This window comes from Vicugna pacos, chromosome 18 (genome assembly GCF_048564905.1).
Source record: "Vicugna pacos chromosome 18, VicPac4, whole genome shotgun sequence".
Taxonomy (NCBI): Eukaryota; Metazoa; Chordata; class Mammalia; order Artiodactyla; family Camelidae; genus Vicugna; species Vicugna pacos.
In genome coordinates, this window is record NC_133004.1 from 9,577,884 (window position 1) to 9,649,972 (window position 72,089).

Below are 72,089 nucleotides of genomic sequence, written 5' to 3' on the forward strand. Positions count from 1 at the left end.
ACAAGCCCCAACTCGGTTTTACAGTGAAAACGGCAGGCACTTCAAACCGGCACTAGGAAACAGACTGAGAACCCAGAGTAAGTGTTTCTCCTGCAAACCGTTCCCTTTGTGCTGGATGAAGGAACGTCTCTCCACATGCTCAGTTCTCAGAAATAAGTGTGTGTGAAAGCCGTCCTTCACCTAGCTTGAAGGGAACACAAAGTTTCTTTTCAGCTGCAAACTCCACTCCATACATATATATGGGGAAGTACAAGCCCAAACTCGGTTTTACAGTGAAAACGGCAGGCACTTCAAACGGGCACTAGGAAACAGACTGAGAACCCAGAGTAAGTGTTTCTCCTGCAACCCGTTCCCTTTGTGCTGGATGAACGAACGTCTCTCCACAAGCTCAGTTCTCAGAGAGAAGTGTGTGTGAAAGCCGTCCTTCACCTAGCTTGAAGGGAACACAAAGTTTCTTTTCAGTTGCAAACTCCACTCCATACATATATATGGGGAGGTACAAGCCCCAACACGGTTTTACAGTGAAAACGGCAGCCACTTCAAACCGGCACTAGGAAACAGACTGAGAACCTAGAGTAAGTGTTTCTCCTGCAACCCGTTCCCTTTGTGCTGTATGAACGAACGTCTCTCCACATGCTCAGTTCTCAGAGTTAAGTGTGTGTGAAAGCCGTCCTTCACCTAGCTTGAAGGGAACACAAAGTTTCTTTTCAGTTGCAAACTCTACTCCATACATATATATGGGGAGGTACAAGCCCCAACTCGGTTTTACAGTGAAAACGGCAGGCACTTCAAACCGGCACTAGGAAACAGATAGAGAACCCAGAGTAAGTGTTTCTCCTGCAACCCGTTCCCTTTGTGCTGGATGAACGAACGTCTCTCCACATGCTCAGTTCTCAGAGAGAAGTGTGTGTGAAAGCCGTCCTTCACCTAGCTTGAAGGGAACACAAAGTTTCTTTTCAGTTGCAAACTCCACTCCATACATATATATGGGGAGGTACAAGCCCCAACTCGGTTTTACAGTGAAAACGGCAGGCACTTCAAACCGGCACTAGGAAACAGACTGAGAACCCAGAGTAAGTGTTTCTCCTGCAACCCGTTCCCTTTGTGCTGGATGAACGAACGTCTCTCCACATGCTCAGTTCTCAGAGATAAGTGTGTGTGAAAGCCGTCCTTCACCTAGCTTGAAGGGAACACAAAGTTTCTTTTCAGTTGCAAACTCCACTCCATACATATATATGGGGAGGTACAAGCCCCAACTCGGTTTTACAGTGAAAACGGCAGGCACTTCAAACCGGCACTAGGAAACAGACTGAGAACCCAGAGTAAGTGTTTCTCCTGCAACCCGTTCCCTTTGTGCTGGATGAACGAAAGTCTCTCCACATGCTCAGTTCTCAGAGATAAGTGTGTGTGAAAGCCGTCCTTCACCTAGCTTGTATGGAACACAAAGTTTCTTTTCAGTTGCAAACTCCACTCCATACATATATATGGGGAGGGACAAGCCCCAACTCGGTTTTACAGTGAAAACGGCAGGCACTTCAAACCGGCACTAGGAAACAGACTGAGAACCCAGAGTAAGTGTTTCTCCTTCAAACCGTTCCCTTTGTGCTGGATGAAGGAACGTCTCTCCACATGCTCAGTTCTCAGAGATAAGTGTGTGTGAAAGCCGTCCTTCACCTAGTTTGAAGGGAACACAAAGTTTCTTTTCAGGTGCAAACTCCACTCCATACATATATATGGGGTGGTACAAGCCCCAACTCGGTTTTACAGTGAAAACGGCAGGCACTTCAAACCGGCACTAGGAAACAGACTGAGAACCCAGAGTAAGTGTTTCTCCAGCAACCCGTTCCCTTTGTGCTGGATGAACTAACGTCTCTCCACATGCTCAGTTCTCAGAGATAAGTGTGTGTGAAAGCCGTCCCTCACCTAGCTTGAAGGGAACACAAAGTTTCTTTTCATCTGCAAACTCCACTCCATACATATATATGGGGAGGTACAAGCCACAACTCGGATTTACAGTGAAAACGGCAGCCACTTCAAACCGGCACTAGGAAACAGACTGAGAACCCAGAGGAAGTGTTTCTCCTACAACCCGTTCCCTTTGTGCTGGATGAACGAACGTCTCTCCACATGCTCATTTCTCAGAGAGAAGTGTGTGTGAAAGCCGTACTTCACCTAGCTTGAAGGGAACACAAAGTTTCTTTTCAGTTGCAAACTCCACTCCATACATATCTATGGGGAGGTACAAGCCCCAACTCGGTTTTACAGTGAAAACGGCAGGCACTTCAAACCGGCACTAGGAAACAGACTGAGAACCCAGAGTAAGAGTTTCACCTGCAACCCGTTCCATTTGTGCTGGATGAACGAACGTCTCTCCACATGCTCAGTTCTCAGAGATAAGTGTGTGTGAAAGCCGTCCTTCACCTAGCTTTAAGGGAACACAAAGTTTCTTTTCAGTTGCAAACTCCACTCCATACATATATATGGGGAGGTACAAGCCCCAACTCGGTTTTACAGTGAAAAAGGCAGGCACTTCAAACCGGCACTAGGAAACAGACTGAGAACACAGAGTAAGTGTTTCTCCTGCAACCCGTTCCCTTTGTGCTGGATGAACGAAAGTCTCTCCACATGCTCAGTTCTCAGAGATAAGTGTGTGTGAAAGCCGTCCTTCACCTAGCTTGTATGGAACACAAAGTTTCTTTTCAGTTGCAAACTCCACTCCATACATATATATGGGGAGGTACAAGCCCCAACTCGGTTTTACAGTGAAAACGGCAGGCACTTCAAACCGGCACTAGGAAACAGACTGAGAACCCAGAGTAAGTGTTTCTCCTGCAAACCGTTCCCTTTGTGCTGGATGAAGGAACGTCTCTCCACATGCTCAGTTCTCAGAAATAAGTGTGTGTGAAAGCCGTCCTTCACCTAGCTTGAAGGGAACACAAAGTTTCTTTTCAGCTGCAAACTCCACTCCATACATATATATGGGGAAGTACAAGCCCAAACTCGGTTTTACAGTGAAAACGGCAGGCACTTCAAACGGGCACTAGGAAACAGACTGAGAACCCAGAGTAAGTGTTTCTCCTGCAACCCGTTCCCTTTGTGCTGGATGAACGAACGTCTCTCCACAAGCTCAGTTCTCAGAGAGAAGTGTGTGTGAAAGCCGTCCTTCACCTAGCTTGAAGGGAACACAAAGTTTCTTTTCAGTTGCAAACTCCACTCCATACATATATATGGGGAGGTACAAGCCCCAACACGGTTTTACAGTGAAAACGGCAGCCACTTCAAACCGGCACTAGGAAACAGACTGAGAACCTAGAGTAAGTGTTTCTCCTGCAACCCGTTCCCTTTGTGCTGTATGAACGAACGTCTCTCCACATGCTCAGTTCTCAGAGTTAAGTGTGTGTGAAAGCCGTCCTTCACCTAGCTTGAAGGGAACACAAAGTTTCTTTTCAGTTGCAAACTCTACTCCATACATATATATGGGGAGGTACAAGCCCCAACTCGGTTTTACAGTGAAAACGGCAGGCACTTCAAACCGGCACTAGGAAACAGATAGAGAACCCAGAGTAAGTGTTTCTCCTGCAACCCGTTCCCTTTGTGCTGGATGAACGAACGTCTCTCCACATGCTCAGTTCTCAGAGAGAAGTGTGTGTGAAAGCCGTCCTTCACCTAGCTTGAAGGGAACACAAAGTTTCTTTTCAGTTGCAAACTCCACTCCATACATATATATGGGGAGGTACAAGCCCCAACTCGGTTTTACAGTGAAAACGGCAGGCACTTCAAACCGGCACTAGGAAACAGACTGAGAACCCAGAGTAAGTGTTTCTCCTGCAACCCGTTCCCTTTGTGCTGGATGAACGAACGTCTCTCCACATGCTCAGTTCTCAGAGATAAGTGTGTGTGAAAGCCGTCCTTCACCTAGCTTGAAGGGAACACAAAGTTTCTTTTCAGTTGCAAACTCCACTCCATACATATATATGGGGAGGTACAAGCCCCAACTCGGTTTTACAGTGAAAACGGCAGGCACTTCAAACCGGCACTAGGAAACAGACTGAGAACCCAGAGTAAGTGTTTCTCCTGCAACCCGTTCCCTTTGTGCTGGATGAACGAAAGTCTCTCCACATGCTCAGTTCTCAGAGATAAGTGTGTGTGAAAGCCGTCCTTCACCTAGCTTGTATGGAACACAAAGTTTCTTTTCAGTTGCAAACTCCACTCCATACATATATATGGGGAGGGACAAGCCCCAACTCGGTTTTACAGTGAAAACGGCAGGCACTTCAAACCGGCACTAGGAAACAGACTGAGAACCCAGAGTAAGTGTTTCTCCTTCAAACCGTTCCCTTTGTGCTGGATGAAGGAACGTCTCTCCACATGCTCAGTTCTCAGAGATAAGTGTGTGTGAAAGCCGTCCTTCACCTAGTTTGAAGGGAACACAAAGTTTCTTTTCAGGTGCAAACTCCACTCCATACATATATATGGGGTGGTACAAGCCCCAACTCGGTTTTACAGTGAAAACGGCAGGCACTTCAAACCGGCACTAGGAAACAGACTGAGAACCCAGAGTAAGTGTTTCTCCAGCAACCCGTTCCCTTTGTGCTGGATGAACTAACGTCTCTCCACATGCTCAGTTCTCAGAGATAAGTGTGTGTGAAAGCCGTCCCTCACCTAGCTTGAAGGGAACACAAAGTTTCTTTTCATCTGCAAACTCCACTCCATACATATATATGGGGAGGTACAAGCCACAACTCGGATTTACAGTGAAAACGGCAGCCACTTCAAACCGGCACTAGGAAACAGACTGAGAACCCAGAGGAAGTGTTTCTCCTACAACCCGTTCCCTTTGTGCTGGATGAACGAACGTCTCTCCACATGCTCATTTCTCAGAGAGAAGTGTGTGTGAAAGCCGTACTTCACCTAGCTTGAAGGGAACACAAAGTTTCTTTTCAGTTGCAAACTCCACTCCATACATATCTATGGGGAGGTACAAGCCCCAACTCGGTTTTACAGTGAAAACGGCAGGCACTTCAAACCGGCACTAGGAAACAGACTGAGAACCCAGAGTAAGAGTTTCACCTGCAACCCGTTCCATTTGTGCTGGATGAACGAACGTCTCTCCACATGCTCAGTTCTCAGAGATAAGTGTGTGTGAAAGCCGTCCTTCACCTAGCTTGAAGGGAACACAAAGTTTCTTTTCAGGTGCAAACTCCACTCCATACATATCTATGGGAAGGTACAAGCCCCAACTCGGTTTTACAGTTAAAACGGCAGGCACTTCAAACCGGCACTAGGAAACAGACTGAGAACCCAGAGTAAGTGTTTCTCCTGCAACCCGTTCCCTTTGTGCTGGATGAACGAACGTCTCTCCACAAGCTCAGTTCTCAGCGAGAAGTGTGTGTGAAAGCCGTCCTTCACCTAGCTTGAAGGGAACACAAAGTTTCTTTTCAGTTGCAAACTCCACTCCATACATATATATGGGGAGGTACAAGCCCCAACACGGTTTTACAGTGAAAACGGCAGCCACTTCAAACCGGCACTAGGAAACAGACTGAGAACCCAGAGTAAGTGTTTCTCCTGCAACCCGTTCCCTTTGTGCTGGATGAACGAACGTCTCTCCACATGCTCAGTTCTCAGAGATAAGTGTGTGTGAAAGCCGTCCTTCACCTAGCTTGAAGGGAACACAAATTTTCTTTTCAGGTGCAAACTCCACTCCATACATATATATGGGGAGGTACAAGCCCCAACTCGGTTTTACAGTGAAAACGGCAGGCACTTCAAACCGGCACTAGGAAACAGACTGAGAACCCAGAGGAAGTGTTTCTCCTGCAACCCGTTCCCTTTGTGCTGGATGAACGAACGTCTCTCCACATGCTCAGTTCTCAGAGAGAAGTGTGTGTGAAAGCCGTACTTCACCTAGCTTGAAGGGAACACAAAGTTTCTTTTCAGTTGCAAACTCCACTCCATACATATCTATGGGGAGGTACAAGCCCCAACTCGGTTTTACAGTGAAAACGGCAGGCACTTCAAACCGGCACTAGGAAACAAACTGAGAACCCAGAGTAAGTGTTTCACCTGCAACCCGTTCCCTTTGTACTGGATGAACGAACGTCTCTCCACATGCTCAGTTCTCAGAGATAACTGTGTGTGAAAGCCGTCCTTCACCTAGCTTGAAGGGAACACAAAGTTTCTTTTCAGTTGCAAACTCCACTCCATACATATATATGGGGAGGAACAAGCCCCAACTCGGTTTTACAGTGAAAATGGCAGGCAATTCAAACCGGCACTAGGAAACAGACTGAGAACCCAGAGTAAGTGTTTCACCTGTAACCTGTTCCCCTTGTGCTGGATGAACGAACGTCTCTCCACATGCTCAGTTTTCAGAGATAAGTGTGTGTGAAAGCCGTCCTTCACCTAGCTTGAAGGGAACACAAAGTTTCTTTTCAGTTGCAAACTCCACTCCATACATATATATGGGGAGGTACAAGCCCCAACTCGGTTTTACAGTGAAAACGGCAGGCACTTCAAACCGGCACTAGGAAACAGACTGAGAACCCAGAGTAAGAGTTTCACCTGCAACCCGTTCCCTTTGTGCTGGATGAACGAACGTCTCTCCACATGCTCAGTTCTCAGAGATAAGTGTGTGTGAAAGCCGTCCTTCACCTAGCTTGAAGGGAACACAGTTTCTTTTCAGTTGCAAACTCCACTCCATACATATATATGGGGAGGTACAAGCCCCAACTCGGTTTTACAGTGAAAACGGCAGGCACTTCAAACCGGAACTAGGAAACAGACTGAGAACCCAGAGTAAGTGTTTCTCCTGCAACCCGTTCCCTTTGTGCTGGATGAACAAACGTCTCTCCACATGCTCAGTTCTCAGAGATAAGTGTGTGTGAAAGCCGTCCTTCACCTAGCTTGAAGGGAACACAAAGTTTCTTTTCAGTTGTAAACTCCACTCCATACATATATATGGGGAGGTACAAGCCCCAACTCGGTTTTACAGTGAAAACGGCAGGCACTTCCAACCGGCACTAGGAAACAGACTGAGAACCCAGAGTAAGTGTTTCTCCTGCAACTCGTTTCCTTTGTGCTTGATGAACGAACGTCTCTCCACATGCTCAGTTCTCAGAGATAAGTGTGTGTGAAAGCCGTCCTTCACCTAGCTTGAAGGGAACACAAAGTTTCTTTTCAGTTGCAAACTCCACTCCATACATATATATGGGGAGGTACAAGCCCCAACTCGGTTTTACAGTGAAAACGGCAGCCACTTCAAACCGGCACTAGGAAGCAGACTGAGAACCCAGAGTAAGTGTTTTTCCTGCAACCAGTTCCCTTTGTGCTGGATGAACAAACGTCTCTCCACATGCTCAGTTCTCAGAGATAAGTGTGTGTGAAAGCCGTCCTTCACCTAGCTTGAAGGGAACACAAAGTTTCTTTTCAGTTGCAAACTCCACTCCATACATATATATGGGGAGGTACAAGCCCCAACTCGGTTTTACAGTGAAAACGGCAGGCACTTCCAACCAGCACAAGAAAACAGACTGAGAACCCAGAGTAAGTGTTTCTCCTGCAACCGGTTCCCTTTGTGCTGGATGAACGAACGTCTCTCCACATGCTCAGTTCTCAGAGATAAGTGTGTGTGAAAGCCGTCCTTCACCTAGCTTTAAGGGAACACAAAGTTTCTTTTCAGTTGCAAACTCCACTCCATACATATATATGGGGAGGTACAAGCCCCAACTCGGTTTTACAGTGAAAAAGGCAGGCACTTCAAACCGGCACTAGGAAACAGACTGAGAACACAGAGTAAGTGTTTCTCCTGCAACCCGTTCCCTTTGTGCTGGATGAACGAAAGTCTCTCCACATGCTCAGTTCTCAGAGAGAAGTGTGTGTGAAAGCCGTCCTTCACCTAGATTGAAGGGAACACAAAGTTTCTTTTCAGTTGCACACTCCACTCCATACATATATATGGGGAGGTACAAGCCCCAACACGGTTTTACAGTGAAAACGGCAGCCACTTCAAACCGGCACTAGGAAACAGACTGAGAACCCAGAGTAAGTGTTTCTCCTGCAACCCGTTCCCTTTGTGCTGTATGAACGAACGTCTCTCCACATGCTCAGTTCTCAGAGATAAGTGTGTGTGAAAGCCGTCCTTCACCTAGCTTGAAGGGAACACAAAGTTTCTTTTCAGTTGCAAACTCTACTCCATACATATATATGGGGAGGTACAAGCCCCAACTCGGTTTTACAGTGAAAACGGCAGGCACTTCAAACCGGCACTAGGAAACAGACAGAGAACCCAGAGTAAGTGTTTCTCCTGCAACCCGTTCCCTTTGTGCTGGATGAACGAACGTCTCTCCACATGCTCAGTTCTCAGAGATAAGTGTGTGTGAAAGCCGTCCTTCACCTAGCTTGAAGGGAACACAAAGTTTCTTTTCAGTTGCAAACTCCACTCCATACATATATATGGGGAGGTACAAGCCCCAACTCGGTTTTACAGTGAAAACGGCAGGCACTTCAAACCGGCACTAGGAAACAGACTGAGAACCCAGAGTAAGTGTTTCTCCTGCAACCCGTTCCCTTTTTGCTGGATGAACGAACGTCTCTCCACATGCTCAGTTCTCAGAGATAAGTGTGTGTGAAAGCCGTCCTTCACCTAGCTTGAAGGGAACACAAAGTTTCTTTTCAGGTGCAAACTCCACTCCATACATATATATGGGGAGGTACAAGCCCCAACTCGGTTTTACAGTGAAAACGGCAGGCACTTCAAACCGGCACTAGGAAACAGACTGAGAACCCAGAGTAAGTGTTTGTCCTGCAACCCGTTCCCATTGTGCTGGATGAACGAACGTCTCTCCACAAGCTCAGTTCTCAGAGAGAAGTGTGTGTGAAAGCCGTCCTTCACCTAGATTGAAGGGAACACAAAGTTTCTTTTCAGTTGCAAACTCCACTCCATACATATATATGGGGAGGTACAAGCCCCAACTCGGTTTTACAGTGAAAACGGCAGGCACTTCAAACCGGCACTAGGAAACAGACTGAGAACCCAGAGTAAGTGTTTCTCCTGCAACCCGTTCCCTTTGTGCTGGATGAACGAACGTCTCTCCACATGCTCAGTTCTCAGAGATAAGTGTGTGTGAAAGCCGTCCTTCACCTAGCTTGAAGGGAACACAAAGTTTCTTTTCAGTTGCAAACTCCACTCCATACATATATATGGGGAGGTACAAGCCCCAACTCGGTTTTACAGTGAAAACGGCAGGCACTTCAAACCGGCACTAGGAAACAGACTGAGAACCCAGAGGAAGTGTTTCTCCTGCAACCCGTTCCCTTTGTGCTGGATGAACGAACGTCTCTCCACATGCTCAGTTCTCAGAAATAAGTGTGTGTGAAAGCCGTCCTTCACCTAGCTTGAAGGGAACACAAAGTTTCTTTTCAGTTGCAAACTCCACTCCATACATATATATGGGGAGGTACAAGCCCCAACTCGGTTTTACAGTGAAAACGGCAGGCACTTCAAACCGGCACTAGGAAACAGACTGAGAACCCAGAGTAAGTGTTTCTCCTGCAACCCGTTCCCTTTGTGCTGGATGAACGAAAGTCTCTCCACATGCTCAGTTCTCAGAGATAAGTGTGTGTGAAAGCCGTCCTTCACCTAGCTTGTATGGAACACAAAGTTTCTTTTCAGTTGCAAACTCCACTCCATACATATATATGGGGAGGTACAAGCCCCAACTCGGTTTTACAGTGAAAACGGCAGGCACTTCAAACCGGCACTAGGAAACAGACTGAGAACCCAGAGTAAGTGTTTCTCCTGCAAACCGTTCCCTTTGTGCTGGATGAAGGAACGTCTCTCCACATGCTCAGTTCTCAGAGATAAGTGTGTGTGAAAGCTGTCCTTCACCTAGCTTGAAGGGAACACAAAGTTTCTTTTCAGTTGCAAACTCCACTCCATACATATATATGGGGAGGTACAACCCCCAACTCGGTTTTACAGTGAAAACGGCAGGCACTTCAAACCGGCACTAGGAAACAGACTGAGAACCCAGAGTAAGAGTTTCACCTGCAACCCGTTCCCTTTGTGCTGGATGAACGAACGTCTCTCCACATGCTCAGTTCTCAGAGATAAGTGTGTGTGAAAGCCGTCCTTCACCTAGCTTGAAGGGAACACAAAGTTTCTTTTCAGGTGCAAACTCCACTCCATACATATCTATGGGAAGGTACAAGCCCCAACTCGGTTTTACAGTTAAAACGGCAGGCACTTCAAACCGGCACTAGGAAACAGACTGAGAACCCAGAGTAAGTGTTTCTCCTGCAACCCGTTCCCTTTGTGCTGGATGAACGAACGTCTCTCCACAAGCTCAGTTCTCAGCGAGAAGTGTGTGTGAAAGCCGTCCTTCACCTAGCTTGAAGGGAACACAAAGTTTCTTTTCAGTTGCAAACTCCACTCCATACATATATATGGGGAGGTACAAGCCCCAACACGGTTTTACAGTGAAAACGGCAGCCACTTCAAACCGGCACTAGGAAACAGACTGAGAACCCAGAGTAAGTGTTTCTCCTGCAACCCGTTCCCTTTGTGCTGGATGAACGAACGTCTCTCCACATGCTCAGTTCTCAGAGATAAGTGTGTGTGAAAGCCGTCCTTCACCTAGCTTGAAGGGAACACAAAGTTTCTTTTCAGGTGCAAACTCCACTCCATACATATATATGGGGAGGTACAAGCCCCAACTCGGTTTTACAGTGAAAACGGCAGGCACTTCAAACCGGCACTAGGAAACAGACTGAGAACCCAGAGGAAGTGTTTCTCCTGCAACCCGTTCCCTTTGTGCTGGATGAACGAACGTCTCTCCACATGCTCAGTTCTCAGAGAGAAGTGTGTGTGAAAGCCGTACTTCACCTAGCTTGAAGGGAACACAAAGTTTCTTTTCAGTTGCAAACTCCACTCCATACATATCTATGGGGAGGTACAAGCCCCAACTCGGTTTTACAGTGAAAACGGCAGGCACTTCAAACCGGCACTAGGAAACAAACTGAGAACCCAGAGTAAGTGTTTCACCTGCAACCCGTTCCCTTTGTACTGGATGAACGAACGTCTCTCCACATGCTCAGTTCTCAGAGATAACTGTGTGTGAAAGCCGTCCTTCACCTAGCTTGAAGGGAACACAAAGTTTCTTTTCAGTTGCAAACTCCACTCCATACATATATATGGGGAGGAACAAGCCCCAACTCGGTTTTACAGTGAAAATGGCAGGCAATTCAAACCGGCACTAGGAAACAGACTGAGAACCCAGAGTAAGTGTTTCACCTGTAACCCGTTCCCCTTGTGCTGGATGAACGAACGTCTTTCCACATGCTCAGTTTTCAGAGATAAATGTGTGTGAAAGCCGTCCTTCACCTAGCTTGAAGGGAACACAAAGTTTCTTTTCAGTTGCAAACTCCACTCCATACATATATATGGGGAGGTACAAGCCCCAACTCGGTTTTACAGTGAAAACGGCAGGCACTTCAAACCGGCACTAGGAAACAGACTGAGAACCCAGAGTAAGAGTTTCACCTGCAACCCGTTCCCTTTGTGCTGGATGAACGAACGTCTCTCCACATGCTCAGTTCTCAGAGATAAGTGTGTGTGAAAGCCGTCCTTCACCTAGCTTGAAGGGAACACAGTTTCTTTTCAGTTGCAAACTCCACTCCATACATATATATGGGGAGGTACAAGCCCCAACTCGGTTTTACAGTGAAAACGGCAGGCACTTCAAACCGGCACTAGGAAACAGACTGAGAACCCAGAGTAAGTGTTTCTCCTGCAACCCGTTCCCTTTGTGCTGGATGAACAAACGTCTCTCCACATGCTCAGTTCTCAGAGATAAGTGTGTGTGAAAGCCGTCCTTCACCTAGCTTGAAGGGAACACAAAGTTTCTTTTCAGTTGTAAACTCCACTCCATACATATATATGGGGAGGTACAAGCCCCAACTCGGTTTTACAGTGAAAACGGCAGGCACTTCCAACCGGCACTAGGAAACAGACTGAGAACCCAGAGTAAGTGTTTCTCCTGCAACCCGTTTCCTTTGTGCTTGATGAACGAACGTCTCTCCACATGCTCAGTTCTCAGAGATAAGTGTGTGTGAAAGCCGTCCTTCACCTAGCTTGAAGGGAACACAAAGTTTCTTTTCAGTTGCAAACTCCACTCCATACATATATATGGGGAGGTACAAGCCCCAACTCGGTTTTACAGTGAAAACGGCAGCCACTTCAAACCGGCACTAGGAAGCAGACTGAGAACCCAGAGTAAGTGTTTTTCCTGCAACCAGTTCCCTTTGTGCTGGATGAACAAACGTCTCTCCACATGCTCAGTTCTCAGAGATAAGTGTGTGTGAAAGCCGTCCTTCACCTAGCTTGAAGGGAACACAAAGTTTCTTTTCAGTTGCAAACTCCACTCCATACATATATATGGGGAGGTACAAGCCCCAACTCGGTTTTACAGTGAAAACGGCAGGCACTTCCAACCAGCACAAGAAAACAGACTGAGAACCCAGAGTAAGTGTTTCTCCTGCAACCGGTTCCCTTTGTGCTGGATGAACGAACGTCTCTCCACATGCTCAGTTCTCAGAGATAAGTGTGTGTGAAAGCCGTCCTTCACCTAGCTTTAAGGGAACACAAAGTTTCTTTTCAGTTGCAAACTCCACTCCATACATATATATGGGGAGGTACAAGCCCCAACTCGGTTTTACAGTGAAAAAGGCAGGCACTTCAAACCGGCACTATGAAACAGACTGAGAACCCAGAGTAAGGGTTTCTCCTGCAACCCGTTCCCTTTGTGCTGGATGAACGAACGTCTCTCCACATGCTCAGTTCTCAGAGATAAGTGTGTGTGAAAGCCGTCCTTCACCTAGCTTGAAGGGAACACAAAGTTTCTTTTCAGTTGCAAACTCCACTCCATACATATATATGGGGAGGTACAAGCCCCAACTCGGTTTTACAGTGAAAACGGCAGGCACTTCAAACCGGCACTAGGAAACAGACTGAGAACCCAGAGGAAGTGTTTCTCCTGCAACCCGTTCCCTTTGTGCTGGATGAACGAACGTCTCTCCACATGCTCAGTTCTCAGAAATAAGTGTGTGTGAAAGCCGTCCTTCACCTAGCTTGAAGGGAACACAAAGTTTCTTTTCAGTTGCAAACTCCACTCCATACATATATATGGGGAGGTACAAGCCCCAACTCGGTTTTACAGTGAAAACGGCAGGCACTTCAAACCGGCACTAGGAAACAGACTGAGAACCCAGAGTAAGTGTTTCTCCTGCAACCCGTTCCCTTTGTGCTGGATGAACGAAAGTCTCTCCACATGCTCAGTTCTCAGAGATAAGTGTGTGTGAAAGCCGTCCTTCACCTAGCTTGTATGGAACACAAAGTTTCTTTTCAGTTGCAAACTCCACTCCATACATATATATGGGGAGGTACAAGCCCCAACTCGGTTTTACAGTGAAAACGGCAGGCACTTCAAACCGGCACTAGGAAACAGACTGAGAACCCAGAGTAAGTGTTTCTCCTGCAAACCGTTCCCTTTGTGCTGGATGAAGGAACGTCTCTCCACATGCTCAGTTCTCAGAGATAAGTGTGTGTGAAAGCCGTCCTTCACCTAGCTTGAAGGGAACACAAAGTTTCTTTTCAGTTGCAAACTCCACTCCATACATATATATGGGGAGGTACAAGCCCCAACTCGGTTTTACAGTGAAAACGGCAGGCACTTCAAACCGGCACTAGGAAACAGACTGAGAACCCAGAGTAAGTGTTTCTCCTGCAACCCGTTCCCTTTGTGCTGGATGAACGAACGTCTCTCCACATGCTCAGTTCTCAGAGATAAGTGTGTGTGAAAGCCGTTCTTCACCTAGCTTGAAGGGAACACAAAGTTTCTTTTCAGTTGCAAACTCCACTCCATACATATATATGGGGAGGTACAAGCCCCAACTCGGTTTTACAGTGAAAACGGCAGGCACTTCAAACCGGCACTAGGAAACAGACTGAGAACCCAGAGTAAGTGTTTCTCCTGCAACCCGTTCCCTTTGTGCTGGATGAACGAACGTCTCTCCACATGCTCAGTTCTCAGAGAGAAGTGTGTGTGAAAGCCGTTCTTCACCTAGCTTGAAGGGAACACAAAGTTTCTTTTCAGTTGCAAACTCCACTCCATACATATATATGGGGAGGTACAAGCCCCAACTCGGTTTTACAGTGAAAACGGCAGGCACTTCAAACCGGCACTAGGAAACAGACTGAGAACCCAGAGTAAGTGTTTCTCCTGCAACCCGTTCCCTTTGTGCTGGATGAACGAACGTCTCTCCACATGCTCAGTTCTCAGAGAGAAGTGTGTGTGAAAGAAGTCCTTCACCTAGCTTGAAGGGAACACAAAGTTTCTTTTAAGTTGCAAACTCCACTCCATACATATCTATGGGGAGGTACAAGCCCCAACTCGGTTTTACAGTGAAAACGGCAGGCACTTCAAACCGGCACTAGGAAACAGACTGAGAACCCAGAGTAAGTGTTTCTCCTGCAACCCGTTCCCTTTGTGCTGGATGAACGAACGTCTCTCCACATGCTCAGTTCTCAGAAATAAGTGTGTGTGAAAGCCGTCCTTCACCTAGCTTGAAGGGAACACAAAGTTTCTTTTCAGTTGCAAACTCCACTCCATACATATATATGGGGAGGTACAAGCCCCAACTCGGTTTTACCGTGAAAACGGCAGGCACTTCAAACCGGCACTAGGAAACAGACTGAGAACACAGAGTAAGTGTTTCTCCTGCAACCCGTTCCCTTTGTGCTGGATGAACGAAAGTCTCTCCACATGCTCAGTTCTCGGAGATAAGTGTGTGTGAAAGCCGTCCTTCACCTAGCTTGTATGGAACACAAAGTTTCTTTTCAGTAGCAAACTCCACTCCATACATATATATGGGGAGGTGCAAGCCCCAACTCGGTTTTACAGTGAAAACGGCAGGCACTTCAAACCGGCACTAGGAAACAGACTGAGAACCCAGAGTAAGTGTTTCTCCTGCAAACCGTTCCCTTTGTGCTGGATGAAGGAACGTCTCTCCACATGCTCAGTTCTCAGAGATAAGTGTGTGTGAAAGCCGTCCTTCACCTAGCTTGAAGGGTACACAAAGTTTCTTTTCAGTTGCAAACTCCACTCCATACATATATATGGAGAGGTACAAGCCCCAACACGGTTTTACAGTGAAAACGGCAGCCACTTCAAACCGGCACTAGGAAACAGACTGAGAACCCAGAGTAAGTGTTTCTCCTGCAACCCGTTCCCTTTGTGCTGTATGAACGAACGTCTCTCCACATGCTCAGTTCTCAGAGATAAGTGTGTGTGAAAGCCGTCCTTCACCTAGCTTGAAGGGAACACAAAGTTTCTTTTCAGTTGCAAACTCCACTCCATACATATATATGGGGAGGTACAAGCCCCAACTCTGTTTTACAGTGAAAACGGCAGGCATTTCAAACCGGCACTAGGAAACAGACTGAGAACCCAGAGGAAGTGTTTCTCCTGCAACCCGTTCCCTTTGTGCTGGATGAACGAACGTCTCTCCACATGCTCAGTTCTCAGAGATAAGTGTGTGTGAAAGCCGTCCTTCACCTAGCTTGAAGGGAACACAAAGTTTCTTTTCAGTTGCAAACTCCACTCCATACATATATATGGGGAGGTACAAGCCCCAACTCGGTTTTACAGTGAAAACGGCAGGCACTTCAAACCGGCACTAGGAAACAGACTGAGAACCCAGAGTAAGTGTTTCTCCTGCAACCCGTTCCCTTTGTGCTGGATGAACGAACGTCTCTCCACATGCTCAGTTCTCAGAGAGAAGTGTGTGTGAAAGCCGAACTTCACCTAGCTTGAAGGGAACACAAAGTTTCTTTTCAGTTGTAAACTCCACTCCATACATATCTATGGGGAGGTACAAGCCCCAACTCGGTTTTACAGTGAAAACGGCAGGCACTTCAAACCGGCACTAGGAAACAGACTGAGAACCCAGAGTAAGTGTTTCTCCTGCAACCCGTTCCCTTTGTGCTGGATGAACGAAAGTCTCTCCACATGCTCAGTTCTCAGAGATAAGTGTGTGTGAAAGCCGTCCTTCACCTAGCTTGTATGGAACACAAAGTTTCTTTTCAGTTGCAAACTCCACTCCATACATATATATGGGGAGGTACAAGCCCCAACTCGGTTTTACAGTGAAAACGGCAGGCACTTCAAACCGGCACTAGGAAACAGACTGAGAACCCAGAGTAAGTGTTTCTCCTGCAAACCGTTCCCTTTGTGCTGGATGAAGGAACGTCTCTCCACATGCTCAGTTCTCAGAGATAAGTGTGTGTGAAAGCCGTCCTTCACCTAGCTTGAAGGGAACACAAAGTTTCTTTTCAGTTGCAAACTCCACTCCATACATATATATGGGGAGGTACAAGCCCCAACTCGGTTTTACAGTGAAAACGGCAGGCACTTCAAACCGGCACTAGGAAACAGACTGAGAACCCAGAGTAAGTGTTTCTCCTGCAACCCGTTCCCTTTGTGCTGGATGAACGAACGTCTCTCCACATGCTCAGTTCTCAGAGATAAGTGTGTGTGAAAGCCGTCCTTCACCTAGCTTGAAGGGAACACAAAGTTTCTTTTCAGTTGTAAACTCCACTCCATACATATATATGGGGAGGTACAAGCCCCAAGTCGGTTTTACAGTGAAAACGGCAGGCACTTCCAACCGGCACTAGGAAACAGACTGAGAACCCAGAGTAAGTGTTTCTCCTGCAACCCGTTTCCTTTGTGCTTGATGAACGAACGTCTCTCCACATGCTCAGTTCTCAGAGATAAGTGTGTGTGAAAGCCGTCCTTCACCTAGCTTGAAGGGAACACAAAGTTTCTTTTCAGTTGCAAACTCCACTCCATACATATATATGGGGAGGTACAAGCCCCAACTCGGTTTTACAGTGAAAACGGCAGCCACTTCAAACCGGCACTAGGAAGCAGACTGAGAACCCAGAGTAAGTGTTTTTCCTGCAACCAGTTCCCTTTGTGCTGGATGAACAAACGTCTCTCCACATGCTCAGTTCTCAGAGATAAGTGTGTGTGAAAGCCGTCCTTCACCTAGCTTGAAGGGAACACAAAGTTTCTTTTCAGTTGCAAACTCCACTCCATACATATATATGGGGAGGTACAAGCCCCAACTCGGTTTTACAGTGAAAACGGCAGGCACTTCCAACCAGCACAAGAAAACAGACTGAGAACCCAGAGTAAGTGTTTCTCCTGCAACCCGTTCCCTTTGTGCTGGATGAACGAACGTCTCTCCACATGCTCAGTTCTCAGAGATAAGTGTGTGTGAAAGCCGTCCTTCACCTAGCTTGAAGGGAACACAAAGTTTCTTTTCAGTTGTAAACTCCACTCCATACATATATATGGGGAGGTACAAGCCCCAACTCGGTTTTACAGTGAAAACGGCAGGCACTTCCAACCGGCACTAGGAAACAGACTGAGAACCCAGAGTAAGTGTTTCTCCTGCAACCCGTTTCCTTTGTGCTTGATGAACGAACGTCTCTCCACATGCTCAGTTCTCAGAGATAAGTGTGTGTGAAAGCCGTCCTTCACCTAGCTTGAAGGGAACACAAAGTTTCTTTTCAGTTGCAAACTCCACTCCATACATATATATGGGGAGGTACAAGCCCCAACTCGGTTTTACAGTGAAAACGGCAGCCACTTCAAACCGGCACTAGGAAGCAGACTGAGAACCCAGAGTAAGTGTTTTTCCTGCAACCAGTTCCCTTTGTGCTGGATGAACAAACGTCTCTCCACATGCTCAGTTCTCAGAGATAAGTGTGTGTGAAAGCCGTCCTTCACCTAGCTTGAAGGGAACACAAAGTTTCTTTTCAGTTGCAAACTCCACTCCATACATATATATGGGGAGGTACAAGCCCCAACTCGGTTTTACAGTGAAAACGGCAGGCACTTCCAACCAGCACAAGAAAACAGACTGAGAACCCAGAGTAAGTGTTTCTCCTGCAACCGGTTCCCTTTGTGCTGGATGAACGAACGTCTCTCCACATGCTCAGTTCTCAGAGATAAGTGTGTGTGAAAGCCGTCCTTCACCTAGCTTTAAGGGAACACAAAGTTTCTTTTCAGTTGCAAACTCCACTCCATACATATATATGGGGAGGTACAAGCCCCAACTCGGTTTTACAGTGAAAAAGGCAGGCACTTCAAACCGGCACTATGAAACAGACTGAGAACCCAGAGTAAGGATTTCTCCTGCAACCCGTTCCCTTTGTGCTGGATGAACGAACGTCTCTCCACATGCTCAGTTCTCAGAGATAAGTGTGTGTGAAAGCCGTCCTTCACCTAGCTTGAAGGGAACACAAAGTTTCTTTTCAGTTGCAAACTCCACTCCATACATATATATGGGGAGGTACAAGCCCCAACTCGGTTTTACAGTGAAAACGGCAGGCACTTCAAACCGGCACTAGGAAACAGACTGAGAACCCAGAGGAAGTGTTTCTCCTGCAACCCGTTCCCTTTGTGCTGGATGAACGAACGTCTCTCCACATGCTCAGTTCTCAGAAATAAGTGTGTGTGAAAGCCGTCCTTCACCTAGCTTGAAGGGAACACAAAGTTTCTTTTCAGTTGCAAACTCCACTCCATACATATATATGGGGAGGTACAAGCCCCAACTCGGTTTTACAGTGAAAACGGCAGGCACTTCAAACCGGCACTAGGAAACAGACTGAGAACCCAGAGTAAGTGTTTCTCCTGCAACCCGTTCCCTTTGTGCTGGATGAACGAAAGTCTCTCCACATGCTCAGTTCTCAGAGATAAGTGTGTGTGAAAGCCGTCCTTCACCTAGCTTGTATGGAACACAAAGTTTCTTTTCAGTTGCAAACTCCACTCCATACATATATATGGGGAGGTACAAGCCCCAACTCGGTTTTACAGTGAAAACGGCAGGCACTTCAAACCGGCACTAGGAAACAGACTGAGAACCCAGAGTAAGTGTTTCTCCTGCAAACCGTTCCCTTTGTGCTGGATGAAGGAACGTCTCTCCACATGCTCAGTTCTCAGAGATAAGTGTGTGTGAAAGCCGTCCTTCACCTAGCTTGAAGGGAACACAAAGTTTCTTTTCAGTTGCAAACTCCACTCCATACATATATATGGGGAGGTACAAGCCCCAACTCGGTTTTACAGTGAAAACAGCAGGCACTTCAAACCGGCACTAGGAAACAGACTGAGAACCCAGAGTAAGTGTTTCTCCTGCAACCCGTTCCCTTTGTGCTGGATGAACGAACGTCTCTCCACATGCTCAGTTCTCAGAGATAAGTGTGTGTGAAAGCCGTTCTTCACCTAGCTTGAAGGGAACACAAAGTTTCTTTTCAGTTGCAAACTCCACTCCATACATATATATGGGGAGGTACAAGCCCCAACTCGGTTTTACAGTGAAAACGGCAGGCACTTCAAACCGGCACTAGGAAACAGACTGAGAACCCAGAGTAAGTGTTTCTCCTGCAACCCGTTCCCTTTGTGCTGGATGAACGAACGTCTCTCCACATGCTCAGTTCTCAGAGAGAAGTGTGTGTGAAAGCCGTTCTTCACCTAGCTTGAAGGGAACACAAAGTTTCTTTTCAGTTGCAAACTCCACTCCATACATATATATGGGGAGGTACAAGCCCCAACTCGGTTTTACAGTGAAAACGGCAGGCACTTCAAACCGGCACTAGGAAACAGACTGAGAACCCAGAGTAAGTGTTTCTCCTGCAACCCGTTCCCTTTGTGCTGGATGAACGAACGTCTCTCCACATGCTCAGTTCTCAGAGAGAAGTGTGTGTGAAAGAAGTCCTTCACCTAGCTTGAAGGGAACACAAAGTTTCTTTTAAGTTGCAAACTCCACTCCATACATATCTATGGGGAGGTACAAGCCCCAACTCGGTTTTACAGTGAAAACGGCAGGCACTTCAAACCGGCACTAGGAAACAGACTGAGAACCCAGAGTAAGTGTTTCTCCTGCAACCCGTTCCCTTTGTGCTGGATGAACGAACGTCTCTCCACATGCTCAGTTCTCAGAAATAAGTGTGTGTGAAAGCCGTCCTTCACCTAGCTTGAAGGGAACACAAAGTTTCTTTTCAGTTGCAAACTCCACTCCATACATATATATGGGGAGGTACAAGCCCCAACTCGGTTTTACCGTGAAAACGGCAGGCACTTCAAACCGGCACTAGGAAACAGACTGAGAACACAGAGTAAGTGTTTCTCCTGCAACCCGTTCCCTTTGTGCTGGATGAACGAAAGTCTCTCCACATGCTCAGTTCTCGGAGATAAGTGTGTGTGAAAGCCGTCCTTCACCTAGCTTGTATGGAACACAAAGTTTCTTTTCAGTAGCAAACTCCACTCCATACATATATATGGGGAGGTGCAAGCCCCAACTCGGTTTTACAGTGAAAACGGCAGGCACTTCAAACCGGCACTAGGAAACAGACTGAGAACCCAGAGTAAGTGTTTCTCCTGCAAACCGTTCCCTTTGTGCTGGATGAAGGAACGTCTCTCCACATGCTCAGTTCTCAGAGATAAGTGTGTGTGAAAGCCGTCCTTCACCTAGCTTGAAGGGTACACAAAGTTTCTTTTCAGTTGCAAACTCCACTCCATACATATATATGGAGAGGTACAAGCCCCAACACGGTTTTATAGTGAAAACGGCAGCCACTTCAAACCGGCACTAGGAAACAGACTGAGAACCCAGAGTAAGTGTTTCTCCTGCAACCCGTTCCCTTTGTGCTGTATGAACGAACGTCTCTCCACATGCTCAGTTCTCAGAGATAAGTGTGTGTGAAAGCCGTCCTTCACCTAGCTTGAAGGGAACACAAAGTTTCTTTTCAGTTGCAAACTCCACTCCATACATATATATGGGGAGGTACAAGCCCCAACTCTGTTTTACAGTGAAAACGGCAGGCATTTCAAACCGGCACTAGGAAACAGACTGAGAACCCAGAGGAAGTGTTTCTCCTGCAACCCGTTCCCTTTGTGCTGGATGAACGAACGTCTCTCCACATGCTCAGTTCTCAGAGATAAGTGTGTGTGAAAGCCGTCCTTCACCTAGCTTGAAGGGAACACAAAGTTTCTTTTCAGTTGCAAACTCCACTCCATACATATATATGGGGAGGTACAAGCCCCAACTCGGTTTTACAGTGAAAACGGCAGGCACTTCAAACCGGCACTAGGAAACAGACTGAGAACCCAGAGTAAGTGTTTCTCCTGCAACCCGTTCCCTTTGTGCTGGATGAACGAACGTCTCTCCACATGCTCAGTTCTCAGAGAGAAGTGTGTGTGAAAGCCGAACTTCACCTAGCTTGAAGGGAACACAAAGTTTCTTTTCAGTTGTAAACTCCACTCCATACATATCTATGGGGAGGTACAAGCCCCAACTCGGTTTTACAGTGAAAACGGCAGGCACTTCAAACCGGCACTAGGAAACAGACTGAGAACCCAGAGTAAGTGTTTCTCCTGCAACCCGTTCCCTTTGTGCTGGATGAACGAAAGTCTCTCCACATGCTCAGTTCTCAGAGATAAGTGTGTGTGAAAGCCGTCCTTCACCTAGCTTGTATGGAACACAAAGTTTCTTTTCAGTTGCAAACTCCACTCCATACATATATATGGGGAGGTACAAGCCCCAACTCGGTTTTACAGTGAAAACGGCAGGCACTTCAAACCGGCACTAGGAAACAGACTGAGAACCCAGAGTAAGTGTTTCTCCTGCAAACCGTTCCCTTTGTGCTGGATGAAGGAACGTCTCTCCACATGCTCAGTTCTCAGAGATAAGTGTGTGTGAAAGCCGTCCTTCACCTAGCTTGAAGGGAACACAAAGTTTCTTTTCAGTTGCAAACTCCACTCCATACATATATATGGGGAGGTACAAGCCCCAACTCGGTTTTACAGTGAAAACGGCAGGCACTTCAAACCGGCACTAGGAAACAGACTGAGAACCCAGAGTAAGTGTTTCTCCTGCAAACCGTTCCCTTTGTGCTGGATGAACGAACGTCTCTCCACATGCTCAGTTCTCAGAGATAAGTGTGTGTGAAAGCCGTTCTTCACCTAGCTTGAAGGGAACACAAAGTTTCTTTTCAGTTGCAAACTCCACTCCATACATATATATGGGGAGGTACAAGCCCCAACTCGGTTTTACAGTGAAAACGGCAGGCACTTCAAACCGGCACTAGGAAACAGACTGAGAACCCAGAGTAAGTGTTTCTCCTGCAACCCGTTCCCTTTGTGCTGGATGAACGAACGTCTCTCCACATGCTCAGTTCTCAGAGAGAAGTGTGTGTGAAAGAAGTCCTTCACCTAGCTTGAAGGGAACACAAAGTTTCTTTTCAGTTGCAAACTCCACTCCATACATATCTATGGGGAGGTACAAGCCCCAACTCGGTTTTACAGTGAAAACGGCAGGCACTTCAAACCGGTACTAGGAAACAGACTGAGAACCCAGAGTAAGTGTTTCTCCTGCAAACCGTTCCCTTTGTGCTGGATGAACGAACGTCTCTCCACATGCTCAGTTCTCAGAGAGAAGTGTGTGTGAAAGCCGTCCTTCACCTAGCTTGAAGGGAACACAAAGTTTCTTTTCAGTTGCAAACTCCACTCCATACATATATATGGGGAGGTACAAGCCCCAACTCGGTTTTACAGTGAAAACGGCAGGCACTTCATACCGGCACTAGGAAACAGACTGAGAACCCAGAGGAATTGTTTCTCCTGCAACCCGTTCCCTTTGTGCTGGATGAACGAAAGTCTCTTCACATGCTCAGTTCTCAGAAATAAGTGTGTGTGAAAGCCGTCCTTCACCTAGCTTGAAGGGAACACAAAGTTTCTTTTCAGTTGCAAACTCCACTCCATTACATATATATGGGGAGGTACAAGCCCCAACTCGGTTTTACAGTGAAAAAGGCAGGCACTTCAAACCGGCACTAGGAAACAGACTGAGAACCCAGAGTAAGTGTTTCTCCTGCAACCCGTTCCCTTTGTGCTGGATGAACGAACGTCTCTCCACATGCTCAGTTCTCAGAGATAAGTGTGTGTGAAAGCCGTTCTTCACCTAGCTTGAAGGGAACACAAAGTTTCTTTTCAGTTGCAAACTCCACTCCATACATATATATGGGGAGGTACAAGCCCCAACTCGGTTTTACAGTGAAAACGGCAGGCACTTCAAACCGGCACTAGGAAACAGACTGAGAACCCAGAGTAAGTGTTTCTCCTGCAACCCGTTCCCTTTGTGCTGGATGAACGAACGTCTCTCCACATGCTCAGTTCTCAGAGAGAAGTGTGTGTGAAAGCAGTCCTTCACCTAGCTTGAAGGGAACACAAAGTTTCTTTTAAGTTGCAAACTCCACTCCATACATATCTATGGGGAGGTACAAGCCCCAACTCGGTTTTACAGTGAAAACGGCAGGCACTTCAAACCGGTACTAGGAAACAGACTGAGAACCCAGAGTAAGTGTTTCTCCTGCAAACCGTTCCCTTTGTGCTGGATGAACGAACGTCTCTCCACATGCTCAGTTCTCAGAGAGAAGTGTGTGTGAAAGCCGTCCTTCACCTAGCTTGAAGGGAACACAAAGTTTCTTTTCAGTTGCAAACTCCACTCCATACATATATATGGGGAGGTACAAGCCCCAACTCGGTTTTACAGTGAAAACGGCAGGCACTTCATATCGGCACTAGGAAACAGACTGAGAACCCAGAGTAAGTGTTTCTCCTGCAACCCGTTCCCTTTGTGCTGGATGAACGAACGTCTCTCCACATGCTCAGTTCTCAGAGATAAGTGTGTGTGAAAGCCGTCCTTCACCTAGCTTGAAGGGAACACAAAGTTTCTTTTCAGTTGCAAACTCCACTCCATACATATATATGGGGAGGTACAAGCCCCAACTCGGTTTTACAGTGAAAACGGCAGGCACTTCAAACCGGCACTAGGAAACAGACTGAGAACCCAGAGGAATTGTTTCTCCTGCAACCCGTTCCCTTTGTGCTGGATGAACGAACGTCTCTTCACATGCTCAGTTCTCAGAAATAAGTGTGTGTGAAAGCCGTCCTTCACCTAGCTTGAAGGGAACACAAAGTTTCTTTTCAGTTGCAAACTCCACTCCATTACATATATATGGGGAGGTACAAGCGCCAACTCGGTTTTACAGTGAAAACGGCAGGCACTTCAAACCGGCACTAGGAAACAGACTGAGAACCCAGAGTAAGTGTTTCTCCTGCAACCCGTTCCCTTTGTGCTGGATGAACGAAAGTCTCTCCACATGCTCAGTTCTCTGAGATAAGTGTGTGTGAAAGCCGTCCTTCACCTAGCTTGTATGGAACACAAAGTTTTTTTTCATTTGCAAACTCCACTCCATACATATATATGGGGAGGTACAAGCCCCAACTCGGTTTTACAGTGAAAACGGCAGGCACTTCAAACCGGCACTAGGAAACAGACTGAGAACCCAGAGTAAGTGTTTCTCCTGCAAACCGTTCCCTTTGTGCTGGATGAAGGAACGTCTCTCCACATGCTCAGTTCTCAGAGATAAGTGTGTGTGAAAGCCGTCCTTCACCTAGCTTGAAGGGAACACAAAGTTTCTTTTCAGGTGCAAACTCCACTCCATACATATATATGGGGAGGTACAAGCCCCAACTCGGTTTTACAGTGAAAACGGCAGGCACTTCAAACCGGCACTAGGAAACAGACTGAGAACCCAGAGTAAGTGTTTCTCCTGCAACCCGTTCCCTTTGTGCTGGATGAACGAACGTCTCTCCACAAGCTCAGTTCTCAGAGAGAAGTGTGTGTGAAAGCCGTCCTTCACCTAGCTTAAAGGGAACACAAAGTTTCTTTTCAGTTGCAAACTCCACTCCATACATATATATGGGGAGGTACAAGCCCCAACACGGTTTTACAGTGAAAACGGCAGCCACTTCAAACCGGCACTAGGAAACAGACTGAGAACCCAGAGTAAGTGTTTCTCCTGCAACCCGTTCCCTTTGTGCTGGATGAACGAACGTCTCTCCACATGCTCAGTTCTCAGAGAGAAGTGTGTGTGAAAGCCGAACTTCACCTAGCTTGAAGGGAACACAAAGTTTCTTTTCAGTTGCAAACTCCACTCAATACATATCTATGGGGAGGTACAAGCCCCAACTCGGTTTTACAGTGAAAACGGCAGGCACTTCAAACCGGCACTAGGAAACAGACTGAGAACCCAGAGTAAGTATTTCTCCTGCAACCCGTTCCCTTTGTGATGGATGAACGAACGTCTCTCCACATGCTCAGTTCTCAGAGAGAAGTGTGTGTGAAAGCCGTCCTTCACCTAGCTTGAGGGGAACACAAAGTTTCTTTTCAGTTGCAAACTCCACTCCATACATATATATGGGGAGGTACAAGCCCCAACTCGGTTTTATAGTGAAAACGGCAGGCACTTCAAACCGGCACTAGGAAACAGACTGAGAACCCAGAGTAAGTGTTTCTCCTGCAACCCGTTCCCTTTGTGCTGGATGAACGAACGTCTCTCCACATGCTCAGTTCTCAGAGAGAAGTGTGTGTGAAAGCCGTCCTTCACCTAGCTTGAAGGGAACAAAAAGTTTCTTTTCAGTTGCAAACTCCACTACATACAAATATATGGGGAGGTTGAAGCCCCAACTCGGTTTTACAGTGAAAACGGCAGGCACTTCAAACCGGCACTAGGAAACAGACTGAGAACCCAGAGGAAGTGTTTCTCCTGCAACCCGTTCCCTTTGTGCTGGATGAACGAACGTCTCTCCACATGCTCAATTCTCAGAGATAAGTGTGTGTGAAAGCCGTCCTTCACCTAGCTTGAAGGGAACACAAAGTTTCTTTTCAGTTGCAAACTCCACTCCATACATATATATGGGGAAGTACAAGCCCCAACACGGTTTTACAGTGAAAACGGCAGGCACTTCAAACCGTCACTAGGAAACAGACTGAGAACCCAGAGTAAGTGTTTCTCCTGCAACCCGTTCCCTTTGTGCTGGATGAACGAACGTCTCTCCACATGCTCAGTTCTCAGAGAGAAGTGTGTGTGAAAGCCGTCCTTCACCTAGCTTGAAGGGAACACAAAGTTTCTTTTCAGTTGCAAACTCCACTCCATACATATATATGGGGAGGTACAAGCCCCAACTTGGTTTTACAGTGAAAACGGCAGGCACTTCAAACCGGCACTAGGAAACAGACTGAGAACCCAGAGTAAGTGTTTCTCCTGCAACCCGTTCCCTTTGTGCTGGATGAACGAACGTCTCTCCACATGCTCAGTTCTCAGAGAGAAGTGTGTGTGAAAGCCGTCCTTCACCTAGCTTGAAGGGAACACAAAGTTTCTTTTCAGTTGCAAACTCCACTCCATACATATATATGGGGAGGTACAAGCCCCAACTCGGTTTTACAGTGAAAACGGCAGGCACTTCAAACCGGCACTAGGAAACAGACTGAGAACACAGAGTAAGTGTTTCTCCTGCAACCCGTTCCCTTTGTGCTGGATGAACGAACGTCTCTCCACATGCTCAGTTCTCAGAGAGAAGTGTGTGTGAAAGCCGTCCTTCACCTAGCTTGAAGGGAACACAAAGTTTCTTTTCAGTTGCAAACTCCACTCAATACATTTATATGGGGAGGTACAAGCCCCAACTCGGTTTTACAGTGAAAACGGCAGGCACTTCAAACCGGCACTAGGAAACAGACTGAGAACCCAGAGTAAGTGTTTCTCCTGCAACCCGTTCCCTTTGTGCTGGATGAACGAACGTCTCTCCACATGCTCAGTTCTCAGAGAGAAGTGTGTGTGAAAGCCGTCCTTCACCTAGCTTGAAGGGAACACAAAGTTTCTTTTCAGTTGCAAACTCCACTCCATACATATATATGGGGATGTACAAGCCCCAACTCGGTTTTACAGTGAAAACGGCAGGCACATCAAACCGGCACTAGGAAACAGACTGAGAACCCAGAGTAAGTGTTTCTCCTGCAACCCGTTCCCTTTGTGCTGGATGAACGAACGTCTCTCCACATGCTCAGTTCTCAGAGAGAAGTGTGTGTGAAAGCCGTCCTTCACTTAGCTTGAAGGAAACACAAAGTTTCTTTTCAGTTGCAAACTCCACTATATACAAATATATGGGGAGGTTCAAGCCCCAACTCGGTTTTATAGTGAAAACGGCAGGCACTTCAAACCGGCACTAGGAAACAGACTGAGAACCCAGAGGAAGTGTTTCTCCTGCAACCCGTTCCCTTTGTGCTGGATGAACGAACGTCTCTCCACATGCTCAGTTCTCAGAGATAAGTGTGTGTGAAAGCCGTCCTTCACCTAGCTTGAAGGGAACACAAAGTTTCTTTTCAGTTGCAAACTCCACTCCATACATATATATGGGGAGGTACAAGCCCCAACTCGGTTTTACAGTGAAAAGGCAGGCACTTCAAACCGGCACTAGGAAACAGACTGAGAACCCAGAGTAAATGTTTCTCCTGCAACCCGTTCCCTTTGTGCTGGATGAACGAACGTCTCTCCACATGCTCAGTTCTCAGAGATAAGTGTGTGTGAAAGCCGTACTTCACCTAGCTTGAAGGGAACACAAAGTTTCTTTTCAGTTGCAAACTCCACTCCATACATATATATGGGGAGGTACAAGCCCCAACTCGGTTTTACAGTGAAAACGGCAGGCACTTCAAACCGGCACTAGGAAACAGACTGAGAACCCAGAGTAAGTGTTTCTCCTGCAAACCGTTCCCTTTGTGCTGGATGAACGAACGTCTCTCCACATGCTCAGTTCTCAGAAATAAGTGTGTGTGAAAGCCGTCCTTCACCTAGCTTGAAGGGAACACAAAGTTTCTTTTCAGTTGCAAACTCCACTCCATACATATATATGGGGAGGTACAAGCCCCAACTCGGTTTTACAGTGAAAACGGCAGGCACTTCAAACCGGCACTAGGAAACAGACTGAGAACCCAAAGTAAGTGTTTCTCCTGCAACCCGTTCCCTTTGTGCTGGATGAACGAACGTCTCTCCACATGCTCATTTCTCAGAGATAAGTGTGTGTGAAAGCCGTCCTTCACCTAGCTTGAAGGGAACACAAAGTTTCTTATCAGTTGCAAACTCCACTCCATACATATATATGGGGAGGTACAAGCCCCAACTCGGTTTTACAGTGAAAACGGCAGGCACTTCAAACCGGCACTAGGAAACAGACTGAGAACCCAGAGTAAGTGTTTTTCCTGCAACCCGTTCCCTTTGTGCTGGATGAACGAACGTCTCTCCACATGCTCAGTTCTCAGAGATAAGTGTGTGTGAAAGCCGTCCTTCACCTAGCTTGAAGGGAACACAAAGTTTCTTTTCAGTTGCAAACTCCAATCCATACATATATATGGGGAGGTACAAGCCCCAACTCGGTTTTACAGTGAAAACGGCAGGCACTTCAAACCGGCACTAGGAAACAGACTGAGAACCCAGAGTAAGTGTTTCTCCTGCAACCCGTTCCCTTTGTGCTGGATGAACGAACGTCTCTCCACATGCTCAGTTCTCAGAGATAAGTGTGTGTGAAAGCCGTCCTTCACCTAGCTTGAAGGGAACACAAAGTTTCTTTTCAGTTGCAAACTCCACTCCATACATATATATGGGGAGGTACAAGCCCCAACTCGGTTTTACAGTGAAAACGGCAGGCACTTCAAACCGGCACTAGGAAACAGACTGAGAACCCAGAGTAAGTGTTTCTCCTGTAACCCGTTCCCTTTGTGCTGGATGAACGAACGTCTCTCCACATGCTCATTTCTCAGACATAAGTGTGTGTGAAAGCCGTCCTTCACCTAGCTTGAAGGGAACACAAAGTTTCTTTTCAGTTGCAAACTCCACTCCATACATATATATGGGGAGGTACAAGCACCAACTCGGTTTTACAGTGAAAACGGCAGGCACTTCAAACCGGCACTAGGAAACAGACTGAGAACCCAGAGGAAGTGTTTCTCCTGCAACCCGTTCCCTTTGTGCTGGATGAACGAACGTCTCTCCACATGCTCAGTTCTCAGAGATAAGTGTGTGTGAAAGCCGTCCTTCACCTAGCTTGAAGGGAACACAAAGTTTCTTTTCAGTTGCAAACTCCACTCCATACATATATATGGGGAGGTACAAGCCCCAACTCGGTTTTACAGTGAAAACGGCAGGCACTTCAAACCGGCACTAGGAAACAGACTGAGAACCCAGAGTAAGTGTTTCTCCTGCAACCCGTTCCCTTTGTGCTGGATGAACGAACGTCTCTCCACATGCTCAGTTCTCAGAGAGAAGTGTGTGTGAAAGCCGACCTTCACCTAGCTTGAAGGGAACACAAAGTTTCTTTTCAGTTGCAAACTCCACTCCATACATATCTATGGGGAGGTACAAGCCCCAACTCGGTTTTACAGTGAAAACGGCAGGCACTTCAAACCGGCACTAGGAAACAGACTGAGAACCCAGAGGAAGTGTTTCTCCTGCAACCCGTTCCCTTTGTGCTGGATGAACGAACGTCTCTCCACATGCTCAGTTCTCAGAGAGAAGTGTGTGTGAAAGCCGTCCTTCACCTAGCTTGAAGGGAACACAAAGTTTCTTTTCAGTTGCAAACTCCACTCCATACATATATATGGGGAGGTACAAGTCCCAACTCGGTTTTACAGTGAAAACGGCAGGCACTTCCAACCGGCACTAGGAAACAGACTGAGAACCCAGAGTAAGTGTTTCTCCTGCAACCCGTTCCCTTTGTGCTGGATGAACGAACGTCTCTCCACATGCTCAGTTCTCAGAGATAAGTGTGTGTGAAAGCCGTCCCTCACCTAGCTTGAAGGGAACCCAAAGTTTCTTTTCATCTGCAAACTCCACTCCATACATATATATGGGGAGGTACAAGCCCCAACTCGGTTTTACAGTGAAAACGGCAGGCACTTCAAACCGGCACTAGGAAACAGACTGAGAACCCAGAGTAAGTGTTTCTCCTGCAACCCGTTCCCTTTGTGCTGGATGAACGAACGTCTCTCCACATGCTCAGTTCTCAGAGATAAGTGTGTGTGAAAGCCGTCCTTCACCTAGCTTGAAGGGAACACAAAGTTTCTTTTCAGTTGCAAACTCCACTCCATACATATATATGGGGAGGTACAAGCCCCAACTCGGTTTTACAGTGAAAACGGCAGGCACTTCAAACCGGCACTAGGAAACAGACTGAGAACCCAGAGTAAGTGTTTCTCCTGCAACCCGTTCCCTTTGTGCTGGATGAACGAACGTCTCTCCACATGCTCATTTCTCAGAGATAAGTGTGTGTGAAAGCCGTCCTTCACCTAGCTTGAAGGGAACACAAAGTTTCTTATCAGTTGCAAACTCCACTCCATACATATATATGGGGAGGTACAAGCCCCAACTCGGTTTTACAGTGAAAACGGCAGCCACTTCAAACCGGCACTAGGAAACAGACTGAGAACCCAGAGTAAGTGTTTCTCCTGCAACCCGTTCCCTTTGTGCTGGATGAACGAACGTCTCTCCACATGCTCAGTTCTCAGAGATAAGTGTGTGTGAAAGCGGTCCTTCACCTAGCTTGAAGGGAACACAAAGTTTCTTTTCAGTTGCAAACTCCAATCCATACATATATATGGGGAGGTACAAGCCCCAACTCGGTTTTACAGTGAAAACGGCAGGCACTTCAAACCGGCACTAGGAAACAGACTGAGAACCCAGAGTAAGTGTTTCTCCTGTAACCCGTTCCATTTGTGCTGGATGAACGAACGTCTCTCCACATGCTCATTTCTCAGAGATAAGTGTGTGTGAAAGCCGTCCTTCACCTAGCTTGAAGGGAACACAAAGTTTCTTTTCAGTTGCAAACTCCACTCCATACATATATATGGGGAGGTACAAGCCCCAACTCGGTTTTACAGTGAAAACGGCAGGCACTTCAAACCGGCACTAGGAAACAGACTGAGAACACAGAGTAAGTGTTTCTCCTGCAACCCGTTCCCTTTGTGCGGAAGAAAGAACGTCTCTCCACATGCTCAGTTCTCAGAGATAAGTGTGTGTGAAAGCCGTCCTTCACCTAGCTTGTATGGAACACAAAGTTTCTTTTCAGTTGCAAACTCCACTCCATACATATATATGGGGAGGTACAAGCCCCAACTCGGTTTTACAGTGAAAACGGCAGGCACTTCAAACTGGCACTAGGAAACAGACTGAGAACCCAGAGTAAGTGTTTCTCCTGCAAACCTTTCCCTTTGTGCTGGATGAAGGAACGTCTCTCCACATGCTCAGTTCTCAGAGATAAGTGTGTGTGAAAGCCGTCCTTCACCTAGCTTGAAGGGAACACAAAGTTTCTTTTCAGGTGCAAACTCCACTCCATACATATATATGGGGAGGTACAAGCCCCAACTCGGTTTTACAGTGAAAACGGCAGGCACTTCAAACCGGCACTAGGAAACAGACTGAGAACCCAGAGTAAGTGTTTCTCCTGCAACCCGTTCCCTTTGTGCTGGATGAACGAACGTCTCTCCACAAGCTCAGTTCTCAGAGAGAAGTGTGTGTGAAAGCCGTCCTTCACCTAACTTAAAGGGAACACAAAGTTTCTTTTCAGTTGCAAACTCCACTCCATACATATATATGGGGAGGTACAAGCCCCAACACGGTTTTACAGTGAAAACGGCAGCCACTTCAAACCGGCACTAGGAAACAGACTGAGAACCCAGAGTAAGTGTTTCTCCTGCAACCCGTTCCCTTTGTGCTGGATGAACGAACGTCTCTCCACATGCTCAGTTCTCAGAGAGAAGTGTGTGTGAAAGCCGTCCTTCACCTAGCTTGAAGGGAACACAAAGTTTCTTTTCAGTTGCAAACTCCACTCCATACATATATATGGGGAGGTACAAGCCCCAACTCGGTTTTACAGTGAAAACGGCAGGCACTTCAAACCGGCACTAGGAAACAGACTGAGAACCCAGAGTAAGTGTTTCTCCTGCAACCCGTTCCCTTTGTGCTGGATGAACGAACGTCTCTCCACATGCTCAGTTCTCAGAGATAAGTGTGTGTGAAAGCCGTCCTTCACCTAGCTTGAAGGGAACACAAAGTTTCTTTTCAGTTGCAAACTCCACTCCATACATATATATGGGGAGGTACAAGCCCCAACTCGGTTTTACAGTGAAAACGGCAGGCACTTCAAACCGGCACTAGGAAACAGACTGAGAACCCAGAGTAAGTGTTTCTCCTGCAACCCGTTCCCTTTGTGCTGGATGAACGAACGTCTCTCCACATGCTCAGTTCTCAGAGAGAAGTGTGTGTGAAAGCCGACCTTCACCTAGCTTGAAGGGAACACAAAGTTTCTTTTCAGTTGCAAACTCCACTCCATACATATCTATGGGGAGGTACAAGCCCCAACTCGGGTTTACAGTGAAAACGGCAGGCACTTCAAACCGGCACTAGGAAACAGACTGAGAACCCAGAGGAAGTGTTTCTCCTGCAACCCTTTCCCTTTGTGCTGGATGAACGAACGTCTCTCCACATGCTCAGTTCTCAGAGAGAAGTGTGTGTGAAAGCCGTCCTTCACCTAGCTTGAAGGGAACACAAAGTTTCTTTTCAGTTGCAAACTCCACTCCATACATATATATGGGGAGGTACAAGCCCCAACTCGGTTTTACAGTGAAAACGACACGCACTTCAAACCGGCACTAGGAAACAGACTGAGAACCCAGAGTAAGTGTTTCTCCTGCAACCCGTTCCCTTTGTGCTGGATGAACGAACGTCTCTCCACATGCTCAGTTCTCAGAGATAAGTGTGTGTGAAAGCCGTCCTTCACCTAGCTTGAAGGGAACACAAAGTTTCTTTTCAGTTGCAAACTCCACTCCATACATATATATGGGGAGGTACAAGCCCCAACCCGGTTTTACAGTGAAAACGGCAGGCACTTCAAACCGGCACTAGAAAACAGACTGAGAACCCAGAAGAATTGTTTCTCCTGCAACCCGTTCCCTTTGTGCTGGATGAACGAACGTCTCTCCACATGCTCAGTTCTCAGAGAGAAGTGTGTGTGAAAGCCGCCCCTCACCTAGCTTGAAGGGAACACAAAGTTTCTTTTCAGGTGCAAACTCAACTCCATACATATATATGGGGAGGTACAAGCCCCAACTCGGTTTTACAGTGAAAACGGCAGGCACTTCAAACCGGCACTAGGAAACAGACTGAGAACCCAGAGTAAGTGTTTCTCCTGCAACCCGTTCCATTTGTGCTGGATGAACGAACGTCTCTCCACAAGCTCAGTTCTCAGAGAGAAGTGTGTGTGAAAGCCGTCCTTCACCTAGCTTGAAGGGAACACAAAGTTTCTTTTCAGTTGCAAACTCCACTCCATACATATATATGGGGAGGTACAAGCCCCAACACGGTTTTACAGTGAAAACGGCAGGCACTTCAAACCGGCACTAGGAAACAGACTGAGAACCCAGAGTAAGTGTTTCTCCTGCAACCCGTTCCCTTTGTGCTGGATGAACGAACGTCTCTCCACATGCTCAGTTCTCAGAGATAAGTGTGTGTGAAAGCCGTCCTTCAACTAGCTTGAAGGGAACACAAAGTTTCTTTTCAGTTGCAAACTCCACTCCATACATATATATGGGGAGGTACAAGCCCCAACTCGGTTTTACAGTGAAAACGGCAGGCACTTCAAACCGGCACTAGGAAACAGACTGAGAACCCAGAGTAAGTGTTTCTCCTGCAACCCGTTCCCTTTGTGCTGGATGAACGAACGTCTCTCCACATGCTCAGTTCTCAGAGGGAAGTGTGTGTGAAAGCCGTCCTTCACCTAGCTTGAAGGGAACACAAAGTTTCTTTTCAGTTGCAAACTCCACTCCATACATATAAATGGGGAGGTATAAGCCCCAACTCGGTTTTACAGTGAAAACGGCAGGCACTTCAAACCGGCACTAGGAAACAGACTGAGAACCCAGAGGAAGTGTTTCTCCTGCAACCCGTTCCCTTTGTGCTGGATGAACGAACGTCTCTCCACATGCTCAGTTCTCAGAGAGAAGTGTGTGTGAAAGCCGACCCTCAGCTAGCTTGAAGGGAACCCAAAGTTTCTTTTCATCTGCAAACTCCACTCCATACATATATATGGGGAGGTACAAGCCCCAACTCGGTTTTACAGTGAAAACGGCAGGCACTTCAAACCGGCACTAGGAAACAAAGTGAGAACCCAGAGTAAGTGTTTCCCCTGCAACCCGTTCCCTTTGTGCTGGATGAACGAACGTCTCTCCACATGCTCAGTTCTCAGAAATAAGTGTGTGTGAAAGCCGTCCTTCACCTAGCTTGAAGGGAACACAAAGTTTCTTTTCAGTTGCAAACTCCACTCCATACATATATATGGGGAGGTACAAGCCCCAACTCGGTTTTACAGTGAAAACGGCACGCACTTCAAACCGGCACTAGGAAACAGACTGAGAACCCAGAGTAAGTGTTTCTCCTGCATCCCGTTCCCTTTGTGCTGGATGAACGAACGTCTCTCCACATGATCAGTTCTCAGAGAGAAGTGTGTGTGAAAGCCGTCCTTCACCTAGCTTGAAGGGAACACAAAGTTTCTTTTCAGTTGCAAACTCCACTCCATACATATATATGGGGATGTACAAGCCCCAACTCGGTTTTACAGTGAAAACGGCAGGCACATCAAACCGGCACTAGGAAACAGACTGAGAACCCAGAGTAAGTGTTTCTCCTGCAACCCGGTCCCTTTGTGCTGGATGAACGAACGTCTCTCCACATGCTCAGTTCTCAGAGATAAGTGTGTGTGAAAGCCGTCCTTCACCTAGCTTGAAGGGAACACAAAGTTTCTTTTCAGTTGCAAACTCCACTCCATACATATATATGGGGAGGTACAAGCCCCAACTCGGTTTTACAGTGAAAACGGCAGGCACTTCAAACCGGCACTAGGAAACAAACTGAGAACACAGAGTAAGTGTTTCTCCTGCAACCCGTTCCCTTTGTGCTGGATGAACGAACGTCTCTCCACATGCTCAGTTCTCAGAGAGAAGTGTGTGTGAAAGCCGTCCTTCACCTAGCTTGAAGGGAACACAAAGTTTCTTTTCAGTTGCAAACTCCACTCCATACATTTATATGGGGAGGTACAAGCCCCAACTCGGTTTTACAGTGAAAACGGCAGGCACTTCAAACCGGCACTAGGAAACAGACTGAGAACCCAGAGTAAGTGTTTCTCCTGCAACCCGTTCCCTTTGTGCTGGATGAACGAACGTCTCTCCACATGCTCAGTTCTCAGAGATAAGTGTGTGTGAAAGCCGTCCTTCAACTAGCTTGAAGGGAACACAAAGTTTCTTTTCAGTTGCAAACTCCACTCCATACATATATATGGGGAGGTACAAGCCCCAACTCGGTTTTACAGTGAAAACGGCAGGCACTTCAAACCGGCACTAGGAAACAGACTGAGAACCCAGAGTAAGTGTTTCTCCTGCAACCCGTTCCCTTTGTGCTGGATGAACGAACGTCTCTCCACATGCTCAGTTCTCAGAGGGAAGTGTGTGTGAAAGCCGTCCTTCACCTAGCTTGAAGGGAACACAAAGTTTCTTTTCAGTTGCAAACTCCACTCCATACATATAAATGGGGAGGTATAAGCCCCAACTCGGTTTTACAGTGAAAACGGCAGGCACTTCAAACCGGCACTAGGAAACAGACTGAGAACCCAGAGGAAGTGTTTCTCCTGCAACCCGTTCCCTTTGTGCTGGATGAACGAACGTCTCTCCACATGCTCAGTTCTCAGAGAGAAGTGTGTGTGAAAGCCGACCCTCAGCTAGCTTGAAGGGAACCCAAAGTTTCTTTTCAACTGCAAACTCCACTCCATACATATATATGGGGAGGTACAAGCCCCAACTCGGTTTTACAGTGAAAACGGCAGGCACTTCAAACCGGCACTAGGAAACAAAGTGAGAACCCAGAGTAAGTGTTTCTCCTGCAACCCGTTCCCTTTGTGCTGGATGAACGAACGTCTCTCCACATGCTCAGTTCTCAGAAATAAGTGTGTGTGAAAGCCGTCCTTCACCTAGCTTGAAGGGAACACAAAGTTTCTTTTCAGTTGCAAACTCCACTCCATACATATATATGGGGAGGTACAAGCCCCAACTCGGTTTTACAGTGAAAACGGCACGCACTTCAAACCGGCACTAGGAAACAGACTGAGAACCCAGAGTAAGTGTTTCTCCTGCATCCCGTTCCCTTTGTGCTGGATGAACGAACGTCTCTCCACATGATCAGTTCTCAGAGAGAAGTGTGTGTGAAAGCCGTCCTTCACCTAGCTTGAAGGGAACACAAAGTTTCTTTTCAGTTGCAAACTCCACTCCATACATATATATGGGGAAGTACAAGCCCCAACACGGTTTTACAGTGAAAACGGCAGGCACTTCAAACCGTCACTAGGAAACAGACTGAGAACCCAGAGTAATTGTTTCTCCTGCAACCCGTTCCCTTTGTGCTGGATGAACGAACGTCTCTCCACATGCTCAGTTCTCAGAGAGAAGTGTGTGTGAAAGCCGTCCTTCACCTAGCTTGAAGGGAACACAAAGTTTCTTTTCAGTTGCAAACTCCACTCCATACATATATATGGGGAGGTACAAGCCCCAACTCGGTTTACAGTGAAAACGGCAGGCACTTCAAACCGGCACTAGGAAACAGACTGAGAACCCAGAGTAAGTGTTTCTCCTGCAACCCGTTCCCTTTGTGCTGGATGAACGAACGTCTCTCCACATGCTCAGTTCTCAGAGAGAAGTGTGTGTGAAAGCCGTCCTTCACCTAGCTTGAAGGGAACACAAAGTTTCTTTTCAGTTGCAAACTCCACTCCATACATTTATATGGGGAGGTACAAGCCCCAACTCGGTTTTACAGTGAAAACGGCAGGCACTTCAAACCGGCACTAGGAAACAGACTGAGAACCCAGAGTAAGTGTTTCTCCTGCAACCCGTTCCCTTTGTGCTGGATGAACGAACGTCTCTCCACATGCTCAGTTCTCAGAGAGAAGTGTGTGTGAAAGCCGTCCTTCACCTAGCTTGAAGGGAACACAAAGTTTCTTTTCAGTTGCAAACTCCACTCCATACATATATATGGGGATGTACAAGCCCCAACTCGGTTTTACAGTGAAAACGGCAGGCACATCAAACCGGCACTAGGAAACAGACTGAGAACCCAGAGTAAGTGTTTCTCCTGCAACCCGTTCCCTTTGTGCTGGATGAACGAACGTCTCTCCACATGCTCAGTTCTCAGAGAGAAGTGTGTGTGAAAGCCGTCCTTCACTTAGCTTGAAGGAAACACAAAGTTTCTTTTCAGTTGCAAACTCCACTATATACAAATATATGGGGAGGTTCAAGCCCCAACTCGGTTTTACAGTGAAAACGGCAGGCACTTCAAACCGGCACTAGGAAACAGACTGAGAACCCAGAGGAAGTGTTTCTCCTGCAACCCGTTCCCTTTGTGCTGGATGAACGAACGTCTCTCCACATGCTGAGTTCTCAGAGATAAGTGTGTGTGAAAGCCGTCCTTCACCTAGCTTGAAGGGAACACAAAGTTTCTTTTCAGTTGCAAACTCCACTCCATACATATATATGGGGAGGTACAAGCCCCAACTCGGTTTTACAGTGAAAAGGCAGGCACTTCAAACCGGCACTAGGAAACAGACTGAGAACCCAGAGTAAATGTTTCTCCTGCAACCCGTTCCCTTTGTGCTGGATGAACGAACGTCTCTCCACATGCTCAGTTCTCAGAGATAAGTGTGTGTGAAAGCCGTCCTTCACCTAGCTTGAAGGGAACACAAAGTTTCTTTTCAGTTGCAAACTCCACTCCATACATATATATGGGGAGGTACAAGCCCCAACTCGGTTTTACAGTGAAAACGGCAGGCACTTCAAACCGGCACTAGGAAACAGACTGAGAACCCAGAGTAAGTGTTTCTCCTGCAAACCGTTCCCTTTGTGCTGGATGAACGAACGTCTCTCCACATGCTCAGTTCTCAGAAATAAGTGTGTGTGAAAGCCGTCCTTCACCTAGCTTGAAGGGAACACAAAGTTTCTTTTCAGTTGCAAACTCCACTCCATACATATATATGGGGAGGTACAAGCCCCAACTCGGTTTTACAGTGAAAACGGCAGGCACTTCAAACCGGCACTAGGAAACAGACTGAGAACCCAAAGTAAGTGTTTCTCCTGCAACCCGTTCCCTTTGTGCTGGATGAACGAACGTCTCTCCACATGCTCATTTCTCAGAGATAAGTGTGTGTGAAAGCCGTCCTTCACCTAGCTTGAAGGGAACACAAAGTTTCTTATCAGTTGCAAACTCCACTCCATACATATATATGGGGAGGTACAAGCCCCAACTCGGTTTTACAGTGAAAACGGCAGGCACTTCAAACCGGCACTAGGAAACAGACTGAGAACCCAGAGTAAGTGTTTCTCCTGCAACCCGTTCCCTTTGTGCTGGATGAACGAACGTCTCTCCACATGCTCAGTTCTCAGAGATAAGTGTGTGTGAAAGCCGTCCTTCACCTAGCTTGAAGGGAACACAAAGTTTCTTTTCAGTTGCAAACTCCAATCCATACATATATATGGGGAGGTACAAGCCCCAACTCGGTTTTACAGTGAAAACGGCAGGCACTTCAAACCGGCACTAGGAAACAGACTGAGAACCCAGAGTAAGTGTTTCTCCTGCAACCCGTTCCCTTTGTGCTGGATGAACGAACGTCTCTCCACATGCTCAGTTCTCAGAGATAAGTGTGTGTGAAAGCCGTCCTTCACCTAGCTTGAAGGGAACACAAAGTTTCTTTTCAGTTGCAAACTCCACTCCATACATATATATGGGGAGGTACAAGCCCCAACTCGGTTTTACAGTGAAAACGGCAGGCACTTCAAACCGGCACTAGGAAACAGACTGAGAACCCAGAGTAAGTGTTTCTCCTGTAACCCGTTCCCTTTGTGCTGGATGAACGAACGTCTCTCCACATGCTCATTTCTCAGACATAAGTGTGTGTGAAAGCCGTCCTTCACCTAGCTTGAAGGGAACACAAAGTTTCTTTTCAGTTGCAAACTCCACTCCATACATATATATGGGGAGGTACAAGTCCCAACTCGGTTTTACAGTGAAAACGGCAGGCACTTCCAACCGGCACTAGGAAACAGACTGAGAACCCAGAGGAAGTGTTTCTCCTGCAACCCGTTCCCTTTGTGCTGGATGAACGAACGTCTCTCCACATGCTCAGTTCTCAGAGATAAGTGTGTGTGAAAGCCGTCCCTCACCTAGCTTGAAGGGAACCCAAAGTTTCTTTTCATCTGCAAACTCCACTCCATACATATATATGGGGAGGTACAAGCCCCAACTCGGTTTTACAGTGAAAACGGCAGGCACTTCAAACCGGCACTAGGAAACAGACTGAGAACCCAGAGTAAGTGTTTCTCCTGCAACCCGTTCCCTTTGTGCTGGATGAACGAACGTCTCTCCACATGCTCAGTTCTCAGAGATAAGTGTGTGTGAAAGCCGTCCTTCACCTAGCTTGAAGGGAACACAAAGTTTCTTTTCAGTTGCAAACTCCACTCCATACATATATATGGGGAGGTACAAGCCCCAACTCGGTTTTACAGTGAAAACGGCAGGCACTTCAAACCGGCACTAGGAAACAGACTGAGAACCCAGAGGAAGTGTTTCTCCTGCAACCCGTTCCCTTTGTGCTGGATGAACGAACGTCTCTCCACATGCTCATTTCTCAGAGATAAGTGTGTGTGAAAGCCGTCCTTCACCTAGCTTGAAGGGAACACAAAGTTTCTTATCAGTTGCAAACTCCACTCCATACATATATATGGGGAGGTACAAGCCCCAACTCGGTTTTACAGTGAAAACGGCAGGCACTTCAAACCGGCACTAGGAAACAGACTGAGAACCCAGAGTAAGTGTTTCTCCTGCAACCCGTTCCCTTTGTGCTGGATGAACGAACGTCTCTCCACATGCTCAGTTCTCAGAGATAAGTGTGTGTGAAAGCGGTCCTTCACCTAGCTTGAAGGGAACACAAAGTTTCTTTTCAGTTGCAAACTCCAATCCATACATATATATGGGGAGGTACAAGCCCCAACTCGGTTTTACAGTGAAAACGGCAGGCACTTCAAACCGGCACTAGGAAACAGACTGAGAACCCAGAGTAAGTGTTTCTCCTGTAACCCGTTCCCTTAGTGCTGGATGAACGAACGTCTCTCCACATGCTCATTTCTCAGAGATAAGTGTGTGTGAAAGCCGTCCTTCACCTAGCTTGAAGGGAACACAAAGTTTCTTTTCAGTTGCAAACTCCACTCCATACATATATATGGGGAGGTACAAGCCCCAACTCGGTTTTACAGTGAAAACGGCAGGCACTTCAAACCGGCACTAGGAAACAGACTGAGAACACAGAGTAAGTGTTTCTCCTGCAACCCGTTCCCTATGTGCGGAAGAAAGAACGTCTCTCCACATGCTCAGTTCTCAGAGATAAGTGTGTGTGAAAGCCGTCCTTCACCTAGCTTGTATGGAACACAAAGTTTCTTTTCAGTTGCAAACTCCACTCCATACATATATATGGGGAGGTACAAGCCCCAACTCGGTTTTACAGTGAAAACGGCAGGCACTTCAAACCGGCACTAGGAAACAGACTGAGAACCCAGAGTAAGTGTTTCTCCTGCAAACCTTTCCCTTTGTGCTGGATGAAGGAACGTCTCTCCACATGCTCAGTTCTCAGAGATAAGTGTGTGTGAAAGCCGTCCTTCACCTAGCTTGAAGGGAACACAAAGTTTCTTTTCAGGTGCAAACTCCACTCCATACATATATATGGGGAGGTACAAGCCCCAACTCGGTTTTACAGTGAAAACGGCAGGCACTTCAAACCGGCACTAGGAAACAGACTGAGAACCCAGAGTAAGTGTTTCTCCTGCAACCCGTTCCCTTTGTGCTGGATGAACGAACGTCTCTCCACAAGCTCAGTTCTCAGAGAGAAGTGTGTGTGAAAGCCGTCCTTCACCTAACTTAAAGGGAACACAAAGTTTCTTTTCAGTTGCAAACTCCACTCCATACATATATATGGGGAGGTACAAGCCCCAACACGGTTTTACAGTGAAAACGGCAGCCACTTCAAACCGGCACTAGGAAACAGACTGAGAACCCAGAGTAAGTGTTTCTCCTGCAACCCGTTCCCTTTGTGCTGGATGAACGAACGTCTCTCCACATGCTCAGTTCTCAGAGAGAAGTGTGTGTGAAAGCCGTCCTTCACCTAGCTTGAAGGGAACACAAAGTTTCTTTTCAGTTGCAAACTCCACTCCATACATATATATGGGGAGGTACAAGCCCCAACTCGGTTTTACAGTGAAAACGGCAGGCACTTCAAACCGGCACTAGGAAACAGACTGAGAACCCAGAGTAAGTGTTTCTCCTGCAACCCGTTCCCTTTGTGCTGGATGAACGAACGTCTCTCCACATGCTCATTTCTCAGAGATAAGTGTGTGTGAAAGCCGTCCTTCACCTAGCTTGAAGGGAACACAAAGTTTCTTTTCAGTTGCAAACTCCACTCCATACATATATATGGGGAGGTACAAGCCCCAACTCGGTTTTACAGTGAAAACGGCAGGCACTTCAAACCGGCACTAGGAAACAGACTGAGAACCCAGAGTAAGTGTTTCTCCTGCAACCCGTTCCCTTTGTGCTGGATGAACGAACGTCTCTCCACATGCTCAGTTCTCAGAGAGAAGTGTGTGTGAAAGCCGACCTTCACCTAGCTTGAAGGGAACACAAAGTTTCTTTTCAGTTGCAAACTCCACTCCATACATATCTATGGGGAGGTACAAGCCCCAACTCGGTTTTACAGTGAAAACGGCAGGCACTTCAAACCGGCACTAGGAAACAGACTGAGAACCCAGAGGAAGTGTTTCTCCTGCAAACCGTTCCCTTTGTGCTGGATGAACGAACGTCTCTCCACATGCTCAGTTCTCAGAGAGAAGTGTGTGTGAAAGCCGTCCTTCACCTAGCTTGAAGGGAACACAAAGTTTCTTTTCAGTTGCAAACTCCAATCCATACATATATATGGGGAGGTACAAGCCCCAACTCGGTTTTACAGTGAAAACGACAGGCACTTCAAACCGGCACTAGGAAACAGACTGAGAACCCAGAGTAAGTGTTTCTCCTGCAACCCGTTCCCTTTGTGCTGGATGAACGAACGTCTCTCCACATGCTCAGTTCTCAGAGATAAGTGTGTGTGAAAGCCGTCCTTCACCTAGCTTGAAGGGAACACAAAGTTTCTTTTCAGTTGCAAACTCCACTCCATACATATATATGGGGAGGTACAAGCCCCAACCCGGTTTTACAGTGAAAACGGCAGGCACTTCAAACCGGCACTAGGAAACAGACTGAGAACCCAGAAGAATTGTTTCTCCTGCAACCCGTTCCCTTTGTGCTGGATGAACGAACGTCTCTCCACATGCTCAGTTCTCAGAGAGAAGTGTGTGTGAAAGCCGCCCCTCACCTAGCTTGAAGGGAACACAAAGTTTCTTTTCAGGTGCAAACTCAACTCCATACATATATATGGGGAGGTACAAGCCCCAACTCGGTTTTACAGTGAAAACGGCAGGCACTTCAAACCGGCACTAGGAAACAGACTGAGAACCCAGAGGAAGTGTTTCTCCTGCAACCCGTTCCATTTGTGCTGGATGAACGAACGTCTCTCCACAAGCTCAGTTCTCAGAGAGAAGTGTGTGTGAAAGCCGTCCTTCACCTAGCTTGAAGGGAACACAAAGTTTCTTTTCAGTTGCAAACTCCACTCCATACATATATATGGGGAGGTACAAGCCCCAACACGGTTTTACAGTGAAAACGGCAGGCACTTCAAACCGGCACTAGGAAACAGACTGAGAACCCAGAGTAAGTGTTTCTCCTGCAACCCGTTCCCTTTGTGCTGGATGAACGAACGTCTCTCCACATGCTCAGTTCTCAGAGATAAGTGTGTGTGAAAGCCGTCCTTCAACTAGCTTGAAGGGAACACAAAGTTTCTTTTCAGTTGCAAACTCCACTCCATACATATATATGGGGAGGTACAAGCCCCAACTCGGTTTTACAGTGAAAACGGCAGGCACTTCAAACCGGCACTAGGAAACAGACTGAGAACCCAGAGTAAGTGTTTCTCCTGCAACCCGTTCCCTTTGTGCTGGATGAACGAACGTCTCTCCACATGCTCAGTTCTCAGAGGGAAGTGTGTGTGAAAGCCGTCCTTCACCTAGCTTGAAGGGAACACAAAGTTTCTTTTCAGTTGCAAACTCCACTCCATACATATAAATGGGGAGGTATATGCCCCAACTCGGTTTTACAGTGAAAACGGCAGGCACTTCAAACCGGCACTAGGAAACAGACTGAGAACCCAGAGGAAGTGTTTCTCCTGCAACCCGTTCCCTTTGTGCTGGATGAACGAACGTCTCTCCACATGCTCAGTTCTCAGAGATAAGTGTGTGTGAAAGCCGTCCTTCACCTAGCTTGAAGGGAACACAAAGTTTCTTTTCAGTTGCAATCTCCACTCCATACATATATATGGGGAGGTACAAGCCCCAACTCTGTTTTACAGTGAAAACGGCAGGCACTTCAAACCGGCACTAGGAAACAGACTGAGAACCCAGAGTAAGTGTTTCTCCTGCAACCCGTTCCCTTTGTGCTGGATGAACGAACGTCTCTCCACATGCTCAGTTCTCAGAGAGAAGTGTGTGTGAAAGCCGTCCTTCACCTAGCTTGAAGGGAACACAAAGTTTCTTTTCAGTTGCAAACTCCACTCCATACATATATATGGGGAGGTACAAGCCCCAACCCGGTTTTACAGTGAAAACGGCAGGCACTTCAAACCGGCACTAGGAAACAGACTGAGAACCCAGAGTAAGTGTTTCTCCTGCAACCCGTTCCATTTGTGCTGGATGAACGAACGTCTCTCCACATGTTCAGTTCTCAGAGAGAAGTGTGTGTGAAAGCCGTCCTTCACCTAGCTTGAAGGGAACACAAAGTTTCTTTTCAGTTGCAAACTCCATTCCATACATATATATGGGGAGGTACAAGTCCCAACTCGGTTTTACAGTGAAAACGGCAGGCACTTCCAACCGGCACTAGGAAACAGACTGAGAACCCAGAGTAAGTGTTTCTCCTGCAACCCGTTCCCTTTGTGCTGGATGAACGAACGTCTCTCCACATGCTCAGTTCTCAGAGATAAGTGTGTGTGAAAGCCGTCCTTCACCTAGCTTGAAGGGAACCCAAAGTTTCTTTTCATCTGCAAACTCCACTCCATACATATATATGGGGAGGTACAAGCCCCAACTCGGTTTTACAGTGAAAACGGCAGGCACTTCAAACCGGCACTAGGAAACAAAGTGAGAACCCAGAGTAAGTGTTTCTCCTGCAACCCGTTCCCTTTGTGCTGGATGAACGAACGTCTCTCCACATGCTCAGTTCTCAGAAATAAGTGTGTGTGAAAGCCGTCCTTCACCTAGCTTGAAGGGAACACAAAGTTTCTTTTCAGTTGCAAACTCCACTCCATACATATATATGGGGAGGTACAAGCCCCAACTCGGTTTTACAGTGAAAACGGCAGGCACTTCAAACCGGCACTAGGAAACAGACTGAGAACCCAGAGTAAGTGTTTCTCCTGCAAACCGTTCCCTTTGTGCTGGATGAACGAACGTCTCTCCACATGCTCATTTCTCAGAGATAAGTGTGTGTGAAAGCCGTTCTTCACCTAGCTTGAAGGGAACACAAAGTTTCTTTTCATCTGCAAACTCCACTCCATACATATATATGGGGAGGTACAAGCCCCAACTCGGTTTTACAGTGAAAACGGCAGCCACTTCAAACCGGCACTAGGAAACAGACTGAGAACCCAGAGTAAGTGTTTCTCCTGCAACCCGTTCCCTTTGTGCTGGATGAACGAACGTCTCTCCACATGCTCAGTTCTCAGAGATAAGTGTGTGTGAAAGCCGTCCTTCACCTAGCTTGAAGGGAACACAAAGTTTCTTTTCAGTTGCAAACTCCAATCCATACATATATATGGGGAGGTACAAGCCCCAACTCGGTTTTACAATGAAAATGGCAGGCACTTCAAACCGGCACTAGGAAACAGACTGAGAACCCAGAGTAAGTGTTTCTCCTGCAACCCGTTCCCTTTGTGCTGGATGAACGAACGTCTCTCCACATGCTCAGTTCTCAGAGAGAAGTGTGTGTGAAAGCCGTCCTTCACCTAGCTTGAAGGGAACACAAAGTTTCTTTTCAGTTGCAATCTCCACTCCATACATATATATGGGGAGGTACAAGCCCCAACTCGGTTTTACAGTGAAAACGGCAGGCACTTCAAACCGGCACTAGGAAACAGACTGAGAACCCAGAGTAAGTGTTTCTCCTGCAACCCGTTCCCTTTGTGCTGGATGAACGAACGTCTCTCCACATGCTCAGTTCTCAGAGAGAAGTGTGTGTGAAAGCCGTCCTTCACCTAGCTTGAAGGGAACACAAAGTTTCTTTTCAGTTGCAAACTCCACTCCATACATATATATGGGGAGGTACAAGCCCCAACCCGGTTTTATAGTGAAAACGGCAGGCACTTCAAACCGGCACTAGGAAACAGACTGAGAACCCAGAGTAAGTGTTTCTCCTGCAACCCGTTCCATTTGTGCTGGATGAACGAACGTCTCTCCACATGTTCAGTTCTCAGAGATAAGTGTGTGTGAAAGCCGTCCTTCACCTAGCTTGAAGGGAACACAAAGTTTCTTTTCAGTTGCAAACTCCATTCCATACATATATATGGGGAGGTACAAGTCCCAACTCGGTTTTACAGTGAAAACGGCAGGCACTTCCAACCGGCACTAGGAAACAGACTGAGAACCCAGAGTAAGTGTTTCTCCTGCAACCCGTTCCCTTTGTGCTGGATGAACGAACGTCTCTCCACATGCTCAGTTCTCAGAGATAAGTGTGTGTGAAAGCCGTCCTTCACCTAGCTTGAAGGGAACCCAAAGTTTCTTTTCATCTGCAAACTCCACTCCATACATATATATGGGGAGGTACAAGCCCCAACAAGGTTTTACAGTGAAAACGGCAGGCACTTCAAACCGGCACTAGGAAACAAAGTGAGAACCCAGAGTAAGTGTTTCTCCTGCAACCCGTTCCCTTTGTGCTGGATGAACGAACGTCTCTCCACATGCTCAGTTCTCAGAAATAAGTGTGTGTGAAAGCCGTCCTTCACCTAGCTTGAAGGGAACACAAAGTTTCTTTTCAGTTGCAAACTCCACTCCATACATATATATGGGGAGGTACAAGCCCCAACTCGGTTTTACAGTGAAAACGGCAGGCACTTCAAACCGGCACTAGGAAACAGACTGAGAACCCAGAGTAAGTGTTTCTCCTGCAAACCGTTCCCTTTGTGCTGGATGAACGAACGTCTCTCCACATGCTCATTTCTCAGAGATAAGTGTGTGTGAAAGCCGTTCTTCACCTAGCTTGAAGGGAACACAAAGTTTCTTTTCATCTGCAAACTCCACTCCATACATATATATGGGGAGGTACAAGCCCCAACTCGGTTTTACAGTGAAAACGGCAGCCACTTCAAACCGGCACTAGGAAACAGACTGAGAACCCAGAGTAAGTGTTTCTCCTGCAACCCGTTCCCTTTGTGCTGGATGAACGAACGTCTCTCCACATGCTCAGTTCTCAGAGATAAGTGTGTGTGAAAGCCGTCCTTCACCTAGCTTGAAGGGAACCCAAAGTTTCTTTTCATCTGCAAACTCCACTCCATACATATATATGGGGAGGTACAAGCCCCAACTCGGTTTTACAGTGAAAATGGCAGGCACTTCAAACCGGCACTAGGAAACAAAGTGAGAACCCAGAGTAAGTGTTTCTCCTGCAACCCGTTCCCTTTGTGCTGGATGAACGAACGTCTCTCCACATGCTCAGTTCTCAGAAATAAGTGTGTGTGAAAGCCGTCCTTCACCTAGCTTGAAGGGAACACAAAGTTTCTTTTCAGTTGCAAACTCCACTCCATACATATATATGGGGAGGTACAAGCCCCAACTCGGTTTTACAGTGAAAACGGCAGGCACTTCAAACCGGCACTAGGAAACAGACTGAGAACCCAGAGTAAGTGTTTCTCCTGCAAACCGTTCCCTTTGTGCTGGATGAACGAACGTCTCTCCACATGCTCATTTCTCAGAGATAAGTGTGTGTGAAAGCCGTTCTTCACCTAGCTTGAAGGGAACACAAAGTTTCTTTTCATCTGCAAACTCCACTCCATACATATATATGGGGAGGTACAAGCCCCAACTCGGTTTTACAGTGAAAACGGCAGCCACTTCAAACCGGCACTAGGAAACAGACTGAGAACCCAGAGTAAGTGTTTCTCCTGCAACCCGTTCCCTTTGTGCTGGATGAACGAACGTCTCTCCACATGCTCAGTTCTCAGAGATAAGTGTGTGTGAAAGCCGTCCTTCACCTAGCTTGAAGGGAACACAAAGTTTCTTTTCAGTTGCAAACTCCACTCCATACATATATATGGGGAGGTACAAGCCCCAACTCGGTTTTACAATGAAAATGGCAGGCACTTCAAACCGGCACTAGGAAACAGACTGAGAACCCAGAGTAAGTGTTTCTCCTGCAACCCGTTCCCTTTGTGCTGGATGAACGAACGTCTCTCCACATGCTCAGTTCTCAGAGATAAGTGTGTGTGAAAGCCGTCCTTCACCTAGCTTGAAGGGAACACAAAGTTTCTTTTCAGTTGCAAACTCCAATCCATACATATATATGGGGAGGTACAAGCCCCAACTCGGTTTTACAATGAAAATGGCAGGCACTTCAAACCGGCACTAGGAAACAGACTGAGAACCCAGAGTAAGTGTTTCTCCTGCAACCCGTTCCCTTTGTGCTGGATGAACGAACGTCTCTCCACATGCTCAGTTCTCAGAGATAAGTGTGTGTGAAAGCCGTCCTTCACCTAGCTTGAAGGGAACACAAAGTTTCTTTTCAGTTGCAAACTCCACTCCATACATATATATGGGGAGGTACAAGCCCCAACTCGGTTTTACAGTGAAAACGGCAGGCACTTCAAACCGGCACTAGGAAACAGACTGAGAACACAGAGTAAGTGTTTCTCCTGCAACCCGTTCCCTTTATGCGGAAGAAAGAACGTCTCTCCACATGCTCAGTTCTCAGAGAGAAGTGTGTGTGAAAGCCGTCCTTCACCTAGCTTGAAGGGAACACAAAGTTTCTTTTCAGTTGCAAACTCCACTCCATACATATATATGGGGAGGTACAAGCCCCAACTCGGTTTTACAGTGAAAACGGCAGGCACTTCAAACCGGCACTAGGAAACAGACTGAGAACCCAGAGTAAGTGTTTCTCCTGCAAACCGTTCCCTTTGTGCTGGATGAACGAACGTCTCTCCACATGCTCATTTCTCAGAGATGAGTGTGTGTGAAAGCCGTTCTTCACCTAGCTTGAAGGGAACACAAAGTTTCTTTTCATCTGCAAACTCCACTCCATACATATATATGGGGAGGTACAAGCCCCAACTCGGTTTTACAGTGAAAACGGCAGCCACTTCAAACCGGCACTAGGAAACAGACTGAGAACCCAGAGTAAGTGTTTCTCCTGCAACCCGTTCCCTTTGTGCTGGATGAACGAACGTCTCTCCACATGGTCAGTTCTCAGAGATAAGTGTGTGTGAAAGCCGTCCTTCACCTAGCTTGAAGGGAACACAAAGTTTCTTTTCAGTTGCAAACTCCAATCCATACATATATATGGGGAGGTACAAGCCCCAACTCGGTTTTACAATGAAAATGGCAGGCACTTCAAACCGGCACTAGGAAACAGACTGAGAACCCAGAGTAAGTGTTTCTCCTGCAACCCGTTCCCTTTGTGCTGGATGAACGAACGTCTCTCCACATGCTCAGTTCTCAGAGATAAGTGTGTGTGAAAGCCGTCCTTCACCTAGCTTGAAGGGAACACAAAGTTTCTTTTCAGTTGCAAACTCCAATCCATACATATATATGGGGAGGTACAAGCCCCAACTCGGTTTTACAATGAAAATGGCAGGCACTTCAAACCGGCACTAGGAAACAGACTGAGAACCCAGAGTAAGTGTTTCTCCTGCAACCCGTTCCCTTTGTGCTGGATGAACGAACGTCTCTCCACATGCTCAGTTCTCAGAGGTAAGTGTGTGTGAAAGCCGTCCTTCACCTAGCTTGAAGGGAACACAAAGTTTCTTTTCAGTTGCAAACTCCACTCCATACATATATATGGGGAGGTACAAGCCCCAACTCGGTTTTACAGTGAAAACGGCAGGCACTTCAAACCGGCACTAGGAAACAGACTGAGAACACAGAGTAAGTGTTTCTCCTGCAACCCGTTCCCTTTATGCGGAAGAAAGAACGTCTCTCCACATGCTCAGTTCTCAGAGAGAAGTGTGTGTGAAAGCCGTCCTTCACCTAGCTTGAAGGGAACACAAAGTTTCTTTTCAGTTGCAAACTCCACTCCATACATATATATGGGGAGGTACAAGCCCCAACTCGGTTTTACAGTGAAAACGGCAGGCACTTCAAACCGGCACTAGGAAACAGACTGAGAACCCAGAGTAAGTGTTTCTCCTGCAACCCGTTCCCTTTGTGCTGGATGAACGAACGTCTCTCCACATGCTCAGTTCTCAGAGATAAGTGTGTGTGAAAGCCGTCCTTCACCTAGCTTGAAGGGAACACAAAGTTTCTTTTCAGTTGCAAACTCCACTCCATACATATATATGGGGAGGTACAAGCCCCAACCCGGTTTTACAGTGAAAACGGCAGGCACTTCAAACCGGCACTAGGAAACAGACTGAGAACCCAGAAGAAGTGTTTCTCCTGCAACCCGTTCCCTTTGTGCTGGATGAACGAACGTCTCTCCACATGCTCAGTTCTCAGAGAGAAGTGTGTGTGAAAGCCGTCCCTCACCTAGCTTGAAGGGAACACAAAGTTTCTTTTCAGGTGCAAACTCAACTCCATACATATATATGGGGAGGTACAAGCCCCAACTCGGTTTTACAGTGAAAACGGCAGGCACTTCAAACCGGCACTAGGAAACAGACTGAGAACCCAGAGTAAGTGTTTCTCCTGCAACCCGTTCCATTTGTGCTGGATGAACGAACGTCTCTCCACAAGCTCAGTTCTCAGAGAGAAGTGTGTGTGAAAGCCGTCCTTCACCTAGCTTGAAGGGAACACAAAGTTTCTTTTCAGTTGCAAACTCCACTCCATACATATATATGGGGAGGTACAAGCCCCAACACGGTTTTACAGTGAAAACGGCAGGCACTTCAAACCGGCACTAGGAAACAGACTGAGAACCCAGAGTAAGTGTTTCTCCTGCAACCCGTTCCCTTTGTGCTGGATGAACGAACGTCTCTCCACATGCTCAGTTCTCAGAGATAAGTGTGTGTGAAAGCCGTCCTTCACCTAGCTTGAAGGGAACACAAAGTTTCTTTTCAGTTGCAAACTCCACTCCATACATATATATGGGGAGGTACAAGCCCCAACTCGGTTTTACAGTGAAAACGGCAGGCACTTCAAACCGGCACTAGGAAACAGACTGAGAACCCAGAGTAAGTGTTTCTCCTGCAACCCGTTCCCTTTGTGCTGGATGAACGAACGTCTCTCCACATGCTCAGTTCTCAGAGTGAAGTGTGTGTGAAAGCCGTCCTTCACCTAGCTTGAAGGGAACACAAAGTTTCTTTTCAGTTGCAAACTCCACTCCATACATATATATGGGGAGGTATAAGCCCCAACTCGGTTTTACAGTGAAAACGGCAGGCACTTCAAACCGGCACTAGGAAACAGACTGAGAACCCAGAGGAAGTGTTTCTCCTGCAACCCGTTCCCTTTGTGCTGGATGAACGAACGTCTCTCCACATGCTCAGTTCTCAGAGATAAGTGTGTGTGAAATCCGTCCTTCACCTAGCTTGAAGGGAACACAAAGTTTCTTTTCAGTTGCAAACTCCACTCCATACATATATATGGGGAGGTACAAGCCCCAACTCGGTTTTACAGTGAAAAGGCAGGCACTTCAAACCGGCACTAGGAAACAGACTGAGAACCCAGAGTAAGTGTTTCTCCTGCAACCCGTTCCCTTTGTGCTGGATGAACGAACGTCTCTCCACATGCTCAGTTCTCAGAGAGAAGTGTGTGTGAAAGCCGTCCTTCACCTAGCTTGAAGGGAACACAAAGTTTCTTTTCAGTTGCAAACTCCACTCCATACATATATATGGGGAGGTACAAGCCCCAACTCGGTTTTACAGTGAAAACGGCAGGCACTTCAAACCGGCACTAGGAAACAGACTGAGAACCCAGAGTAAGTGTTTCTCCTGCAACCCGTTCCCTTTGTGCTGGATGAACGAACGTCTCTCCACATGCTCAGTTCTCAGAGAGAAGTGTGTGTGAAATCCGTCCTTCACCTAGCTTGAAGGGAACACAAAGTTTCTTTTCAGTTGCAAACTCCACTCCATACATATATATGGGGAGGTACAAGCCCCAACTCGGTTTTACAGTGAAAACGGCAGGCACTTCAAACCGGCACTAGGAAACAGACTGAGAACCCAGAGTAAGTGTTTTTCCTGCAACCCGTTCCCTTTGTGCTGGATGAACGAACGTCTCTCCACATGTTCAGTTCTCAGAGATAAGTGTGTGTGAAAGCCGTCCTTAACCTAGCTTGAAGGGAACACAAAGTTTCTTTTCAGTTGCAAACTCCATTCCATACATATATATGGGGAGGTACAAGTCCCAACTCGGTTTTACAGTGAAATCGGCAGGCACTTCCAACCGGCACTAAGAAACAGACTGAGAACCCAGAGTAAGTGTTTCTCCTGCAACCCGTTCCCTTTGTGCTGAATGAACGAACGTCTCTCCACATGCTCAGTTCTCAGAGATAAGTGTGTGTGAAAGCCGTCCCTCACCTAGCTTGAAGGGAACCCAAAGTTTCTTTTCATCTGCAAACTCCACTCCATACATATATATGGGGAGGTACAAGCCCCAACTCGGTTTTACAGTGAAAACGGCAGGCACTTCAAACCGGCACTAGGAAACAAAGTGAGAACCCAGAGTAAGTGTTTCTCCTGCAACCCGTTCCCTTTGTGCTGGATGAACGAACGTCTCTCCACATGCTCAGTTCTCAGAAATATGTGTGTGTGAAAGCCGTCCTTCACCTAGCTTGAAGGGAACACAAAGTTTCTTTTCAGTTGCAAACTCCACTCCATACATATATATGGGGAGGTACAAGCCCCAACTCGGTTTTACAGTGAAAACGGCAGGCACTTCAAACCGGCACTAGGAAACAGACTGAGAACCCAGAGTAAGTGTTTCTCCTGCAAACCGTTCCCTTTGTGCTGGATGAACGAACGTCTCTCCACATGCTCATTTCTCAGAGATAAGTGTGTGTGAAAGCCGTTCTTCACCTAGCTTGAAGGGAACACAAAGTTTCTTTTCATCTGCAAACTCCAATCCATACATATATATGGGGAGGTACAAGCCCCAACTCGGTTTTACAGTGAAAACGGCAGCCACTTCAAACCGGCACTAGGAAACAGACTGAGAACCCAGAGTAAGTGTTTCTCCTGCAACCCGTTCCCTTTGTGCTGGATGAACGAACGTCTCTCCACATGCTCAGTTCTCAGAGATAAGTGTGTGTGAAAGCCGTCCTTCACCTAGCTTGAAGGGAACACAAAGTTTCTTTTCAGTTGCAAACTCCAATCCATACATATATATGGGGAGGTACAAGCCCCAACTTGGTTTTACAGTGAAAATGGCAGGCACTTCAAACCGGCACTAGGAAACCTACTGAGAACCCAGAGTAAGTGTTTCACCTGCAACCCGTTCCCTTTGTGCTGGATGAACGAACGTCTCTCCACATGCTCAGTTCTCAGAGATAAGTGTGTGTGAAAGCCGTCCTTCACCTAGCTTGAAGGGAACACAAAGTTTCTTTTCAGTTGCAAACTCCAATCCATACATATATATGGGGAGGTACAAGCCCCAACTCGGTTTTACAGTGAAAACGGCAGGCACTTCAAACCGGCACTAGGAAACAGACTGAGAACACAGAGTAAGTGTTTCTCCTGCAACCCGTTCCCTTTGTGCGGAAGAAAGAACGTCTCTCCACATGCTCAGTTCTCAGAGAGAAGTGTGTGTGAAAGCCGTCCTTCACCTAGCTTGAAGGGAACACAAAATTTCTTTTCAGTTGCAAACACCACTCCATACATATATATGGGGAGGTACAAGCCCCAACTCGGTTTTACAGTGAAAACGGCAGGCACTTCAAACCGGCACTAGGAAACAGACTGAGAACCCAGAGTAAGTGTTTCTCCTGCAACCCGTTCCCTTTGTGCTGGATGAACGAACGTCTCTCCACATGCTCAGTTCTCAGAGATAAGTGTGTGTGAAAGCCGTCCTTCACCTAGCTTGAAGGGAACACAAAGTTTCTTTTCAGTTGCAAACTCCACTCCATACATATATATGGGGAGGTACAAGCCCCAACTCGGTTTTACAGTGAAAACGGCAGGCACTTCAAACCGGCACTAGGAAACAGACTGAGAACCCAGAGGAAGTGTTTCTCCTGCAACCCGTTCCCTTTGTGCTGGATGAACGAACGTCTCTCCACATGTTCAGTTCTCAGAGATAAGTGTGTGTGAAAGCCGTCCTTCACCTAGCTTGAAGGGAACACAAAGTTTCTTTTCAGTTGCAAACTCCACTCCATACATATATATGGGGAGGTACAAGTCCCAACTCGGTTTTACAGTGAAAACGGCAGGCACTTCCAACCGGCACTAGGAAACAGACTGAGAACCCAGAGTAAGTGTTTCTCCTGCAACCCGTTCCCTTTGTGCTGGATGAACGAACGTCTCTCCACATGCTCAGTTCTCAGAGATAAGTGTGTGTGAAAGCCGTCCCTCACCTAGCTTGAAGGGAACCCAAAGTTTCTTTTCATCTGCAAACTCCACTCCATACATATATATGGGGAGGTACAAGCCCCAACTCGGTTTTACAGTGAAAACGGCAGGCACTTCAAACCGGCACTAGGAAACAAAGTGAGAACCCAGAGTAAGTGTTTCTCCTGCAACCCGTTCCCTTTGTGCTGGATGAACGAACGTCTCTCCACATGCTCAGTTCTCAGAAATAAGTGTGTGTGAAAGCCGTCCTTCACCTAGCTTGAAGGGAACACAAAGTTTCTTTTCAGTTGCAAACTCCACTCCATACATATATATGGGGAGGTACAAGCCCCAACTCGGTTTTACAGTGAAAACGGCAGGCACTTCAAACTGGCACTAGGAAACAGACTGAGAACCCAGAGAAAGTGTTTCTCCTGCAACCCGTTCCCTTTGTGCTGGATGAACGAACGTCTCCCCACATGCTCAGTTCTCAGAGATAAGTGTGTGTGAAAGCCGTCCTTCACCTAGCTTGAAGGGAACACAAAGTTTCTTTTCAGTTGCAAACTCCACTCCATACATATATATGGGGAGGTACAAGCCCCAACTCGGTTTTACAGTGAAAACGGCAGGCACTTCAAACCGGCACTTGGAAACAGACTGAGAACCCAGAGTAAGTGTTTCTCCTGCAACCCGTTCCCTTTGTGCTGGATGAACGAACGTCTCTCCACATGCTCAGTTCTCAGAGAGAAGTGTGTGTGAAAGCCGTCCTTCACCTAGCTTGAAGGGAACACAAAGTTTCTTTTCAGTTGCAAACTCCACTCCATACATATATATGGGGAGGTACAAGCCCCAACTCGGTTTTACAGTGAAAACGGCAGGCACTTCAAACCGGCACTAGGAAACAGACTGAGAACCCAGAGTAAGTGTTCACCTGCAACCCGTTCCCTTTGTGCTGGATGAACGAACGTCTCTCCACATGCTCAGTTCTCAGAGAGAAGTGTGTGTGAAAGCCGTCCCTCACCTAGGTTGAAGGGAACACAAAGATTCTTTTCATCTGCAAACTCCACTCCATACATATATATGGGGAGGTACAAGCCCCAACTCGGTTTTACAGTGAAAACGGCAGGCACTTCAAACCGGCACTAGGAAACAGACTGAGAACCCAGTGTAAGTGTTTCTCCTGCAACCCGTTCCCTTTGTGCTGGATGAACGAACGTCTCTCCACATGCTCAGTTCTCAGAGAGAAGTGTGTGTGAAAGCCGTCCTTCACCTAGCTTGAAGGGAACACAAAGTTTCTTTTCAGTTGCAAACTCCACTCCATACATATATATGGGGAGGTACAAGCCCCAACTCGGTTTTACAGTGAAAACGGCAGGCACTTCAAACCGGCACTAGGAAACAGACTGAGAACACAGAGTAAGTGTTTCACCAGCAACCCGTTCCCTTTATGCTGGATGAACGAACGTCTCTCCACATGCTCAGTTCTCAGAGATAAGTGTGTGTGAAAGCCGTCCTTCACCTAGCTTGAAGGGAACACAAAGTTTCTTTTCAGTTGCAAACTCCACTCCATACATATATATGGGGAGGTACAAGCCCCAACTCGGTTTTACAGTGAAAACGGCAGGCACTTCAAACTGGCACTAGGAAACAGACTGAGAACCCAGAGTAAGTGTTTCTCCTGCAACCCGTTCCCTTTGTGCTGGATGAACGAACGTCTCCCCACATGCTCAGTTCTCAGAGATAAGTGTGTGTGAAAGCCGTCCTTCACCTAGCTTGAAGGGAACACAAAGTTTCTTTTCAGTTGCAAACTCCACTCCATACATATATATGGGGAGGTACAAGCCCCAACTCGGTTTTACAGTGAAAACGGCAGGCACTTCAAACCGGCACTTGGAAACAGACTGAGAACCCAGAGTAAGTGTTTCTCCTGCAACCCGTTCCCTTTGTGCTGGATGAACGAACGTCTCTCCACATGCACAGTTCTAGAAGTAAGTGTGTGTGAAAGCCGTCCTTCACCTAGCTTGAAGGGAACACAAAGTTTCTTTTCAGTTGCAAACTCCACTCCATACATATATATGGGGAGGTACAAGCCCCAACTCGGTTTTACAGTGAAAACGGCAGGCACTTCAAACCGGCACTAGGAAACAGACTGAGAACCCAGAGTAAGTGTTTCTCCTGCAACCCGTTCCCTTTGTGCTGGATGAACGAACGTCTCTCCACATGCTCATTTCTCAGAGATAAGTGTGTGTGAAAGCCGTCCTTCACCTAGCTTGAAGGGAACACAAAGTTTCTTTTCAGTTGCAAACTCCACTCCATACATATATATGGGGAGGTACAAGCCCCAACTCGGTTTTATAGTGAAAACGGCAGGCACTTCAAACCGGCACTAGGAAACAGACTGAGAACCCAGAGTAAGTGTTTCTCCTGCAACACGTTCCCTTTGTGCTGGATGAACGAACGTCTCTCCACATGCTCAGTTCTCAGAGAGAAGTGTGTGTGAAAGCCGTCCTTCACCTAGCTTGAAGGGAACACAAAGATTCTTTTCATCTGCAAACTCCACTCCATAGATATATATGGGGAGGTACAAGCCCCAACTCGGTTTTACAGTGAAAACGGCAGGCACTTCAAACCGGCACTAGGAAACAGACTGAGAACCCAGAGTAATTGTTTCACCTGCAACCCGTTCCCTTTGTGCTGGATGAACGAACGTCTCTCCACATGCTCATTTCTCAGAGATAAGTGTGTGTGAAAGCCGTCCTTCACCTAGCTTGAAGGGAACACAAAGTTTCTTTTCAGTTGCAAACTCCACTCCATACATATATATGGGGAGGTACAAGCCCCAACTCGGTTTTACAGTGAAAACGGCAGGCACTTCAAACCGGCACTAGGAAACAGACTGAGAACCCAGAGTAAGTGTTTCTCCTGCAACCCGTTCCCTTTGTGCTGGATGAACGAACGTCTCTCCACATGCTCAGTTCTCAGAGAGAAGTGTGTGTGAAAGCCGTCCCTCACCTAGGTTGAAGGGAACACAAAGTTTCTTTTCATCTGCAAACTCCACTCCATACATATATATGGGGAGGTACAAGCCCCAACTCGGTTTTACAGTGAAAACGGCAGGCACTTCAAACCGGCACTAGGAAACAGACTGAGAACCCAGAGTATGTGTTTCTCCTGAAACCCGTTCCCTTTGTGCTGGATGAACGAACGTCTCTCCACATGCTCAGTTCTCAGAGATAAGTGTGTGTGAAAGCCGTCCTTCACCTAGCTTGAAGGGAACACAAAGTTTCTTTTCAGTTGCAAACTCCACTCCATACATATATATGGGGAGGTACAAGCCCCAACTCGGTTTTACAGTGAAAACGGCAGGCACTTCAAACCGGCACTAGGAAACAGACTGAGAACCCAGAGTAAGTGTTTCTCCTGCAACCCGTTCCCTTTGTGCTGGATGAACGAACGTCTCTCCACATGCTCAGTTCTCAGAGAGAAGTGTGTGTGAAAGCCGTCCCTCACCTAGGTTGAAGGGAACACAAAGTTTCTTTTCATCTGCAAACTCCACTCCATACATATATATGGGGAGGTACAAGCCCCAACTCGGTTTTACAGTGAAAACGGCAGGCACTTCAAACCGGCACTAGGAAACAGACTGAGAACCCAGAGTAAGTGTTTCTCCTGCAACCCGTTCCCTTTGTGCTGTATGAACGAACGTCTCTCCACATGCTCAGTTCTCAGAGATAAGTGTGTGTGAAAGCCGTCCTTCACCTAGCTTGAAGGGAACACAAAGTTTCTTTTCAGTTGCAAACTCCACTCCATACATATATATGGGGAGGTACAAGCCCCAACTCGGTTTTACAGTGAAAACGGCAGGCACTTCAAACCGGCACTAGGAAACAGACTGAGAACCCAGAGTAAGTGTTTCACCAGCAACCCATTCCCTTTATGCTGGATGAACGAACGTCTCTCCACATGCTCAGTTCTCAGAGATAAGTGTGTGTGAAAGCCGTCCTTCACCTAGCTTGAAGGGAACACAAAGTTTCTTTTCAGTTGCAAACTCCACTCCATACATATATATGGGGAGGTACAAGCCCCAACTCGGTTTTACAGTGAAAACGGCAGGCACTTCAAACTGGCACTAGGAAACAGACTGAGAACCCAGAGTAAGTGTTTCTCCTGCAACCCGTTCCCTTTGTGCTGGATGAACGAACGTCTCCCCACATGCTCAGTTCTCAGAGATAAGTGTGTGTGAAAGCCGTCCTTCACCTAGCTTGAAGGGAACACAAAGTTTCTTTTCAGTTGCAAACTCCACTCCATACATATATATGGGGAGGTACAAGCCCCAACTCGGTTTTACAGTGAAAACGGCAGGCACTTCAAACCGGCACTTGGAAACAGACTGAGAACCCAGAGTAAGTGTTTCTCCTGCAACCCGTTCCCTTTGTGCTGGATGAACGAACGTCTCTCCACATGCTCAGTTCTCAGAGATAAGTGTGTGTGAAAGCCGTCCTTCACCTAGCTTGAAGGGAACACAAAGTTTCTTTTCAGTTGCAAACTCCACTCCATACATATATATGGGGAGGTACAAGCCCCAACTCGGTTTTACAGTGAAAACGGCAGGCACTTCAAACCGGCACTAGGAAACAGACTGAGAACCCAGAGTAAGTGTTTCACCTGCAACCCGTTCCCTTTGTGCTGGATGAACGAACGTCTCTCCACATGCTCATTTCTCAGAGATAAGTGTGTGTGAAAGCCGTCCTTCACCTAGCTTGAAGGGAACACAAAGTTTCTTTTCAGTTGCAAACTCCACTCCATACATATATATGGGGAGGTACAAGCCCCAACTCGGTTTTACAGTGAAAACGGCAGGCACTTCAAACCGGCACTAGGAAACAGACTGAGAACCCAGAGTAAGTGTTTCTCCTGCAACCCGTTCCCTTTGTGCTGGATGAACGAACGTCTCTCCACATGCTCAGTTCTCAGAGAGAAGTGTGTGTGAAAGCCGTCCCTCACCTAGGTTGAAGGGAACACAAAGTTTCTTTTCATCTGCAAACTCCACTCCATACATATATATGGGGAGGTACAAGCCCCAACTCGGTTTTACAGTGAAAACGGCAGGCACTTCAAACCGGCACTAGGAAACATACTGAGAACCCAGAGTATGTGTTTCTCCTGAAACCCGTTCCCTTTGTGCTGGATGAACGAACGTCTCTCCACATGCTCAGTTCTCAGAGATAAGTGTGTGTGAAAGCCGTCCTTCACCTAGCTTGAAGGGAACACAAAGTTTCTTTTCAGTTGCAAACTCCACTCCATACATATATATGGGGAGGTACAAGCCCCAACTCGGTTTTACAGTGAAAACGGCAGGCACTTCAAACCGGCACTAGGAAACAGACTGAGAACCCAGAGTAAGTGTTTCTCCTGCAACCCGTTCCCTTTGTGCTGGATGAACGAACGTCTCTCCACATGCTCAGTTCTCAGAGAGAAGTGTGTGTGAAAGCCGTCCCTCACCTAGGTTGAAGGGAACACAAAGTTTCTTTTCATCTGCAAACTCCACTCCATACATATATATGGGGAGGTACAAGCCCCAACTCGGTTTTACAGTGAAAACGGCAGGCACTTCAAACCGGCACTAGGAAACAGACTGAGAACCCAGAGTAAGTGTTTCTCCTGCAACCCGTTCCCTTTGTGCTGTATGAACGAACGTCTCTCCACATGCTCAGTTCTCAGAGATAAGTGTGTGTGAAAGCCGTCCTTCACCTAGCTTGAAGGGAACACAAAGTTTCTTTTCAGTTGCAAACTCCACTCCATACATATATATGGGGAGGTACAAGCCCCAACTCGGTTTTACAGTGAAAACGGCAGGCACTTCAAACCGGCACTAGGAAACAGACTGAGAACCCAGAGTAAGTGTTTCACCAGCAACCCATTCCCTTTATGCTGGATGAACGAACGTCTCTCCACATGCTCAGTTCTCAGAGATAAGTGTGTGTGAAAGCCGTCCTTCACCTAGCTTGAAGGGAACACAAAGTTTCTTTTCAGTTGCAAACTCCACTCCATACATATATATGGGGAGGTACAAGCCCCAACTCGGTTTTACAGTGAAAACGGCAGGCACTTCAAACCGGCACTAGGAAACAGACTGAGAACCCAGAGTAAGTGTTTCTCCTGCAACCCGTTCCCTTTGTGCTGGATGAACGAACGTCTCCCCACATGCTCAGTTCTCAGAGATAAGTGTGTGTGAAAGCCGTCCTTCACCTAGCTTGAAGGGAACACAAAGTTTCTTTTCAGTTGCAAACTCCACTCCATACATATATATGGGGAGGTACAAGCCCCAACTCGGTTTTACAGTGAAAACGGCAGGCACTTCAAACCGGCACTTGGAAACAGACTGAGAACCCAGAGTAAGTGTTTCTCCTGCAACCCGTTCCCTTTGTGCTGGATGAACGAACGTCTCTCCACATGCTCAGTTCTCAGAGATAAGTGTGTGTGAAAGCCGTCCTTCACCTAGCTTGAAGGGAACACAAAGTTTCTTTTCAGTTGCAAACTCCACTCCATACATATATATGGGGAGGTACAAGCCCCAACTCGGTTTTACAGTGAAAACGGCAGGCACTTCAAACCGGCACTAGGAAACAGACTGAGAACCCAGAGTAAGTGTTTCACCTGCAACCCATTCCCTTTGTGCTGGATGAACGAACGTCTCTCCACATGCTCAGTTCTCAGAGATAAGTGTGTGTGAAAGCCGTCCTTCACCTAGCTTGAAGGGAACACAAAGTTTCTTTTCAGTTGCAAACTCCACTCCATACATATATATGGGGAGGTACAAGCCCCAACTCGGTTTTACAGTGAAAACGGCAGGCACTTCAAACCGGCACTAGGAAACAGACTGAGAAACCAGAGTAAGTGTTTCTCCTGCAACCCGTTCCATTTGTGCTGGCTGAACGAACGTCTCTCCACATGCTCAGTTCTCAGAGAGAAGTGTGTGTGAAAGCTGTCCCTCACCTAGGTTGAAGGGAACACAAAGATTCTTTTCATCTGCAAACTCCACTCCATACATATATATGGGGAGGTACAAGCCCCAACTCGGTTTTACAGTGAAAACGGCAGGCACTTCAAACCGGCACTAGGAAACAGACTGAGAACCCAGAGTAAGTGTTTCTCCTGCAACCCGTTCCCTTTGTGCTGGATGAACGAACGTCTCTCCACATGCTCAGTTCTCAGAGATAAGTGTGTGTGAAAGCCGTCCTTCACCTAGCTTGAAGGGAACACAAAGTTTCTTTTCAGTTGCAAACTCCACTCCATACATATATATGGGGAGGTACAAGCCCCAACTCGGTTTTACAGTGAAAACGGCAGGCACTTCAAACCGGCACTAGGAAACAGACTGACAACCCAGAGTAAGTGTTTCACCAGCAACCCGTTCCCTTTATGCTGGATGAACGAACGTCTCTCCACATGCTCAGTTCTCAGAGATAAGTGTGTGTGAAAGCCGTCCTTCACCTAGCTTGAAGGGAACACAAAGTTTCTTTTCAGTTGCAAACTCCACTCCATACATATATATGGGGAGGTACAAGCCCCAACTCGGTTTTACAGTGAAAACGGCAGGCACTTCAAACTGGCACTAGGAAACAGACTGAGAACCCAGAGTAAGTGTTTCTCCTGCAACCCGTTCCCTTTGTGCTGGATGAACGAACGTCTCCCCACATGCTCAGTTCTCAGAGATAAGTGTGTGTGAAAGCCGTCCTTCACCTAGCTTGAAGGGAACACAAAGTTTCTTTTCAGTTGCAAACTCCACTCCATACATATATATGGGGAGGTACAAGCCCCAACTCGGTTTTACAGTGAAAACGGCAGGCACTTCAAACCGGCACTAGGAAACAGACTGAGAACCCAGAGTAAGTGTTTCTCCTGCAACCCGTTCCCTTTGTGCTGGATGAACGAACGTCTCTCCACATGCTCAGTTCTCAGAGATAAGTGTGTGTGAAAGCCGTCCTTCACCTAGCTTGAAGGGAACACAAAGTTTCTTTTCAGTTGCAAACTCCACTCCATACATATATATGGGGAGGTACAAGCCCCAACTCGGTTTTACAGTGAAAACGGCAGGCACTTCAAACCGGCACTAGGAAACAGACTGAGAACCCAGAGTAAGTGTTTCTCCTGCAACCCGTTCCCTTTGTGCTGGATGAACGAACGTCTCTCCACATGCTCAGTTCTCAGAGATAAGTGTGTGTGAAAGCCGTCCTTCACCTAGCTTGAAGGGAACACAAAGTTTCTTTTCAGTTGCAAACTCCACTCCATACATATATATGGGGAGGTACAAGTCCCAACTCGGTTTTACAGTGAAAACGGCAGGCACTTCAAACCGGCACTAGGAAACAGACTGAGAACCCAGAGTAAGTGTTTCTCCTGCAAACCGTTCCCTTTGTGCTGGATGAACGAACGTCTCTCCACATGCTCAGTTCTCAGAGATATGTGTGTGTGAATGCCGTCCTTCACCTAGCTTGAAGGGAACACAAAGTTTCTTTTCAGTTGCAAACTCCACTCCATACATATATATGGGGAGGTACAAGCCCCAACTCGGTTTTACAGTGAAAACGGCAGGCACTTCAAACCGGCACTAGGAAACAGACTGAGAACCCAGAGTAAGTGTTTCACCTGCAACCCGTTCCCATTGTGCTGGATGAACGAACGTCTCTCCACATGCTCAGTTCTCAGAGAGAAGTGTGTGTGAAAGCCGTCCTTCACCTAGCTTGAAGGGAACACAAAGTTTCTTTTCAGTTGCAAACTTCACTCCATACATATATATGGGGAGGTACAAGCCCCAACTCGGTTTTACAGTGAAAACGGCAGGCACTTCAAACCGGCACTAGGAAACAGACTGAGAACCCAGAGTAAGTGTTTCTCCTGCAACCCGTTCCCTTTGTGCTGGATGAACGAACGTCTCTCCACATGCTCAGTTCTCAGAGAGAAGTGTGTGTGAAAGCCGTCCCTCACCTAGGTTGAAGGGAACACAAAGTTTCTTTTCATCTGCAAACTCCACTCCATACATATATATGGGGAGGTACAAGCCCCAACTCGGTTTTACAGTGAAAACGGCAGGCACTTCAAACCGGCACTAGGAAACAGACTGAGAACCCAGAGTAAGTGTATCTCCTGCAACCCGTTCCCTTTGTGCTGGATGAACGAACGTCTCTCCACATGCTCAGTTCTCAGAGATAAGTGTGTGTGAAAGCCGTCCTTCAACTAGCTTGAAGGGAACACAAAGTTTCTTTTCAGTTGCAAACTCCACCCCATACATATATATGGGGAGGTACAAGCCCCAACTCGGTTTTACAGTGAAAACGGCAGGCACTTCAAACAGGAACTAGGAAACAGACTGAGAACCCAGAGTAAGTGTTTCACCAGCAACCCGTTCCCTTTATGCTGGATGAACGAACGTCTCTCCACATGCTCAGTTCTCAGAGATAAGTGTGTGTGAAAGCCGTCCTTCACCTAGCTTGAAGGGTACACAAAGTTTCTTTTCAGTTGCAAACTCCACTCCATACATATATATGGGGAGGTACAAGCCCCAACTCGGTTTTACAGTGAAAACGGCAGGCACTTCAAACCGGCACTAGGAGACAGACTGAGAACCCAGAGTAAGTGTTTCTCCTGCAACCCGTTCCCTTTGTGCTGGATGAACGAACGTCTCTCCACATGCTCAGTTCTCAGAGATAAGTGTGTGTGAAAGCCGTCCTTCACCTAGCTTGAAGGGAACACAAAGTTTCTTTTCAGTTGCAAACTCCACTCCATACATATATATGGGGAGGTACAAGCCCCAACTCGGTTTTACAGTGAAAACGGCAGGCACTTCAAACCGGCACTAGGAAACAGACTGAGAACCCAGAGTAAGTGTTTCTCCTGCAAACCGTTCCCTTTGTGCTGGATGAACGAACGTCTCTCCACGTGCTCAGTTCTCAGAGATAAGTGTGTGTGAATACCGTCCTTCACCTAGCTTGAAGGGAACACAAAGTTTCTTTTAAGTTGCAAACTCCACTCCATACATATATATGGGGAGGTACAAGCCCCAACTCGGTTTTACAGTGAAAAAGGCAGTCACTTCAAACCGGCACTAGGAAACAGACTGAGAACCCAGAGTAAGTGTTTCTCCTGCAACCCGTTCCCTTTGTGCTGGATGAACGAACGTCTCTCCACATGCTCAGTTCTCAGAGATAAGTGTGTGTGAAAGCCGTCCTTTACCTAGCTTGAAGGGAACACAAAGTTTCTTTTCAGTTGCAAACTCCACTCCATACATATATATGGGGAGGTCCAAGCCCCAACTCGGTTTTACACTGAAAACGGCAGGCACTTCAAACCGGCACTAGGAAACAGACTGAGAACCCAGAGTAAGTGTTTCTCCTGCAACCCGTTCCCTTTGTGCTGGATGAACGAACGTCTCTCCACATGCTCAGTTCTCAGAGATAAGTGTGTGTGAAAGCCGTCCTTCACCTAGCTTGAAGGGAACACAAAGTTTCTTTTCAGTTGCAAACTCCACTCCATACATATATATGGGGAGGTACAAGCCCCAACTCGGTTTTACAGTGAAAACGGCAGGCACTTCAAACCGGCACTAGGAAACAGACTGAGAACCCAGAGTAAGTGTTTCTCCTGCAACCCGTTCCCTTTGTGCTGGATGAACGAACGTCTCTCCACATGCTCAGCTCTCAGAGATAAGTGTGTGTGAAAGCCGTCCTTCACCTAGCTTGAAGGGAACACAAAGTTTCTTTTCAGTTGCAAACTCCACTCCATACATATATATGGGGAGGTACAAGCCCCAACTCGGTTTTACAGTGAAAACGGCAGGCACTTCAAACCGGCACTAGGAAACAGACTGAGAACCCAGAGTAAGTGTTTCTCCTGCAACCCGTTCCCTTTGTGCTGGATGAACGAACGTCTCTCCACATGCTCAGTTCTCAGAGATAAGTGTGTGTGAAAGCCGTCCTTCACCTAGCTTAAAGGGAACACAAAGTTTCTTTTCAGTTGCAAACTCCACTCCATACATATATATGGGGAGGTCCTAGCCCCAACTCGGTTTTACAGTGAAAACGGCAGGCACTTCAAACCAGCACTAGGAAACAGACTGAGAACCCAGAGTAAATGTTTCTCCTGCAACCCGTTCCCTTTGTGCTGGATGAACGAACGTCTCTCCACATGCTCAGTTCTCAGAGATAAGTGTGTGTGAAAGCCGTCCTTCACCTAGCTTGAAGGGAACACAAAGTTTCTTTTCAGTTGCAAACTCCACTCCATACATATATATGGGGAGGTACAAGCCCCAACTCGGTTTTACAGTGAAAACGGCAGGCACTTCAAACCAGCACTAGGAAACAGACTGAGAACCCAGAGTAAATGTTTCTCCTGCAACCCGTTCCCTTTGTGCTGGATGAACGAACGTCTCTCCACATGCTCAGTTCTCAGAGATAAGTGTGTGTGAAAGCCGTCCTTCACCTAGCTTGAAGGGAACACAAAGTTTCTTTTCAGTTGCAAACTCCACTCCATACATATATATGGGGAGGTACAAGCCCCAACTCGGTTTTACAGTGAAAAGGGCAGGCACTTCAAACCGGCACTACGAAACAGACTGAGAACCCAGAGTAAGTGATTCTCCTGCAACCCGTTCCCTTTGTGCTGGATGAACGAACGTCTCTCCACATGCTCAGTTCTCAGAGATAAGTGTGTGTGAAAGCCGTCCTTCACCTAGCTTGAAGGGAACACAAAGTTTCTTTTCAGTTGCAAACTCCACTCCATACATATATATGGGGAGGTACAAGCCCCAACTCGGTTTTACAGTGAAAACGGCAGGCACTTGAAACCGGCACTAGGAAACAGACTGAGAACCCAGAGTAAGTGTTTCTCCTGCAACCCGTTCCCTTTGTGCTGGATGAACGAACGTCTCTCCACATGCTCAGTTCTCAGAGATAAGTGTGTGTGAAAGCCGTCCTTCACCTAGCTTGAAGGGAACACAAAGTTTCTTTTCAGTTGCAAACTCCACTCCATACATATATATGGGGAGGTACAAGCCCCAACTCGGTTTTACAGTGAAAACGGCAGGCACTTGAAACCGGCACTAGGAAACAGACTGAGAACCCAGAGTAAGTGTTTCTCCTGCAACCCGTTCCCTTTGTGCTGGATGAACGAACGTCTCTCCACATGCTCAGTTCTAAGAGATAAGTGTGTGTGAAAGCCGTCCTTCACCTAGCTTGAAGGGAACACAAAGTTTCTTTTCAGTTGCAAACTCCACTCCATACATATATATGGGGAGGTACAAGCCCCAACTCGGTTTTACAGTGAAAACGGCAGGCACTTCAAACCGGCACTAGGAAACAGACTGAGAACCCAGAGTAAGTGTTTCTCCTGCAACCCGTTCCCTTTGTGCTGGATGAACGAACGTCTCTCCACGTGCTCAGTTCTCAGAGATAAGTGTGTGTGAAAGCCGTCCTTCACCTAGCTTGAAGGGAACACAAAGTTTCTTTTCAGTTGCAAACTCCACTCCATACATATATATGGGGAGGTACAAGCCCCAACTCGGTTTTACAGTGAAAACGGCAGGCACTTCAAACCGGCACTAGGAAACAGACTGAGAACCCAGAGTAAGTGTTTCTCCTGCAACCCGTTCCCTTTGTGCTGGATGAACGAACGTCTATCCACGTGCTCAGTTCTCAGAGATAAGTGTGTGTGAAAGCCGTCCTTCACCTAGCTTGAAGGGAACACAAAGTTTCTTTTCAGTTGCAAACTCCACTCCATACATATATATGGGGAGGTACAAGCCCCAACTCGGTTTTACAGTGAAAACGGCAGGCACTTCAAACCGGCACTAGGAAACAGACTGAGAACACAGAGTAAGTGTTTCTCCTGCAACCCGTTCCCTTTGTGCTGGATGAACGAACGTCTCTCCACATGCTCAGTTCTCAGAGATAAGTGTGTGTGAAAGCCGTCCTTCACCTAGCTTGAAGGGAACACAAAGTTTCATTTCAGTTGCAAACTCCACTCCATACATATATATGGGGAGGTACAAGCCCCAACTCGGTTTTACAGTGAAAACGGCAGGCACTTCAAACCGGACCAAGGAAACAGACTGAGAACACAGAGTAAGTGTTTCTCCTGCAACCCGTTCCCTTTGTGCTGGATGAACGAACGTCTCTCCACATGCTCAGTTCTCAGAGATAAGTGTGTGTGAAAGTCGTCCTTCACCTAGCTTGAAGGGAACACAAAGTTTCTTTTCAGTTGCAAACTCCACTCCATACATATATATGGGGAGGTACAAGCCCCAACTCGGTTTTACAGTGAAAACGGCAGGCACTTCAAACCGGCACTAGGAAACAGACTGAGAACCCAGAGTAAATGTTTCTCCTGCAACCCGTTCCCTTTGTGCTGGATGAACGAACGTCTCTCCACATGCTCAGTTCTCAGTGATAAGTGTGTGTGAAAGCCGTCCTTCACCTAGCTTGAAGGGAACACAAAGTTTCTTTTCAGTTGCAAACTCCACTCCATACATATATATGGGGAGGTAAAAGCCCCAACTCGGTTTTACAGTGAAAACGGCAGGCACTTCAAACCGGCACTAGGAAACAGACTGAGAACCCAGAGTAAGTGTTTCTCCTGCAACCCGTTCCCTTTGTGCTGGATGAACGAACGTCTCTCCACGTTCTCAGTTCTCAGAGATAAGTGTTTATGAAAGCCTTACTTCACCTAGCTTGAAGGGAACACAAAGTTTCTTTTCAGTTGCAAACTCCACTCCATACATATATATGGGGAGGTACAAGCCCCAACTCGGTTTTACAGTGAAAACGGCAGGCACTTCAAACCGGCACTAGGAAACAGACTGAGAACCCAGAGTAAGTGTTTCTCCTGCAAACCGTTCCCTTTCTGCTGGATGAACGAACGCCTCTCCACGTGCTCAGTTCTCAGAGATAAGTGTGTGTGAAAGCCGTCCTTCACCTAGCTTGAAGGGAACACAAAGTTTCTTTTCAGTTGCAAACTCCACTCCATACATATATTAGGGGAGGTACAAGCCCCAACTCGGTTTTACAGTGAAAACGGCAGGCACTTCAAACCGGCACTAGGAAACAGACTGAGAACCCAGAGTAAGTGTTTCTCCTGCAACCCGTTCCCTTTGTGCTGGATGAACGAAGGTCTCTCCACATGCTCAGCTCTCAGAGATAATTTTGTGTGAAAGACGTCCTTCACCTAGCTTGAAGGGAACACAAAGTTTCTTTTCAGTTGCAAACTCCACTCCATACATATATATGGGGAGGTACAAGCCCCAACTCGGTTTTACAGTGAAAACCGCAGGCACTTCAAACCGGCACTAGGAAACAGACTGAGAACCCAGAGTAAGTGTTTCTCCTGCAACCCGTTCCCTTTGTGCTGGATGAACGAACGTCTCTCCACATGCTCAGTTCTCAGAGATAAGTGTGTGTGAAAGCCGTCCTTCACCTAGCTTGAAGGGAACACAAAGTTTCTTTTCAGTTGCAAACTCCACTCCATACATATATATGGGGAGGTACAAGCCCCAACTCGGTTTTACAGTGAAAACGGCAGGCACTTCAAACCGGCACTAGGAAACAGACTGAGAACCCAGAGTAAGTGTTTCTCCTGCAAACCGTTCCCTTTGTGCTGGATGAACGAACGTCTCTACACATGCTCAGTTCTCAGAGAGAAGTGTGTGTAAAAGCCGTCCTTCACCTAGCTTGAAGGGAACACAAAGTTTCTTTTCAGTTGCAAACTCCACTCCATACATATATATGGGGAGGTACAAGCCCCAACTCGGTTTTACAGTGAAAACGGCAGGCACGTCAAACCGGCACTAGGAAACAGACTGAGAACCCAGAGTAAGTGTTTCTCCTGCAACCCGTTCCCTTTGTGCTGGATGAACGAACGTCTCTCCACATGCTCAGTTCTCAGAGATAAGTGTGTGTGAAAGCCGTCCTTCACCTAGCTTGAAGGGAACACAAAGTTTCTTTTCAGTTGCAAAATCCACTCCATACATATATATGGGGAGGTACAAGCCCCAACAAGGTTTTACAGTGAAAACGGCAGGCACTTCAAACCGGCACTAGGAAACAGACTGAGAACCCAGAGTAAGTGTTTCTCCTGCAACCCGTTCCCTTTGTGCTGGATGAACGAACGTCTCTCCACATGCTCAGTTCTCAGAGATAAGTGTGTGTGAAAGCCGTCCTTCACCTAGCTTGAAGGGAACACAAAGGTTCTTTTCAGTTGTAAACTCCACTCCATACATATATATGGGGAGGTACAAGCCCCAACTCGGTTTTACAGTGAAAACGGCAGGCACTTCAAACCGCCACTAGGAAACAGACTGAGAACCCAGAGTAAGTGTTTCTCCTGCAACCCGTTCCCTTTGTGCTGGATGAACGAACGTCTCTCCACATGCTCAGTTCTCAGAGATAAGTGTGTGTGAAAGCCGTCCTTCACCTAGCTTGAAGGGTACACAAAGTTTCTTATCAGTTGCAAACTCCACTCCATACATATATATGGGGAGGTACAAGCCCCAACTCGGTTTTACAGTGAAAACGGCAGGCACTTCAAACCGGCACTAGGAAACAGACTGAGAACCCAGAGTAAGTGTTTCTCCTGCAACCCGTTCCCTTTGTGCTGGATGAACGAACGTCTCTCCACATGCTCAGTTCTCAGAGATAAGTGTGTGTGAAAGCCGTCCTTCACCTAGCTTGAAGGGAACACAAAGTTTCTTTTCAGTTGCAAACTCCACTCCATACATATATATGGGGAGGTACAAGCCCCAACTCGGTTTTACAGTGAAAACGGCAGGCACTTCAAACCGGCACTAGGAAACAGACTGAGAACCCAGAGTAAGTGTTTCTCCTGCAACCCGTTCCCTTTGTGCTGGATGAACGAACGTCTCTCCACATGCTCAGTTCTCAGAGATAAGTGTGTGTGAAAGCCGTCCTTCACCTAGCTTGAAGGGAACACAAAGTTCTTTTCAGTTGCAAACTCCACTCCATACATATATATGGGGAGGTACAAGCCCCAACTCGGTTTTACAGTGATAACGGCAGGCACTTCAAACCGGCACTAGGAAACAGACTGAGAACCCAGAGTAAGTGTTTCTCCTGCAACCCGTTCCCTTTGTGCTGGATGAACGAACGTCTCTCCACATGCTCAGTTCTCAAAGATAAGTGTGTGTGAAAGCCATACTTCACCTAGCTTGAAGGGAACACAAAGTTTCTTTTCAGTTGCAAACTCCACTCCATACAAATATATGGGGAGGTACAAGCCCCAACTCGGTTTTACAGTGAAAACGGCAGGCACTTCAAACCGGCACTAGGAAACAGACTGAGAACCCAGAGTAAGTGTTTCTCCTGCAACCCGTTCCCTTTGTGCTGGATGAACGAACGTCTCTCCACATGCTCAGTTCTCAGAGATAAGTGTGTGTGAAAGCCGTCCTTCACCTAGCTTGAAGGGAACACAAAGTTTCTTTTCAGTTGCAAACTCCACTCCATACATATATATGGGGAGGTACAAGCCCCAACTCGGTTTTACAGTGAAAACGGCAGTCACTTCAAACCGGCACTAGGAAACAGACTGAGAACCCAGAGTAAGTGTTTCTCCTGCAACCCGTTCCCTTTGTGCTGGATGAACGAACGTCTCTCCACATGCTCAGTTCTCAGAGATAAGTGTGTGTGAAAGCCGTCCTTCACCTAGCTTGAAGGGAACACAAAGTTTCTTTTCAGTTGCAAACTGCACTCCATACATATATATGGGGAGGTACAAGCCCCAACTCGGTTTTACAGTGAAAACGGCAGGCACTTCAAACCGGCACTAGGAAACAGACTGAGAACCCAGAGTAAGTGTTTCTCCTGCAACCCGTTCCCTTTGTGCTGGATGAACGAACGTCTCTCCACGTGCTCAGTTCTCAGAGATAAGTGTGTGTGAAAGCCGTCCTTCACCTAGCTTGAAGGGAACACAAAGTTTCTTTTCAGTTGCAAACTCCACTCCATACATATATTAGGGGAGGTACAAGCCCCAACTCGGTTTTACAGTGAAAACGGCAGGCACTTCAAACCGGCACTAGGAAACAGACTGAGAACCCAGAGTAACTGTTTCTCCTGCAACCCGTTCCCTTTGTGCTGGATGAACGAACGTCTATCCACGTGCTCAGTTCTCAGAGATAAGTGTGTGTGAAAGCCGTCCTTCACCTAGCTTGAAGGGAACACAAAGTTTCTTTTCAGTTGCAAACTCCACTCCTTACATATATATGGGGAGGTACAAGCCCCAACTCGGTTTTACAGTGAAAACGGCAGGCACTTCAAACCGGCACTAGGAAACAGACTGAGAACCCAGAGTAAGTGTTTCTCCTGCAACCCGTTCCATTTGTGCTGGATGAACGAACGTCTCTCCACATGCTCAGCTCTCAGAGTTAAGTGTGTGTGAAAGCCGTCCTTCACCTAGCTTGAAGGGAACACAAAGTTTCTTTTCAGTTGCAAACTCCACTCCATACATATATATGGGGAGGTACAAGCCCCAACTCGGTTTTACAGTGAAAACGGCAGGCACTTCAAACCGGCACTAGGAAACAGACTGAGAACCCAGAGTAAGTGTTTCTCCTGCAACCCGTTCCCTTTGTGCTGGATGAACGAACGTCTCTCCACATGCTCAGTTCTCAGAGATAAGTGTGTGTGAAAGCCGTCCTTCACCTAGCTTGAAGGGAACACAAAGTTTCTTTTCAGTTGCAAACTCCACTCCATACATATATATGGGGAGGTACAAGCCCCAACTCGGTTTTACAGTGAAAACGGCAGGCACTTCAAACCGGCACTAGGAAACAGACTGAGAACCCAGAGTAAGTGTTTCTCCTGCAACCCGTTCCCTTTGTGCTGGATGAGCGAACGTCTCTCCACGTGCTCAGTTCTCAGAGATAAGTGTGTGTGAAAGCCGTCCTTCACCTAGCTTGAAGGGAACACAAAGTTTCTTTTCAGTTGCAAACTCCACTCCATACATATATATGGGGAGGTACAAGCCCCAACTCGGTTTTACAGTGAAAACGGCAGGCACTTCAAACCGGCACTAGGAAACAGACTGAGAACCCAGAGTAAGTGTTTCTCCTGCAACCCGTTCCCTTTGTGCTGGATGAACGAACGTCTCTCCACATGCTCA